The 71,281-nt window shown below is 47.5% G+C and overlaps 2 protein-coding genes across 3 annotated transcripts in view; one reads left to right on the forward strand and one right to left on the reverse strand.

Annotated features, from left to right (window-relative positions):
* Positions 1 to 4,546: 4,546 nt before the first annotated feature.
* VAX1 (ventral anterior homeobox 1) lies at positions 4,547 to 10,233 on the reverse strand. Of its 2 annotated transcripts, none has more exons than XM_055345721.1 (3): positions 9,993 to 10,233; positions 8,641 to 8,835; positions 4,547 to 4,587 (listed from the first exon to the last, which is right to left on the reverse strand). In XM_055345721.1, the coding sequence occupies exons 1-3, from the start codon at positions 10,231 to 10,233 to the stop codon at positions 4,547 to 4,549; spliced, it is 477 nt and encodes a 158-aa protein (XP_055201696.1). The 2 variants fall into 2 exon arrangements, with proteins under 2 accessions (XP_055201696.1, XP_055201695.1); XM_055345720.1 differs by lacking the exon at positions 4,547 to 4,587 and adding an exon at positions 6,186 to 6,764 and having other exon boundaries at positions 8,648 to 8,835.
* Positions 10,234 to 70,234: 60,001 nt separating this feature from the next.
* The window catches only part of KCNK18 (potassium two pore domain channel subfamily K member 18), an 11,919-nt gene continuing 10,872 nt past the window's right edge, over positions 70,235 to 71,281 (forward strand). The window contains exon 1 of the mRNA XM_055345962.1: positions 70,235 to 70,454. Within this exon, the coding sequence (XP_055201937.1) occupies positions 70,235 to 70,454 (220 nt within the window). The remainder of the gene's footprint in view (positions 70,455 to 71,281) is intronic.

Genomic DNA, 71,281 nt, shown 5'->3' on the forward strand with positions numbered 1-71,281 from the left:
CTCTTTCTCTGTGTCTCAAATAAATAAAATCATTTTTTAAAAATGGTGTGCTCACTGATGACTGTGGTATCCAGTCTAAAGGCAGGGAGAATAAATTCCATTATGACTGGCTCAACCACATTTCAAGTCGTTCCTCATGAAAGGACTTTCAGCCAAATCCTTTGCTCTACAGATGGGGAAACTGAGGCCCAGAGTCTCAGATCATCACTGACCACAGTGACACCGCCTTATAATAAATAGCTAACATTTGAATGTTTATATTAGGTTGTACCAGATGCTTTCCATGCCTTTTCTAATTAACTGCTCATGAAAATTCTCTGAAGTAGCTACCATTATTTATGGAAACAGGCTTAGAAAAGCTGGCTGAGTAGTTCGTCGGAGACTACCCAGCAATTAAGTGGTGGCTCTTGGATTCAAACCCAAGTCACTCTGATTCTAGAGCCCATAACCAGTAACCACTAAGAATAATCACTTTTTCTTAGACTAGCAAACCATCATGGTGGGCATGATGAGATACCAAGGAATGGATGTGTGTGTGTGTGTGTGTGTGTGTGTGTGTGTGTTTCTCGGTGTTGCTGGTATTTTTAAGAATGGATACAACATTACCATATGAAGCGCACATTTATTTTCTGTTTTCAGGGTAAGAAGGTAAGTAAATGTGTTTCTCCATAGAAAATAAGTTTCAGACATAAATCAGAGAGTACAGAAGTGACTTGCAGTTTCCATGTCCATTTCATCCCAGTTTCTCTGGCCCTGGTGCCTTGCTCCTTTCCATTGCTCTATTTTCTCTCCAACAGAATCCTTAGTTCCAACCAAGAAAGGTTGAGGGCTATCAGCAAAGCTGGAGGACCCTCCACCCCCCTCCCCAAACTCCCAGGTCTGAAGGGGAGCAGCATGTCCAGCAAGTTGGTCCCAGTTGGGTTCATTTAAAAAATCATCCCTGAGATCTGAGAAACCACCAAAATTTATCCCTCTTTCCTCCCCTGCTTCCTCAAAATGAAACCTATTCCAGTAAAAAGACTCTGGGATGTAAAGATTTCCTGATGTAGAAATAGTGTTAAATTACAATGGTATGATGTGATCCAAGAAACTCTAAACTGTCAGAAAATGTAGGTTAATCTGTTTAACAAACGCTCATTGTGTTCCTACCAAACGCCAGACCCTGGACCAGATGCTAGAAGTTGGAGTGTTCTGAAAGTTTGCCATTTCAAACAGTTCTCAAATGTTAGCATGGATGTGAATCACTTGGGAAACGTATTAATAATGTACATTCCTGAGCCCCACTCCCAGAGTTTCTGATTCATATGGGGCGGGGGCAGCTAGGTTTAGGAATCTGCATTTTACCCAGTCTCCAGATACTTCAGAAGCAGGTGGTCTTCCCTTGTTTCTTGAGAAACACTGACTTAGCACATTTTAAGTTCTAATCAGATGTTTGACTTAAGTCACTTAGACTCAGAACTGCAGGGGATGGAGAGAAATACATAATTTCTAATTCCTTCAAGAAGCCTTAGGAAGCTGTCCTGGAAAGGTTTTCTGTGCGATAACAGCACACTGATATGACATTTCTCTTCAAACAGGAGAAAGACATCGTATCACCATTTGGCCTAAGAGGACAAATTGAAAGCTTATCACTGAAACAATTCAAGAATGTGTGTGTGTGTGCACATGCACGCGCGTGAGTGTGTGTGTAAACGTTCATCAACTGTGCCCTTCAGCTTCATCTACTTTACCATTTAGATGTTTACTGTATGAATATTAGATCTCCATTTAAAGAAATTGCTTTACGGAAGTATGAGGTAGAGATGGAAGGTAGACATGGGTTTAAAGAAGTCACTCTAGACAGCAGCAGGGGGAAAGTACTGGATACTGGCAAGAAAGAAACAGGAAGAAGGGAATAATTCAAACTTCTTAATGAAGGCACCGAGTAAATCCTTAGCAGCTGGCGTAGTAAAAAGAGGGCTGGAAATAGGAGTCTGCAGATGCGGCTGTAAACACGCTAAAGAATTCAGGTACCATGAGCCAGCTGCTTTAGGCACAAAAAGAAGAAATGAAAGAAGGAAAGAAGGGAATAGAAGAACGAAGGGAGGGAGGGAAAGAGAGAGCCAGGAAAGGGAAAAGGCAAAGAAAAGGAGGGGGTAGGGGAAATGGAAAAAGAGGGCCCTGGCCCTATGGAGAACTTTCAGGCTTGTGGCTCTGATTAGCTCTGTAGTCTTCAGCAAGTCATTTGACTGTTCCAAGCCTGATGTGGCTCTTTAAAATGAGGCTAGACCTCTGAAAATAAGGAGCAATAGAGACGGTATAGTGAAAGGCTATTTGGACACGATAAAAGGCTGCTGAATGCTATTTATTGTGAATACACTGTGCTCTGGGTTAGGCCAACTGCAAGGATGGATATGAGGATGTGTCTCCTTTCGACTCCCCAGGTGAAAAGGCACTTTCGGTGTCTTCCCCACACCTGACCACCAAAGTCACAGGAGTTTGGTGAAAGGTTTTCTTTCTTTTCCTTTTTCGCTCTGAACTAACTTGGACGCTGCTTTGTGCAGGCCTGAGCATGAGATTCCTTTCAGCTCCCCCACCTCCAGCTGTTCTCCTTGACCTACAGGAACCCCTTCCACCTTCTTCCAGGCAGGGCCAGCTGTTGTCACAGAGGCCACCTGCCTCCCCCCTGGCCTGTGAGTCACTAGATGGAGGCTAGAGTCCTCACCAGAGGGCTCCAGGGACCCAGGCAGCTTGCTGGAGGCCCTTGGAGAAGGAGGGCAAACAAGACAGGCACTGAAATTAAATGAATTGTCTATAAACGGTTTTTAATTAAAATTGTGATTCATGTTCTATGCAGAAGAGTCTCGTTAAGAACAATTGCACTCCCCGAGTGGCAGGAGAAGAGCTCAGCAGCTCTTCCCAAAGCCAGGGAAGGGAGGTGAGAGCAGAGAAATGGGGTAAGTGGCTCTTTCCCCTTTTAGGGATAAACAAGCAGGAAGAGAAAGGAGAGAAAGCTGCTAAGGGATCTGCTCCATGACTCCCCAGGCTGAGGCTCCTGGGGGACAGTCCGAAGCTTGTTGGGGACCATGAAGCTAGGATTTTGTGTTTTCTTTTGTTCCATAAAATTATGCCACCTTCTCACTCTCTTCTCCCCCATTCTCTGGCCCCAAGCCACCAGCCAGGAAACCGCTGCAGAGCCACCCACGCCTTGGCCTTGGGGCCACCCGGGTAGGCAGAGGAATCAGAGAGAGAGAGAGAGAGAAAGAGAGATGAGAGAGAAGCAGAGAGACAGAGGCTGGCTGGGGAGAGGTGATGGAAAAGAGGAGACCCAGAGCACCAGGGGAGAGAGATCCTGGGGCGGGGGGGGAGGGAAAGCAGCTTCCCAGGGAAGAGAATGAGCAGAGAAGGACCGGGAGGGGAGGAGCCCCGAGGTAGCAAGCTAAGGGGTGTGTACCGACTTTGAGAAACAAATGTGGACTGTCTGGGGGCTGTGGCTGCTCCCAGCAAGACACCCAGCTCATTGGGAAGGCCCTAAACTGCTCAGAGATCCAATCCACGCTCAGCTCGGGAACTTGGTCACCTGCACTGTGCTGCTGCCTCATTTCCAGTGCCACAAACTTGCGGCTCAGGCACTGTACCCTCGCCAGGTTCAAGGGGCCCGGCCCTTCGGATGCCCCCAGGAAACTGCACCCCACCCCACACCACCACCCAGGGATGTGGGCACCAAGCAGAGGGAGCTGGGGCCGCTGTGCCTGCGATTCCGGGCCGCAGACTTTAGGAGAGTGTCTAGGGGCACCCCCTCAGCCTTCCTAGCCCCCCCGAGTTCTGCCTGCAATGTCTACAGCCATCACCACCTCATATAGACCGGTATGGGGTGGAAAGAGATCCGTGCAGGAATTAATATCTATTCCATCCTCCTGCTCCCTCTGAGTTTCTCTTTGAGGCAGAGAGAGACTTTCTCTAAATCAGGAGAAAGGAAAAATTGTGCCTGTCCCGGGCCCCTGTGATTGCCGGGGCAAATCCCAAATACTGCCGGGCTGGCGTGGAGATGTGGCTGGAAAACTCTAGTAACTGGGAGTGTTAGGAGGTAGGAACTTTAGGGTGTCCGGAGACAAGTTCCTAAATAAGCCAAGAAACACACAGTGGGAGATCGAGAGGGGAAGGCTTGATGGTCCATCACCACTGGGATAGAGAGCCAGAGAGGGAGCTGTACTCAGAGAAGTGGAAGGAACAGTGTAGGCAGGTAGCTGGGTCTCTGGGGACCAGAGGCACCCCAAACCTCCACCCAGGAGCTGACCGTACCAGCTACAGGGCCCCACGCGCTCCTCGGTGACCACCCTCTGCCCCAGGAGTCCCCACGCCCAGACTCATCATTTCCTGGGGGCCTTCTTCCTTTTCTTCCTCTTCCTTTTTCTTTCTTTTTTTTTTTTAATCCTTCAAACACAAGACAAAAATGCACCTCGTTTATCATCTCAGATATATATATTTCACTCTCACCACATAAATACAAAACATCCAAATATCCAAAACATTCAGAACAGAGTTAGTAGCCAGGATTCAGTGACACCTACCCGCGTTTGAATCGTTCATTATTTTCTTCGCTATTTTCTAAAAGAAAAAAAAAAAGAGAGAGGAAAAAAAAAAAGCTTCCGACGTAAATAATTTACAATAAAATTACTATTTTAAAAATGCTCTGCGCTCGCTTCGGAGGAAGGAATACATTCTAGACACTGCGGCAACCTCGCCGTCTAGGTCTGTGGTTTTGGTTAAAATGCGGGGGGCCGTGGCTGCAGGGGACAGTGGTTGTTGCTCCGGGAAGGAATGAGGCTGTGCCTGCGTGGTGCGCGGTCCCGGTTTCTGAGTCGGGGCGGTGGGGCCCCTGGGGGTGTCGGAGGGGCTAGGGGTGGGACCGATGTCTCTCCTATCCAGGCGGGGAGCTGATCTGAGCGCGGAGACTGCGGCTCGGGGAGGCTGGGCAGCCCTGCTGTCCCCAGCTTCGGCCCTGCCACCCGGTCCTCGAAGAAATCCAGGCGTTTCCAGCGAGTTGGAAGAGTTTGGTGAATCCGGGAGTGGGGAAGAGGAAGCAAAGGGCACGATTCGTTTCCAAACGCAGCAAGGCCGCCCGGGGGCCCGCGGGTCCGGGGGCGGGGGGGGGGGGGGACGGTGGGGAGAGGCGCCGGCAGCCGCCCTGCTCTCGCCGGAGGAGCGTGGGGCTCTCGGCCACCGCCCGGAGCGGCCTCCGAGGAAAGACTCTGAATTTTCTTTCATCAGCAGCGTTGGCTTTTCTTTTGCTTTTTCCTTTTGAATTTCCCATGCAAAGTCATAACACCCAGAACCTCAATTTTGCTTTGCCCTGCGCAGCATTCTCGATCCTGAATTCTCTTAAACCTTCCAAAGTCGGTCGTTGGGAGTATTCGAAAACCGGTTTCGCTTCATCTGGTTTTAGGTAGTAGTTGGGACTCTTGCTTTATTGCTGATGATATCAAATGTATTACCACCGTCCTGGCCTACCGTGACGTTTGGTTTATCTCCTGGGGTCGGTGGTGGTGGTGGTGGTGGTGGTGGTGGTGGTGATGGTGGTGATGGTGATGATTGTTGCTTCTCTAAAGGGGGAAAAATTCGGCAGGATTTGTCCAGCCAGAAAGCTGCGTGTGCACCGGCTCTCCCAAGCGGTCCGCAAAGTGGGGCCCAGGGGCTCCCCGAAGCCCTGGTTGCTCTGGCGAGAGGAACGAACGTCTTCCTTTTTTTTTTTTTTTTTGGTCTAACGACACCTACCAGCCTTTTCAGCCCCTGGGGTCTGCGTGCAGCTTTGCTCTTTCAATATTCCTAAGAACGGTCAAAAGCAGGAGCGGCCGATCTGGAGCAGGTGTCCCGGTGCTTCGACTTCGACCCAGTCTTTTCCCTCCAGCGCCAGGCATTGGTTGGGGCGTCAGGTGGCTAATTCGGATATTTCCCCCCAATTCTTTGGATTCTCCTGGATTCGGAAGGAAGTTGGGGGCGGGGTGGGGGTGGGGGAGCTCGGAGGAAAGGTAGAAAAAAAGTAGCCCGCAGGAAGGTTGGTGGCAGAGACTAGCGGGGAAGGAGAGCTGTCGGGGGCCTGGTGGGGGCGGGAAGCCCAGCGCGGGAGCCCGCGGCGCCGCAGACGCGAGTCCATAAATATCACCACAATAGATACTATAAATATAAATACAGGCAAACACTTAAAATCAGTCCAGCGCTTTTTTCTCGGCCCCTTCTTTATTGTTGGTCCGGGAGTAAGGCTCGAAGGCCGAGGAGCTCAGGTACCGGGCGGAGAGTTCTTGCAAATTCCCGGCCAGCGAACCGGCCATTGTCAACGGGGCGGAGGACAGGCGGCTGGCGACCGAGCCGAGCAGCGACGGCACCGGTAGGCTGAAGAGGCCGTGGCCGGCGGCCGGCGCGCCCGCGTGCAGTCCCCCTGGCCCGGCGGGCCCGGGGCCCGGAGCGCCGCCCACGGCCGGCGGGTGCGGGGACGCGGCGCCCGTGGGACCCGGGGCGGCGGCGGCGGCGGCGGCGGCGGCCGAGCCCGCGGCGGCGCCCGCGCCCAGGGCCGGCAGGCTGGGACCGCGCAGCGCCGAGCCGAGCGCGCCGGTGGCGCAAGGAGGCAGCAGCGCGGGCAGGCCGGGAGGCGACAGCAGGCGGCCCTGCTCCAGCAGCCTCAGCACGCTGCACGTGGCCGCCGTCTCCGACACCACCGAGCGCAGCTCCGAGTCCTTGCCCTGGTCCTTCTTCTGCTTCGTGCGCCGGTTCTGGAACCAGACCTTCACCTGGGCGCAGGGGCGCAGGGAGGGCGGGAAAGAGGGGCAGGGAGAGACCGGGCGTCAAGCGCAAGCGGGCTCCCAGGTCGCGAGGGCTCGGGTTCTGGGGGGGGGGGCTCTCCCAACCCCAACCCCAGCCCGCAGCTGGAGAGGTGCTAGCCGGGGAGCTGCCTGGGCCCCCTGGAGTTGGACCACAGCTCCAGGAGGCTGCGCTTCCGGGTCATGGAAGCAGGCCCAGGCTGTGCGAGATGATAAGTAGAGCAATAAAGATGTCCAGGACCCTAACTCCAAGGAAGACCAAGAGGGATTTATTTTGCTGGGCTGCCTCACTACCTGGACCAGCCAGACGTGGATCATCCTAGCTTGTGAGCTCACATGTCCAGGAGAGGGGTAAGACCGGAAGACTGCAGTGTGGGAAGCCGGAGTTGGGTGGGGAGGAGTATTGCTCTACTTCTCTGGACCCAGGCCCCTGGCCCAACCAAGGAGCTCGAATTTAGCTTCTGCCACATCAGTCCTGTCCAAGGCTTCAAGAAGCTGTTTCTTGCTTATCAGGGTCACATTTGACCATTAACTAGCAGCAAAAGTAGGGAAGGTGGCTGTAGAAGGAATGATTTGTGCAGGATGGATTACAGGCCAAGCTTTCTCCATCCCCTCTCTCTGCTAGCTGGATTGGAGGTTCTGAGTGATACTCTTAATTTATCACTTCCCTGCTCTCCCTCATGACTTTGGAATCATGGGAGGAAACCAAGAGGCTGGGATGAACTAAATCCTCTCTACCAACCTCTCTCTCACTTTCTCATCTCCCTCTGCCCCTCTTGAGGCCTAGTTGGTGGCCCAGGATAGAGTTTAGCAGCTACAAGGAAAGGCCTAGATTTTGTAAACTAAGAGAGGTGGTAGTAGAGAGAATAGGAAAAAGCTATCATGCCAATTCAGATTCAAAAAGAATATCCAATATGATCTGTCGTCAGTTCTCAGCATTCTGCCCAGATTCCAGACCTAACATGCTCCCTACCTGCTTCAGGGCTGGGCCCAGGGAAGGAGACTGGACCTCAGAAAGAAGTCTGCTTTACCTAGGCCAAACTGGTGCCATGCCCTCCCTAGGCCCACAAGGGCCTCCACAAGGCAAAGCTCTAAGGCCCTGAAAAACCCCCGACCCAGAGTCTACATGGCTAACTACAGTAACATCGTGTGGATTTCATGTAAAAGAAGAGACCTCAAGCAAGGTTGGTAGTGCTGGCAACCAGGGCCCCACATCAGCCTCTGATCCCACACTTCACATTTCACTGGCACAGAAGACAGGGCATCATAGGTGCCCAGTGGATGCTCAGGGCTGGGAATGGCTCTGGGTCCAGCTCGGGGCCAGAGGAAGCCATAAGGGGCAGGGTAGCCTGGCCTGCCAGGGCAAATCTCAGGAATGCACACCTTTCCAATCTAGTTGCTACCCTCAGCACCCAGATGGCTTTGGCGCCAGCCCCATTCCTGCAGAACAGGCCTGCTTGTTGTCTAAGGCTGGGGTTCCCAAGAGGAGCGGTGCCTGGAAATCTGGCCAAAATGGGCTGACTGAGACAAGGGGCAAACATTGGTTCCTTGTAGCCCAGAGGTGAGCAGGGAATTCTCAAGACTGTGATCCAACAGGTATTCCGAAGGACAGAATTTTGGGCCTCCTGGGCTAGGCCATGGTGGGCAGAGCATGGGCCCTGGAAGATCTGAGGGCATAGAGGGAAAGGTTTATGGAAGGGAAGAAATTGTGAGGTCTTTCACCCCATCCTCCCTGCCTCCTCCACCTCCCCTGGGAGTCTATCCAGAGCCAGGCTAAGTACTGGGAAGAGCTGGCTGGAGCGGTGGGGGGAGGCAGGCTCCTGCAGAGCTGTGCAGGCCTGGCCACCTGGTACCTGGGTCTCGGAGAGGTTAAGCTGCCGGGCGAGCTCCGTCCTCTCTCGGCCCACCACGTACTGGCAGCGCTGGAACTCCATCTCCAGCCGGTAGAGCTGCTCGGCGGTGAAGGACGTGCGCGTCCTCTTGGGCCGGTCCAGGTCCAGGCCCTTGGGCAGAATGATCTCTCGGATGGAACCCTTGGCATCTGAGGAAGGGGAGATGTCAGTCGCGGGATCCCTCCCGTCTCCCTTCGCCTCCCTGGCCGGAGCTGGCTGGAGGACTCGCTCGCCAGCTGCCTGCAGTCGCGGGGGTGGGGGGTGGGGGGCGGGGGAGCAGAGACCCGGTGTGTTTGGGGAGCGAGGGGGCTAACTCCACACCGCTGACGAAAGGGGGGGAGACCAGACTTTGCTTTTATAGCAAATATATAGCCTCTGGACGCGGGAGGGGAAAAAAAAATCCAAATCGACTGATGCTCCTTCCGGCCTGGGAGCCTCGGGCGCGCGGTCCGGGTCCCCTGTGGCCTGAGGGTCTCCAGACTGACCAGGCCGGGGCGCGTGGGCCCCAGCTCCGGAGCACCTTGACCAGACCCCGCTCGGGCGGTCCCAGCGCCCCACCCCAGGGTCTCCTCTCCGGAGCGGGGGCGGCGGAAGGAGGAGGGACAGAGTCGGGGCCGCGGGGCCTGCCGATCTGCTGGCGGGGGCGGCGCCGGCCGGGGCCGGGCCTCGCGACTGCCACCGCCGAAGCCCAGCGCGCAGCACGGCGGGGTCGAGCCGAGCACCAAGGCGACATCCGTGGCCCGGCCACCCAACCCAGCCTCCTCTGCCGGCGGCGGCGGCGGCGGCGGCGGCGGCCAGCCCTGAGCGCGGCGCCCGGGCCCTCGGCCCAGCGCGCCCCGGGGCCGGCCCGTAGCGGGCGATCCGCGGCTCTGCTCCGGCGCCCGCGCTCCCCTGGCGTGCACTCGGCCGGCCGGGGCGCGGGGGCCAGGAGGCGGGCTCCCGGCAGGTGCTCCGACTCGCACAGCGCGCACTCGCCCTCCATGGTGTCCTGCTCCTTCCCCCTGCTCAGAGGCCGCAGCCTGCAGCCCGGGCCCGCGCGCGCAGCCCCTGGGCTCCCCTGCAACCTTGCAGGCGGGGCCCCTCGGAGCGTGGAGGGTCGAGGGTCCCGGAGGGTGCGCGCCCCAGGTGCCAGTGCCCAGCGGCCGGCCAGACCCGGGGGGGGCGGGGTGGGGAGAGGCCAGCAACTTTCCCCGAAGTCCCAGCCAGCATCTCCTCCCCGCGGGCCTGGGTCTGGGGCGGCGCGCCGCTCGGGCACCCCGGGTCCTCCTGCAAAAGCACGCGCCCCGCAGCCCTACCCCATCCCTACCTCGGACCAGGATCCGGCGGCAATAATCCGGGTCGGCGGCCGAATTGGATTTACTTTTGTTACAATCTTCCGCGGCCCCCGACGCGGAGAAGGCGCCCTGCGGCTCCTTGAGGAAGGAGGCAGGGAGGTTCCCCTCCGCACCCTTGCTCTCCCGGCTCTCCTTGTGCGCGTTCTTCGAGACCCGGGCAGCCTCTGCGTCCGAGTGGCACCGAACGTCCATTTTGTCTGGTTTCCCGAACATAGGAAAAAAAGGGGGGGAAAAAAAGGAGGAAAAAAGAAAAAAAAACAAAAAGAAAAAAAAAGAAAAGAAAAAAGAAACAAACAAAAAGAAACAAAACAGAGGCACTGCGGGGACAGAACCCTACAATGGAGCTCCTGAGCCCTGCCCAGAGAGAGGCAAGCGGCAAGAATGAATGTCCCCGCGGGGCGGCTGCGGCGACCGCGGGCGGGTCAGCGGCGACCGGCGAGTGGCGCGCTCTCGGGGAGGCGGCGGGTCTGGTCCAGGATCCCGGTGCAGCCGCGGCGAGGCCAACTCGTCAGCGTCCGCGTCCTCTGAGCACGTCCAGTGTCCCCAGCCCGGCGATCGCGTAGCAAGCAGAGCAACTCCGAAACGCTGCGGCTCCCGCCTGTTACTGACACGGCGAGTTGTAGTTGTCCGACACCCGCGGGGACGTACACTCGCTGTTGCAATTGATTACGGGTAATTTCGCAGCCCCCACGTTTCGGTTACCTCATGAATACACTAAATTGTTTGGATAATATATCAGATCGTAATGGATGGTTTCTGTCCTTGTCCCCAATCAAGTAGGGGTTTAGCCAGTGAATAAACGGAAATGATTGGTCTTGCTTTCAGGAAACACACAATCAAAGACCCACACTTCCAGCAAAACTTTTGACAAGATTCCTCCTGAATTGTTAGTACCATTAGCAGGCATTATTAACTTTCCCTTTGCCTTTGACCCTCCTGCTCACATACTGGCTAGAGGGGTTCTCTCCGCACTCGACAGATAGAGCCCAGGGAGGGGGAGGGGGAGGGTAAAAGAAACCAACAAAAACGCTTACACACCCTGCAGCAGAAGAAAGCAGTTGCCTCTAGGGGGAAAAAAAAAAGAAGAAGAAGAAGAAGAAGAAGGGGGGCGATGGTGATGGTGGAGTCAAAGTTTTCCCAAAAAGTATCTCCCCCGAACTCTAAACGCCAGGCTTTCGTCCCAAACAACTCCTTAACACACCTCGACGCTGACAGCCATCTTAAACTGCCACCTCTCTTCATTTAGTTCCAGTTGGGTTTTTTTTTTTTTTTTTTCCCCTGCCTTCACCTCCAGCAGCCCTGAGGCAGCCCATTCAAAGGGCAGCTTTGTACTCAGAGTCCAGCAGGAGAGAGAGGGGGAGAGGGAGAGAGAGAGCCGAGAAAAATCTCAACTGTGAGATCTGCTTCAAAAAAAAAAAAAAAAGTTTTCCCCTAGCTATTTCATTGTCTCTGCTACAATATCTTTGAGAAAAGCAACAGCCAGTAATCCAATAAGAGCATTGATTAGGCTACAATGATTCAATTCAAGCGCATGGCCTTGTGCAAGGAGCATGCTCCAGCCCTTCTCGTCACCTTGCCGGGGCAGAAGCCCTCTCCACGCCGCTCTCCCCATTCATTCCTTTATGGGAAATGCGGAGCAAAAGGAGTGAAAGATGGCAATTATCTAATTGGACTATTAACAAACAGTGCTCTGAGTGCGGCGGTCTGGCGTGGCTCCTGGGCGGGGGAAGGGCCGTGTTCCCTGCCCTCATTCACAAAGAGTGCAGGGGCCGGGGAGGAAAGGGGGTTTTTTAAAGGGAGTAGGGTGGCGGGGGTGGGGGAGAGGAGAGGAGAGGTGGGAGGTTTGGCTGAGAATTTTTCCACACAATTCCCAGAATGGGGGCGGAGGCGGGCGGGCGGGGAGGAGGGGGCTGGGGGCGGGGGTGCCGGCGAGCGGGTGGGAGAGAGGCAGGAGGAGGGGGTGCGAGTGTGTGGGGTGGGCTCCGAGGGGCTCCGCCCGCGCCGCCGCCCCGCCGCCCCGCCAGCACCCCGGGACCCGGCGGGAGGGCCGCGAGCGGGAGGGGCGGCCGAGCCGGGTCCTCCGCACCCTCCCCTCCCCTCCCCCCGCCGCCCCCACCCTCACCCCCACCCCCTGCAGCCCCGCGGAGCACCCACGCTCCGTCCGGTTCCGGAGGCCGCCTCTGGCCGCGGAGGCAGACCTTGGGCTTTTACTTCATTTGATGGGGTGTGTGAGTGTGTGAGTGTGTGTGTGTGTGTGTGTGTGTGTGATTGTCCTGAGCTGCTCTCTGCAGGGAGGCGGGGTTCCCGGGTCCCGGCGGACGGGTGTCCTGTCGGGCTGTCGGGCTGTCGCCAGCTGGGCCTTCGGGTGCTCCGCGCCTGGGATTCCGCCCTCGGCCCCGGGTCCGGTGGCGCCGGTGGGGTGGGCAGGGGGAGGACTCCTCGTGGCCGCCCGGGCCTGGAGATGCTCAGTGGGATGGAGACAAAGTCCAGCAAACTCGCCGGCTACCTCCCGCCACGCGCAAGCGCCCAGGTTGGCGCCCCGAGGGCTCCACGCGGGTGGAGCGGTGCCCGTTACTGCGCCGCCAGCGCAGGTCCCCGGGTTTTGGGTCCTCTCCAGGGGGATCCGGGCGGTAATGGGGCCCTCATTTATTTCCCTGTCCAGCTGGGCCAGAGCCAATTCCTGGGCGCTCCTCGGGCGGGTAGACGATGGGCTCCCAAGCCCCGGCCCATGGCCCTTCCCTGCCACCTGGCCGGGCGTGGGGCGAGGTCCGACCCTCCGACCGCTGGGCCCGACCTGCTGGCCGCGGAGAGCCCCGGGCCCGGGCCTTGGCCCCAGTGTGGCCACCGGAGGGTGGCTCCGGGTCCCACATCGCACCGGCTCGGCCGCCGCCTCCTTTCCACAAAGGCTACTGAGGCCCTCGGAATCCAAGGAATCCACGCTGCTACCTGCAGGGCTGGTCCAAGGCCCAGAAGAGTCTTTTTTTTTTTAAATAATAATAATAAATTTATTTTTTATTGGTATTCAATTTGCCAACATACAGAATAACACCCAGTGCTCATCCCGTCAAGTGCCCCCCTCAGTGCCCGCCACCCAGTCACCGCCCCCCCCCCTTCCACCACCCCTAGTTCGTTTCCCAGAGTTAGGAATCTTTTAAAATAAAATTACCCAACCTACCACCTCTTCTTTTGGGTGAAGGAGGAGAACCAGCCAGGGAGCGAACTGCAGCCCTCAGAAAAGCCTAGCTGGGTGGGCAGTGGTAGCCCAGGGAGGTCCGGGGCTGGCGTATATCCGGCCCTAGAGGACACGCCAAACTCTGGCCAAATCCCAAATACCCATTTGAAGTTGGGCCTTGGAGACACTTGCATCCACTCCCTGCAGGGTAATAGTAGAGGCATCTTTTGTAGTAGGAACTATTTATTTGAGCACTTACTGGTGCATGAACTAATTTTCTTCACCCCTCTATCAGCAAGGTTAGCAATCTTCCAGTTTTATAGATGAAAATAAATAAATAAAAATAGAGATTCAGAGAAGTTGGATAACTTGCCAGAGTCATACAGTTGGGAAGTGCGGAATTCGAACTCAGAGATATTTATACTCTTCTTTAGCTACTCTACAAGGGCTTTGCCTTTTTTTTTTCCTGCTTTGAGTTTTCAGAATCTGTATCCAAAATACAGAGGAATGACCTTAATGTTAATGCCCGGAACCCTGATTATCAGGCATCAATTTTTGTAGATTTTATTGAAACAACATGAAATTCAAATGGAAACATGGACTTCTTGTTTGCAATAATGCTATTTATTTCTAGCCATGAGCACTTCTTAGGAGTCTATCACCCTCCTACCTCAAGCTGCCCTGGAGTGAATAAAATAATTTCCTGGATCCAAACCTACTAAATGAATGTCTGGGAGCAGGGTCCAGGAGTCTACCTGCCTCCCAGGGGACCTTTGCACAAGTTACAGTGGGAGAACTGTACCTTTTTAAACTGTACCTTTTAAAGTTGAGTAAAGTTGGGAGACTCTGCTAAGTTTCTTGAGAGTAGGGACCCATCCCCCACACACACCCTGCCCCCGCTGGAAATGCAAAGGTTTGTTGGAGAAGGGAAGAAATTGGGATATTATATGAAGACACCTGGTTTCATTAAGCTGCCATTGACCAAGAATCTAGAGGTATCAGGACCTGGGGCTGGATCCAGGATGGGAGCTAAAGCAGATAGGCCTCTTCTCTACAGCGCCACATGCAAATCCTTTAATGAAGAGAACTCATAGGCCCTAACTGCTCATGGCTTGGGGTTGGCAGCACAAGCAGTGCTGCTGACCGATGCCTCTCTCTGTTCTGAGCCCTTGAAGTAACTGAATTCAATAAAGAAACATTCAACCCATAACCTGGTTTTGCTTTTTGTTATGCATAGTACTTTCTGTGTGTGTGTGTGTGTGTGTGTGTGTGTGTGTGTGTGTGACTGGATTAAAATTCTGTGGGCATCCATCCAGAAAAACCATGACAGGTTTCTGAGAGGACACAGTGGAGGACGGAAGCCCTGGGATGAAAATTTCAGAGAAGCAGCTGCTGCTCCCAGAAACTAAAGCTGTGTGTCCACTGGCAAAGAAAGGAGAGAACTCAATCAATTATTTGGACAATCTGAGACAAGCCTGCACTACACAACGCATGAGGACACAGGGCTGCTCCAGGTAAAAGTGGTTTATTCTCATGACTAAATTTACCTCCCTCCCCAGTGCCCTTCCTACCCCCACATCACTGTCTGCAGGTGCAGACAGACCCAGAATAGAGCTGTAGAGCTGGAAGGATTTTTTAGAGATCATCTATTCCATAACCTTCATTTGACTTGACAGATGAGGAAAATGAGCCTGGAAAGACAAAGCAACTTGTTAAGGATTAGACAACTAGTTAGTGGGGGCATCTGTGTGACAATCCTGGTCTCCTGACTTAAAGCTACACTCCCACCAGCACCCAGTCTTCCCAGAACCCGAACAAGATGAAAGCTCTCTGGGATTGGGTGAAATGATGCCATATAAATGAACTAAATCACAATCAGAGCCTTCAGGGTGCTTTTCACATGCCCAGCCTCCGCCCTGTCACCGCATCAGAAAGTAGGATCAGAGATAGTACACAGCGCTTTCCTTCTCCGTCTTCATTTTTTATTTCAGAAAGATGTGGGAGGGGAAAACACGCTGGCAGAAAATCTGAGATCTTAGATTATGAGTGGTTTGGGGATAGCATAACTTAATGTCTGAGACATCATTTTAAAAAGAAATGCATCAGAGGAGATAATACAACCAGAAATTAAGTCTGCGACAATGAATCAGGGCACCTGATAATAATGGCGAATGAAAAACAATATCTAGCATTTATACAGATACTGTCATCTCAACCAAAGTTGCATGTGGTGATGAATTCAATGTTATCTAATCTCCACTATCCCCGTTTCATAGGAGGAGGTCAAGGCATTAGAGAAGCAGATGAATGAAGGATGATGCTGAAATCTGGTGCAGCCACTCTGGAAAATGGGATGGAGGCTCCTCAAAAAGTTGAAAACAGAACTACCCTATGATCCAGCAATTGCACTACTAGCTATTTACCCAAAGAATACAAAAATGCTAAGTCGGGATACATGTACCCCGATGTTTATAGCAGCATTATCTACAAGACTCAAACCACGGAAACAGCCTAAGTGTCTGTGGACTGATGAGTGGATAAAGAAGATGTGGTGTATATATGCACAATGAAATATTACTCAGTCGTCAAAAAGAATGAAATCTCGCCATTTGCAATAATGTGAACCGAGTTAGAGACTCTAATGCTAATTGAAATAAGCCAGAGAAAGACAAATACGATATGATCTCACTCATGTGGAATTTAAGAAACAAATCAGCAAAGAGAAAGAGACAAACCAAGAAACAGACTCTTGACTATAGAGAACAAACTGATGGGTACCAGAGAGGAGGTGGGCAGGGGGATGGGTAAAACAGGTGATGGGGATTAAGGAGTACACTTATTGTGATGAGCACTGGGTGTTGTATGTATAATGTTGCATCATTATATTATACATGTGAAACTAGTATTACACTGTATGTTAACTAAATGGAATTTAAATAAAACCATAAAAATGGGGAAAAAAGAACTAATACTGAATATGCAAAACAGAAAATGTATCCATACATCTAGATATTTCTTCCCCATTTAATTTTTTAAAGATTTTATTTTTATATATTCATGAGAGACACACAGGGAGACGCAAAGACAGGCAGAGGGAGAAGCAGGCTCCCCACGGGGAGGCCGATGCAGGACTTGATCCCAGGACCTTGGGATAACGACCTGAGCCAAAGGTCAACTGCAGAGCCACCCAGGTACTTCTTCTTCCCCATGTTTTTTTCAAGATTTTATTATTATTATAATTCATGAGAGACACACACAGAGAGAGAGAGAGAGAGAGAGAGAGGCAGAGACACAGGCAGAGGGAGAAGCAGGCTCCGGGTGGGGTGGGGTGGGGAGCCTGACGTGGGACTCCATCCCGGGTCCCAGGATCAGGTCCTAGGCTCAAGGTGGCCCTAAACCCCTGGGCCACCCAGGCTGCCCTCTTCTTCCCCATTTTAACTAGAATATTAACCAATGTGTAAAGACCTAAGTACTGAATTACCCTGACTACGTTTCAAGCACACAATCTCATTGGATTCTACTTCTCAGCTTTTCATTTTGTGCCATGAAACTAAGTTTCTTCAGTTCTTTTATATATATTTTATACATAGAATCAACATAAAATTCTTTAGTAGGAAGGGAACTTGTTAACAAACAGGGTTCTGGGGCAAGCCAGGCTGTCTGATTAGTATTTATAAGTTCCTATCTCTACCACTTACTAGGTGTGTGGTGTTAGGCTGGTTACTTTGCTTCTCTGTGACTCAGTAGCCTATCTGCAAAATAAAGTTAACCCTTTATCCACATTACATTATTATGTAACTGAAGTAAAGAGCTTAGAATGGTGCCTGATACATAATGAACACTCAATATATATTAATATTACTATCTTTCTTCCAGCACCTTCCATGAGGCTAGCACAATGTTAGAACCACAAGAAGGAACTTAAAGCCAGCCAGAGTAACTGAAAGGTCCAGATCGTAGATGGCAAAGCATCTACTACAATCTACAATAGATTGATCTAGCATCATTTTGATTCAATGCTATGTAATAGAAATAAGCAACCACTATTTATTAAAGACTTACTGACTGCTATTAGCTCATTTTTTTCATAACAACCCTACATGTACCCATTGTGTTGATTACAAATGGCCATAAATTGTTTGCCATTTCTCCCTTCAAGAGGTGCAGTCTATTTCTCCTGTGCTGAATTTGACTGGCTTTGCAACATGCTTTGATCAATATAATGACATGGAAGTGACACTAGGCCAGTTCTGGGGCTAGGTCTTAAAGAGCCCTGGTAGCTTCTGTTCTTGTGCTCTTGGAACCCAGCTGCCACATTGTATGGAAATGAGTCTAGCCTGCTAGAGGAAGGGAGGCCATAGAGAAAATTGTGATGCCCCAGCTAACTGCACCAACTTCCAGTCAGGTGAGTGAGGCCATCTTAGATGTTCCAGCCTAGCTGAACTTCCAGCTGAAGGCAACCTTATAAGGGATCATGACAATATCATGTAAGGCAGAGATGAGCCATCCATTGTCAACCCTGTTCAAATGAAAGAATCTTGAAAAAATATATATGTTGGTTTTTTCCTTTGTTTTGTTTTCTTTCCTTTTCTTTCATCCTGAGTAGGCTCCACACGCAACGTGGAGCCAAACTCACAACCCTGAGATCAAGAGTCGCATGCTCTAGCAACTAAGCCAGTCACGCACCCTTAGGCTACTAAGCTTTGGGTGCATTTGCTATGAAGCACTAAGTAATGGAAACACTCATATGACAGATGAGAAACTGAGAATCAGAGAGGCTAAAGCAACTTGTCCGTCACAACTAGGGAGTGATACGATCTGGATTCAAACCCAGGATCATCCCATATCCAACTTCATGATCTTGACTAAGGAACTATATAGTGCCGCCTATGAAATAAACAAATTCTAGAGAATAGCTCATCCGTCTATTTTTGTTCCTTCTCTACAAGGGAGGGGGGGAGGCTGCACAAATAAAAGACATAACATCACTCTTTTTAAAAAGATTTTATTTATTTATTTATTTATTTATTTATTTATCTCTGAGAGAGCGAGAGAGAGTGGGAAGGGGCAGAGGGAGAGAATCTTAAGCAGACTCCTTGCTGAGCACAGAGCTGTCATGGAGCTCAGTCTCAAGACCCTGAGATCATGACCTGAGCTGAAATCAAGAGTGGGATGCTTAACCATCTGAGCCACCCAGGTGCCCCCACATGGCATGTCATTCTTACCACCACAGAAAACAAAAAGTGTTAGAGCTGGAAATGGCGCAAAGGTGGTCTTTGCCAAGATCCTCATCACTTTTGGAAAATCAAATGGAGCTGCCTCACTGGGATGTGGGTACGGAGCCCTGGATTTCATTCTCTTTTTCAAAAACAAAGATGCAAACCAACATGTTCTACTGTTACTTTTAGGAAATCAGAGGCACATGAACACTTAGGGTGGTGAGAGAATGTCGATAGGTGGTTGTTTAGCTCTGAAATTCTCCAGGTGAAGCATTCTGAGAGAAGGAAAAGAAAGGTTGATTTTATTACATTTTCTGGGTCACAGAGAACTTTGAGGCTTTCCAGGAAAACTGGCTTATACATTTGTATCTTTCTAAGAGGAGTACATTTGGGTTTCAAAGCATCCTTAAACCCATAATTTTCTAAAGTTCCTTATTGCCTGCAAAGCTGCTGGAGCCATTTATTCAGCAAGCAGATGACACCTACTCTGTGCAGGTCTTTAGGAACACCTTGCCACAACCAGAAAGTGTTTTTTGTTTCAATGTGCAGGGGCATTTGCCCAGAAGTCACTTATCTTTAAACCTCACCCTGTTCAGAAGGAGCTGCAACTGAAAAGGTGCAAAAACAAGGCCATTGACCACTTGAGATGAAGTACCACTGGGTCTGTAAATTCCAACTGGGTTCTCTGCTCATCAGAGATCTTCTCAGTCCCTCAGTCAAAGCCTACTGACGCGTATTTTAGATCTAATTCTAACAAGCCTAACTTGCCCATTTCCTAGCTCACAACAGATTTAGAGGCATCAAATGGGAACATAAAGCACCGCTTGAGACAGGAGCCTTGGGGGGGGGGTAGAGAGAGAGAGAGAGAGAGAGAGAGGAGAGAGAGAGAGAAAACAAACCAAGTAAGTTAAACAATATCACAATCTGGGGTGACTTTGCTTGGACACAAATATCTACAATCTCAAGTGCTCTTGAGGGCATGAAAGCCATAGAATGCAAAGTGAAATGGATATTCAAGGAAATGACCCTCAAAGATTAAATTGCATTTTTTTTGTTTGTTTAAGAAGGCAGAGAAGCACATAAAACCTTGAGAAACATTTTAACATAAAATAGATTCAGAAAAATCACGTGTATAATAAGGGAGAAGTCACTGTAATTTTGAAAGGCAAAAACTATACCCATGTGGAAGCACTGCAAATAAGGAAGACTTCCCTTTATTCACTGTTGAAAGGTGGCCGAGGTGAGCTATGTAACCCAGGAATACAGAACTGAACACGGGCATATTCTTATTCCCAGATGTCTTGGGTTGGATCCCTTGCAAAGCAGGCAGAGGGATCAAAGAACTCGGAAAGACGAAATGATCCAATCAAGGTCACTCCGCACAATCCATTAGTCCAGGCAAATCAAGGGGACCAAGAGGAAGGGAATGCCTAGTACCTGGTGGGCGCTCTTTAGCATTTGCAAAAGAAGGAAAGGAAATAAGAACACCTATTAGCTGTTTGTGAGAGACATGCCTTCTCAGAGTTTGTCAAGACTCTCAGCTACAACAGAATCAGAGGAACTGTGGTCAAGGGCTCCGGATGGCTCTCACTGGCATGGAAGCCCAACGTGACCCAAAAGGAAGGCAGAGACACTGTGAAATGAAGCAGGAGTCAGAACCAACATGCACCCAAAGCTGTAGAAGGGTTGACATTGATGCTGGTGAAAGGTCAGAAGGTGGGTTGAGGAACTCCTCATACTACCACCTAGGATGGCCACAGCACTTTTCCCTCTTCAAAAGTGCTTTACAAACATTAACTAATTAAACCAGCATGACTCCTGGAAGGGAAAATTGAGCCTCTGCAGTCTGTTTGGATTATCTGATAAAGCTAATAAAATTAAGATACAACATTCACGAAGATGAATACCCAGAACAGTATAGCTTTTGTGAAGGATGAAATATCGAAGTTTGGTGGTGGCATCTGATATCCTCAGAAGCTGTTTTGGCCGCGTGATGCACCCACCTCAATAGCGCCAGCACCAGCAGAAGACCAAAGTGCAGACACCACAAAGGATCTTTCTGCAAACAGCCTGGGTGCCTGTGGCTGACTCTGGCTCCCTCCCCTTAAAGTTCTTTCTCTGTGGGGTTTGTCTTAACCCTAGAGAGATGGAAGGAGGAGGGTCCTGCCTCCTGGGCTGCCCAAGCTCTGTCCACCATCTCTACGGAAGGGTCTCATAAAGAGGTGAAGGGAGGGGACACCCTCCTGGTACCCTGCATCTACCAGAGCCTCAACTATCTGGTGCTGCTGCCCAGTATACAAACACTTCAAAGTATTCAGTTTCAAGACTGGACAGCACCTTCTCCTACTGCACTCTTCCTTTTTTTTTTTTTTTAAGATTTTATTTTTAAGGAATCTCTATACCCAATGTGGGGCTCAAACTCACAACCCTGAGATCAATAGTCGCAGCTAGGTGCCCCTCCTACTGCATTCTTAATCTGGGGAAATTGTTTTACCTGTTTCTACAGGTAAACAATGCTTTTCTACATGTTTTTCTAGAAGAAAAAAAAAAGACCCAATCAGATGAAAGTCCACATTAGAGCATTTTGGCTTGCCATGTAAAAGTTCTCCATTCCACTGGTCCGGATCCTCAGCCTTACACAGCAGACCACAGTGTTGGCTGCTCAAGCAACCCACCCTTCATTATTTAATGGCTTAAAATCCTGGGGGCTCAGAGAAATGCTGCTTCTCAGGAGAATGTAGTTGGGGTTGAAGCAAAGAGCATTATCGTATAGCTAGAAATAGAAACTCTAGAAAAAGAGGAAGAAAATAGGACCAGGAGTTGGGACACTGTACTATTGCTCCAGCTGGGTCACTAAGAAGCTGAGCAGCCCCAGGCAAGAGCCTATTCCATCTGACCTTGACTTTCTTTTTTGCTGAGCAAAGAGCAGGACAGAATCTGTGATCCAACAGGCACTGGTGATCCCAGCTCTAACACTCTCAGATTCTGGGGCCACATGTGATAAGCCTAGGGGAGGTGGGTCCTTAGGTAGAGATTACTTGCTTTATGGCAGTCATCAGACTGTCCAAATTATGTGATTGCTGCTGGGTATTTAGAGGAGGCCCTAAAGAAAACATAAGTGACTCACAGAGAAGTCATTGCTGAGCATCTACCAATATACCAGTGTGGATTACTTTAAGGCAGAGGCTGAAAAACCTGAGCCAAATCCAGTCTGCGGTTTCATGTTTTGTTTGGTCCACGCTGTATTTTGTTTTTTTTTTCAATTTGAGTTAATTTTCAACGTTTTCATTTTTTTTAAAGATTTTATTTATTTATTCATGACAGACACACAGAGAGGCAGAGACACAGGCAGAGGGAGAAGCAGGCTCCACGCAAAGAGCCTGATATGGGACTCGATCCTGGAACTCCAGGATCATGCCCTGAGCCAAAGGCAGACACTCAAATGCTGAGCCATCCAGGTGTCCCAATTTTCAATGTTTTAAAAATAAAGGGATTTTATCTAAGCATTTGGACCCCAAGTCTCTCTTGAAAAATTAGATGACCTGGCTGCTGGCACTGGATTCATTTTTTTCAATCAGTAATGAGCTGAAGATAAGAAGTGTCTGCCCTACTGGAAGGGGCCCATGCTTCCCATCTCCCAACCAAGTTGGTGTTTTCATTCACATCACCTGTTTGGTCCTGGAGGCATCTGAATCTAAGGTGACACTGTAGGGAATGGGTGCTCTAAACTCGTCTGCTAAATTGGGCTGCCCCGGGAAGCTAGGAGGGCAGGCTGCCAATTCTCTGAGGAACTAACAAAACTGGAGAGCCCCAGGGTCAGTCTCAGGTTCTCACTGCTTGGTATTCCTGAAAAACATCTCACAAAACTGCCCATCAGGGTTTGTGCCATCAACGGAGTTGTTAAAACCCTGAGTCACATCAAGGGCACCCCCAATGAAGAAAAGTGCCCTGAAACCAACTGAGCCTCATACCTTCTTTCTCCTTAATTTGGAGATCCAGGCACCATGACGCCAGAGAAGGTAAGAAAACAGAAGAGTCAGAAGGTGAAAGCTGTGAGAACAACCACACCCACTGAACACATTGTGGGTTGGCAAGAGCTTTGCATAAATCTACTCCATGACCTGTGCTATTTTTAAAAGATTTTTAAAATTTATTTATTCATGAGAGACACAGAGAAAGAGGCAGAGACACAGGCAGAGGGAGAAGCAGGCTCCATGCAGGGAGCCCCACGTGGGACTCGATCCCAGGACTCCAGGAACATGCCCTGGGCTGAAGGTGGCACTAAACCACTGAGCCACCTGGGCTGCCCATGACCTGTGCTATTTTAGGCAAGGTTCATGGAGGCCAGAGTGACAAGGCTCTAGGAAGCAGAAACAGAGTCAGGAGACCAGCCCACCTTCTCTGCTCCAAGGCCTGCGTTCACTGTCCTGCACCCAGAGAGTCTGTGGCAGGGACTGGAGACTGGTGTTTCCATTGCCAGAGAGGGAGCAGCAAGAGAACACAGGGATATGTCCATGGATTCAAAGGCCAGTTCATTAGCTCTAGGAGAAGAGCAAAGAAGAAAGATGAAGGCAATGAATGACCTGAAGACTCAGACCCCAACTTGCTTCAGTTTTGTGGAAAAGGAGTATTGAAAACAATAAAAGCAAACAAAAAATGATTCTGGCTGTCTGTACAGAACAATTTACTGGACAGTGAGGGAGGGAGGGTCAGAACGGCAGACTTGGGATGATATAACACAGGGGCTAAAAAATGGAGAGAGGCACACCGTGGCCCAGGACGTTCCCTCTGGCGGGAGCTTGGAGAACAGGAGGCGCAGAGTAGACAGGGAAGGAGCTCGGGGCCTGGGGGGCCAGAAGCGACGGCTGCTGGTAAAGGCAATGGAATCAGCAGCCATGAGAAACATGCTCAGAATGTCTGCTGACTTCTCCCTCACTTGAAAATACTGGTGTTTGTGCAAATAAAAATGGGCTCTGGAGCACCTGGGTGGCTCAGGTGGTTAAGCGCCTGACTCTTGATTTCTACTCAGGTCATGATCTCAGGGTCCTGAGATCCAGCCCTGCGGTGGGCTCTGTGCTCAGCGGGGAGTCTGTTCAAGATTCTCGCTCTCCCTCTGCCCCTCCCCATGCTCTCTCTGTTTTTCTTTCTCTCTCTCTCTCTCTCAACAACAGAAAAAGGGGCTCTCTCCTGTCCAGACTCTGCCCAAGCTAGACTACCCTGTGTGTCCCCCTGAACACATCACGCAGCCCCTCCTCCCAGCCTGTCTTCCCAGAGTATCTCCTCTTCCTCCTCTGTCACTTTACACTTGTGTTTGTCTAGTGTCTTCCAAGCCATCTCTTTTTCCAGGTGACATTTTATTTTCATATCCTACTTGGGAGTTCTAAGATTCGGCATTATTGCTGTTACTAAATTGACTGAACCCATTATTAATACAGATCGCTGACCCTAATAGAGTATCCTAAGAACTTTGCATAGATGAATTGCTTTAATCTGGACCAGAACTCTATAAAATAGGGACTATTCCTGGCCTAATTTCGTAGATGAGGAAACTAAGGCCCAAGGACTTGTGCAAGGCTGGCCAGCTAATTAGTGATGGTGTGTGCACTGGTTTGCTAGGGCCACCATAACAAAATACCTCAGACTTGTGGGGTGCTCGGACAGCAGAAATTTATTCTCTCACAGTGCTGGAGGCTAGAAGTCTGAGACCAGTTGCTGTTAAGGTTGGCTTCTGGTGAGACCTCTCTTGTAGACAGCCACTTTGCCCTATGTCCTCATACGGCCTTCCATCTGTGCTTTTGAGGAAGAGAAAGAATGCTCTTATGTCTCTTACACTCTTCTTATAAGGACACCAATCCTGTCAGACTGGGGTCCCACCCTCATTACTTAATTTCATCTGAATATCCTCCCTAACAGCCCCATTTCCAAATACCGTCACATTTGGGCTTTAGGATTTCAAGATATGAATTTGGGCAGGGGATTGGGATCCAATTTAGTCCATCACAGTGTGATACAATTTTTTTCCCTCATTCTTTAATTAATTTCCCTCATTCGTTGCCAGATGTTTTGTTAAGTGGCTGGAGACACAGCAGTGGAAAAGGCACACAGAGGCATTGCTGGTTAGACCATAAGCTCCCAACACTTAGGGGGAGAAGGTGGCAACAGTCAAGGAATGTGAAAACTCATTAGGCAATGAGATCACCTTATTCGGGCAATAGTAATAGGGGGTGTTATTGGGGCTATTTTGGCCAAGCACACACAGAACCAGGGCAAGAGTTTCCCAGGCAGAGGAAAGATAAGTGCAAAGGTCCCAGGGCAGAAATATGTAGTGTATTCGAAGAGCAGAAGGAAGGCTGGCCTGGTTGAGTCAGGGAGAGATCAGGAGAGGCGTTTGGAAAGAGGGAAACAGCCAAGTCATAGAAAGCTTCATAGGTATGTGGGAAGGAATTTCATATTCTTCTCTAAGAGCAATGGGAAGCCATATGAAGGTTTGTGTTCTGACTTATGCTTTCAAAAGACCTCGTTAGTGGTGTAAAGAATGACTTGTAGGAGTGTAAGAGGGCAAGCAGGGACCCCACTGAGGAGGTTCTTCATTTGTTCACTGGCAAGTATTTACCAAGCATCAACCTGCCAGGTAATGTGCTGGTACCGCCCCAGAGAGCTAAGAGCCTCCTGTGTTGTAGGAGGAGACGCCCAGACATGGTGGCCCCCTGCCCAGGACACTTCCAACCTTCGATTAAAGTGTTGAATGAGTCAAGACATCGCTGAGGGCTGAGCTTTGTGGTCTAGGCTATAATCTGGGAAAGAGTTCAGAAGAAAGAAGGGCTGAGTGAGGAGAGCTGGTGTGGAGGCATGTGGGACTCAGCCAGGCATTGAAGGACGGGCACCTAAGGAGAGGGGGTGCCTTCCATCCACTGGGCTAGGAGGAAGGGCACCCAGTGCAATGGGCACAACAGCAGCAACTGCACTGGCTTCTTTTGTATAAAGGTTCATTCAACACCCATGCAGCAGAGCACATGCTCTGTCCCTGCCCACCCAAGCTCTGAGGATATGTGAGGGTGACTCAGACTGTGGTCCTACCATGGAGAGATTTCCACTTAGCAAGGAGGATAAGGTAGGCCCGTGATGATCTGTTGCACCCCAGAAAGTGAGATGTTCCATTAGAGATTCAGAGACAACCCTGAGGGACACAAGAGGAGTGAATATGCCTGTTATATATAATGATAATTGCAGAAGCATGAATATCCACCTCCCTCTCTACACGTGCAGGTACAGAGAACACTTCATGCTCTCCAAGTACCTTCACGTTTATCCACATAAGAGCCTTGTGAAGTATGCATAATGGGTGCAGTGGTCACTTCTGTTTTCCATGTGAATAAACGCAGTGTTCTCTCAGCACCCCACCAGGAACCCAGGGCCACAGCCATGCGGCTCTACCCAGCCCTGCCCCACCACCGGTGGTGGAGAGCTGCTGAGGAATGGGTACACGAGCAAGGGCAATAGGAAGTGGGGGGACTCAGGACACAGCTGGCAGGACCTGCTGTTGGATTGAGCATGGGGGTGAGGGAGGGAGAGGACTCAAGAATGATGCTAAGATTTATGGAGGATAGAGAAAATACAGATGGATGGTCGTGAGGGGGTAGACAATTCAGATATAGCACTAGTTTGGCTGCTAAGAGGCTGTTTGATTCGAGGAGCATTTCCTTCTTTGGCCTCAGTTTTCTCATCTGTGAAATGAAACTTTTAAAAAATATTATTTATTTATTTATTTATTTATTTATTGATTTTATTTATGATAGAGAGAGAGTGAGAAAATGCATGCAAGGGGGGGAGGAGGCAAGAGAGGGGCAGAGGGAGAGGGAGAGGGAGAGAGAGAGAGAGAACCTCAAACAGATGCTGCACTGAGCTGAGCCTGGAAGCCTGAGGCGGGGCTAGATCCCAAGACCCTGAGATCTTGACCTGAGCTGAGTTCAAGAACTGTACACTAACCGACTGAGCCACCCAGGCACCCTTCATCTGTGAAATGAAACTTTTAAGACCAATAACTTAAGTTGTTTGTGTGTGTGTGCATGTGCACACTTAACAAACTTTTAAAATGAGATGACTATCCCTCAACATAAGACAGAGCATGCCAACATAATCATAATCATAGACCCTTTGTATACCCATTCCCACTGCACTCCCTCCTCCCCCACCTCAGATGGAACCAGACTTCAGGCTTTTGAATGTGGCATTTGTCATCTCTACTCACCGGCACCTTGCAGAGCAGGGAACTCTATGTGAACCTCCATCCTAAGACCCCAGGATCATGACCTGAGCTGAAGGCAGATGCTTAACCAACTGAGCCACCACCCAGGCGCCCCTCTACTCACCTTTTACGGGTTATTGGTAATTCTGTTCTTTTCCTGCAGCTTATGATTTCATAATGCCTCTCACTTTGTTTTCTGTATAGTTGATTTGCAGTTGACAGGAAGCTTCCCTACAGACCACCTCATCTGTTTTTCACTGAAGTCCTAGGAGAGCCGCTGGCCATGTAGGGTTCGCTCTGACTTTTCAGATAAGCAAAGTGAGGTTCAGAGTGGGAGATGCCATAGCACTTCCCATCCTGACCACATTTTCATCCCATTCTTTGCCTTGCTTTCTACTGCTGGTATTCTTTTCATGCACATTTGTACCCATAACTACACTAAGTTCTCAAGAGCAGAGATCTCTTCCCTGAACTTGTGTCCAGTGTGGTGAGGTCACAGGGCTCAAGCTTCAGCCAAAGAAACAGTGATGAAGGGAAGGCAGCCCCTGTGACAGGGAGGCTTCTAAAGCTACAGGCAACACAGGATAAGGGATGTAGGAATTGGATCTAAGGAGAAGAGCAGTCCACATGGTGCCCAACAGGGTAACCAAGAAAGCGTGTAATTGATCAGAACCCATGACAGAACATGCTAGGCACAATTTTGCTCTTGTAAGCCAAACACCCTGATGTTTGAAAGGCAAAATAAATGAAGTTTCACTTGTCCATGACAACAAGTCTCCTGTGATCTAGGAGTAAAGCATATGACTGCAATATCCAGAGTGGACATTCTTCCAGTAATGGGGGCAAGATTGAAAGAACTATAGGGTCGGATCTTAGATGGGCAGTGCTCGTCCTTAGTTATGATCACTTATGCCGAGTACTGAATGCTTTACATGCATCTTGTCATTTTAAGCTTCCTAACAAATAATAGGCACTATTACTTTTATTTCCTCTAGTTTTAGAGCTAAGGCAACAGAAGCTCAGAGCGGTAAGTTGCTCAGAGTCACCAAGAGAGCAAATAGGGGAGTCCAAAATTCAAATACAGATCTGCCTGCCTCCGGAGCCCAAACTCTTGCATGCTTTTCCATCTCATCTCCTACAATGGCTCTCTTGTTCTCCAAGAACACCTGGGCTGTGGACTGTTTCTCTACTAGCCAAGTGAAGGTAGGTTTGCCCAGATCCAGCTACTGGGACTGCCAGAGACAGGGACTATTAATTACCATCTCAAGCAAATCAGCATATGACCTTGGCCTCATTAACAAGAGGCTTAATCTCCTCAGGTAGCCCGTCGTGGTCAATTACACTTTTTATTATACGCAGCTGCTACATTTGTGCTTTCCAGGTTACCAGTAGCTAAACCTGAGCAGTAAAGTGATAGGAACTACTGGAGGATCCTGACAATCAGCTTGCCTCATGTCCAAGGGCAAAATACAGTTCTAAGTGTCCTACTGACTCTTTAGCTCCGGGACAAACAAGTTTTTCTGCCGCTAGACCTGTGTTAAGCTACATAACATTTTCCAAGTGAAAACACTTAGGGATGTCAGCCTGTGTAAATATATATACACATACACATGCTTATGACAGATCAGTTTTTTTTTTTTAATTCTGTGGGCTTGTTCTGGTTTTATAGAAGATCTCGAGTATGACAAAATAGCTCCAAAGAGTTGCTGTTCATCAATATTTGTCATGAATGTTAGAATCTTGATATAATATTATGCTTACAAAATTCTGTGTATGCATATAAAATTTACTCACGTATTCAAAAAAGAGTAAACAGAAAGGAAACACCATGGTCCCTTGGAAAATAACTGAGACCCTGCGGTTTCTAACCTTTAAGAGTTTGATAATCAACAATACAATATTACAAACCTGTTAGGGTTTGCTATTCAATAATATAAAACCAAAAAAAAAATAAGACAACTATAAATAAATCCTGTCTAGCTGATTTAAATTATAGAGCTCATGCAGCTTGAGCAAACCCTCTTCCCCTAACCACGGTGTGGTTCTTCTTGATTGAGAATCGAGTTTCTGGGCTATTTCTCAGAGAATGAAATTACAAAACACAAGATAGCAGATTTAAAAAAAAAATTGTCGCCAGGTATCCCTGCTGGATATCAAGTGACTGGGTCAGAAACTCAGTCGGAAACTCTGCTTAAGGAAGAGCAAAACAAATCCCCCTCGCCTGGGAGGCCAAACAGAGCATTGTTTTAGTTCCGTAGGACATAACGACAATGGAATAGAACATTGTCCGGGGTAATGGTCTCCTGCTGGTGGAGAAATGCGGAGGCAAAACCGAGGTGCTCAGCAAAAACAAACAGGGGGCTGAACTGCTACCTTCTTTTTAAAGCAAAAACCGTTGATCCTGGAACTGAGCCCCTCCCAGCAGCTTCCATTCCGTAATAAAAGTCTTGCATTTGGAGGTGCTCTGGGCTGGGATGTTACTGGGTAGGGGGGGGGTGGGTGGGGTACATAGGCTAGCAGAGTTACTGTGGCTGAACCTCTGGCTTCAGGGATAGGCTTTGGGGACCATTCTGAATTTCACCAGCTGCTGGACAAAACAGGCTTTCCATAAAAACACTGCATCATGCTTCACGACCAGCTGAGATCCCCCTACCCCCATATCCCATCCTCACCTCTATTCATTTTATGACTGCTGATCACACTGACATACTTTGTATGGGTAAAGCTCTACATCTGTTGAAGAGAAAAACATTTACTTTGTAAGTATTAATCGGGGATGCCTGAAGTAGGACGCTAGTAATCCATTCATTTGATACAGAAATCAGTACCTTCCGATTTTTTTCTTTTTTTCCTAACACTAAATGTAAAGACTCTCTAATGTGCAACTCAACACATAACTTAAATCAGATAAAAATTTAGATCAGATAATAATTTAAATAGACATTATTTAAATCGTGAAATTTTGGAAAATAAACATCCTTTCATATTTGAGACAAACATAAATGAAAATTCAGGACCAAAGTCACCCTTCAACCAACTGAAGCTTTTGTGGAACACACAGCTCGAACTCTACCACACAGATGGAAAATAGTCCGAATACAAGCTGGCAGTATTCTTTCATTCCACAAACTTCTACAATCTCCATTAAAGCTGCGTGGCATTCAAAAGTTGAGGTCCAATTCATCTTTGCTGTTAATGAGACATTTTACAAGCGTATTTTCTTCTTGGGAAAAATTTTTGAATTGGGTAAAACAAATGGGAAGTGGATATTTAAAACACACACACACACACACACACACACACACACAACACCCTCCTGCCTGGACTGGTGATTGATTTGCTTAGAATTCTCTAGGCAAGCATTTCGTTCTCTGATAACTGCTATTTCCCCCTCCCATTCCAAATTCTCTGTCCTTGGGGCTGACACAGGACGTGGAAATACCAATTTGTGATACTGGAGTTCCCTTCATGTATCGTGTATTGCAATGAGAATTATTTCATATCAGCTGTAAGGGCATCCCTCTGACTTTTCCCTTTCCTCTAAGATCAGACTTTTCTACAAAGAAGGATGGATGCCTGATAGATCACTAGTAATAGGAACTAGGTGGTCAGGGTTACACACACAACTTTTTGACGTTTTGCATGGCCACTCTCTGTGTTTTATAGTCCTGCTAGCAGAAAAAAAGATCCTGACCTGCTTACCCCGTGGAGGGTGGCAATTTCTATCATTATAACAGTGATTAATCTGATATTTCTAATTTAAAGACATTCACTTGGGAAAAAAAGAACACAACAGCTTTTGCCTTCAGTTACCTGTATACGATTATCTCATTTTCCTCCCTCTCCTTTCTGGGTTGACAAGAGCTCCTTGGTGACAAGATATTCCAGTGGGTGATAAAAGGTATCAGTTAATTTTCGAGGTGCTTTGGAAATTTGACCAGTAATGTAAATCACCATCATAGAAACCTCAAGTGGTCAAAAGAATAAATGGGGAGAATGATAAGAAGCACCAGCTTGAAGTACAGACTTTATAAAGGTAAGGGGGGAAAAGTTGAAATTATGTCGGAAAAACTTTAATTTGATGATCTAGTGGCTAGCGAACAAAATTAAAGTATAAGAGTTTGGATTAGGCAGGCTCAGTTCAAGTTGGTATTTACAATATGGGAAGAAACCAAAGCAAACAGATCTCGGGTAAGTCCCCAGGTACTCAGGGCTGAACAAACAAAACGAGCTATGGAAAGGGGATGATAATTAGCAATAAACATGAAGGCGCATGTACACTTTGGACAATTCCGATTGCAGTGCCTCCCCTTCCTCAATATGTGAGTGCGTCATGCAAAATGAGGAACCGTTTTTTTGAATTGTGTCTTCATCTTGCATATCTGGCTAGGAGTTTTTGCATCTCCCTCAACTGGTCAGCATATCTAGGATATCTGCTGGGCATTACACTGATCCCACATCCAAAATCCTGTGACCGTGTTGAGTGTGGGATGCCTCCACCTGCATCACTTCAGGACTTGCCATAAAGCAGAATTCTCCAAGAATGCAAATTTTCCCTCATGAAAATCTACTTCAGTAAAAGCAAGGTCCAGGCACCCAGGGCAATGCTCAGCTTAAAGAATCTGGCAGGGAAATTGGTGGTGTTAAAGGCTGTGTTTCAACTCCTGTTTTTAAAAGGGTCCTCGAATCTTTTAATGTGAAATTTCTCTAAGGAAAAGTTCATGGGAATCATTTTAAAGTTTCAGAAAAGTCTATTTGGTAAGGGTAGAACGTTTTCAACTTCGGAGATTATTTTTCTTTTTTTAAAAAAAGGGAAACAAATTTCAGTCACTTTAATATACACTTTAAAGGCAATTTATGATAACTGTAGCCCTCCTCCGATGACTAAGGCTGCAGTGAACTTCCCAGGCTGAAACATTCATCCTCGTATTCAAGAAAAGTCCTCTCAACAATTTAGAAAAATATTAAAAATATGGAAGCAATTGTAAAATCACTTTCACCTGTGCAATATCCTTTTTCATGAGGAGCTCCAAATTACATAGCTAGGGTTACAGATTTTCACAAACACAGTTTCATTTGTGGTAGTTCTGTGGCTGTAATTCCAGGCTGCTATTTATTTAACTCTACTGAAAGGCATGGGGTTATCTTTGCCTTGTCTTCCTCCTGTTACTTAAACCATCCAAGAAAATGTCAAGAAATCCAAGTCAGAGGAAGGGGGACACAGGAGGTAGAGTATTCAAAGGGCTGAAATCCACCACATGAGAAAAATCAAGTTGATAATAGTTGGGGTTACCTCCCTGCTCGACGTCCTCCACCTGTGCAATGGGCTAACGTCCCTGGGCTGGGGATGTCTGAGGACGAAGAAAGAAGTCCTCAAGCCGCTGCAAGGATGCCAAGAGAACAGCCAGCTGTCTCCTGACTTAGGATATCTCTGAAAGCTTTCTGGCCTCTCTGAGGAAGCCGATCCAAATCCACCCGGTGTCAATTTGCCTTCTAGAAGCGACGGGATGCGTTCTCGGATCTGGGCAGTGCTTACATTTTTTGGTTTATTGGGTTTATGGGGCTTGTTTGGAACTCCCTGCGATAAAACTGCAGAAGAGTAGGGGGCGGGGGACGAGGTGGGGAGGAACGGAGTCGGCCGAGGAGAGGGGAGCCCGGGAGAGGAGCAGGGGGTGGAAACCCCGCGAGGGAAAGGCAAGGCCGGAGGCGGAGGACCGAGCCAGGCGGGGGCTGGGAGAGGTAGGGCGGGCCCCGAGCTGCGGCCGGAGCCCCGAGGCCCGGGCTGGGCTCTGCTGGAGGGCGCCACCGAGCCCGGGGCGGCCCTCCGCGGCCGAGCTGGGCCCCCTCGCCCGGCCGCTGTCCCCACCGCACGCCCGGCCCCTGCCCCGGCCCCCGCGGCCGCCTGGGGGAGGTGGGAGCTGCGGGGCCGCCGCGCCCTGCGCGCCCCTCTCGGCCTCCGCCGCCGCCCCGGGTCTGCACCCCGCGAGGCCGAGCTGCTGCAGGGGCAGCCCCGGGCCGGGGGCTCGCCAGGCTGCTGCGGCGGCGCGTGTTCCTGGAGGTGGCATTTGCAGGCGGGGAGGAGGCAGGGCCACCAGAGCGCCCCTGAGCCCCGGGGGCCGCCCGGGCCGGGCGCGGGGACCGGGTGAGGGTCCGAGACGGGCTCCGAGCCGCGCCTCTCGCCGGCGGCGGCCGAGCTCCGAAGGCACTGGCGCGGGGCCGTTCCCCTGTCCCGGCGGCGGCGCCCCCCGGGGCCAGGCGCGGACCCGCACGTGGGGCCGGGGAGCCGGGCGCCGACGGCAGAGCGCAGAGGCCCCTCCCGGGGCTGGGGTCCCCGCCCGCCCGGAGACCTCACCTCCGCGTCCCGCCCCGCCTCGGGCCGCGGGGACAGGGGCCTGGCACGGGCTCCGCAGCGGCCGCATCCCCCAGGCGCTTCCCCCAGAAGCGCCTTCTCGCCCCTTCCTCCCGGGCCGGGGCCCTAAACCCCCGGAACCCCGCGGGGGAGGGGGCGGGGAGGACAAAACGGTCCAAGCTTTCCCGCCCACGGCTCCGGAGCGGCGTCTCGGGGGCGCACCAGGCCCGGGGGTGTCGCCTCCCCCAGAGCCTTGCAGGGGGGGTGGGCGCCGGGCTGGGCCTCTTGACACTTTCACGCCTACTTATAATTTCCCGTCGGCTTTGCAGAGGGGCAGCTGCGCCCTCCCCTTGGAGAAAGAGGCCGCGCCTGCACCCAAAGGTAACGCTCAGGTGACCCGGGGAGCAGGGCAGGCCGCCGGGCAGTCCGCGACTGCGGCCAGGGCTTAGAGGCTCCTATTCCATCGGAGGAAATCGGGCGGCATTTAGAGTACATTCCCAGTAGGACTGGGCCTAAATTTAATTTAAAAACAAATTTAAAAGATCTCAAGTGGTCCAGTTTGCCTTTTTGCTCCAATTTAAAAATTAGTGACTATTTTTCAGTGGTACAGAGGGGATAAAAGATGATGGTTGGGTCACCCCATCACCCCAGGTTGGTGTGTAGTTTGCCTTCATTTCCCCTCCCTTCTCTGGAAGTTGTGTTAGCAGTGTCCACATAAAACATTTTCTGTAGAACCCTTGCAAAGAAATAAATCGGATTTTTCTGTTTGGATGGTTCTATGTCAAAAAAGGTTTGCAGCTGCGGCTGGCTTTGACAATGATTGAAAGGAGGACATTTCCTATCATAAGGTAGAGTCTTGCAGTGCCTACAAGCCATTGATTTCCATCACTGTGTCCTCAGCTTGTTGTTCACTTTCTCCTAAGATTATGACAATAATCATCATTGTAATAATAACCAGGACACAAACAGCTCTTGAGAAGTCCTTGGTAGTAACTACCTCTTCTTGGAGGTGAAAATGCACACACACACACACACACACACACACACACACACCACCCTGTGGACCTATGCTTTATTTTTGCCAGAGGAGCGCAGAACTGCCCGAGTTTTTAAAAAATGATCTATTTACAGACTTGCTAATGCCTCCCCAGAAATCTTGTTTATCGGCCCAATAGTTGTGACAGGGTTAGAAAACCAGTTTAAACTGTTAATCGGCCACAAAAAAGGTCCCAGATTGACGCCTTTCACTTACCTTTGAAAGGCTATAAAAGCCACGCTGTACATTGGGATGAAATTAGCGACAAAATCATTACCTTGACTTCCCACAATAAAGTCGGCCTTTAAGAGAGGCTATTGATGGTTTCAAATTACATAACGGTGGTTTATAAGTTCTTCCTCTGGGCTCATAGAAAGCAATTTTAAGGTGTGAATTCTTCAAAGAACAAACAGCCACTAGCATTCAAAACACCGTCATGCAGATGCTTTTTAATTTTTTTTTCTGGCAAAGCGGCTATTAGAAAAAAAAAAAGGGGGGGGGGAGACAAAAACAAAAATTCTGGTAAAAGCAGGCCGTACCCAAAGGGAACCCTGTCCTGTTTAAATTTCACCGAGCTCCCTGTGCTCACACTTGGCCTCAGAGCGCGGAGGGCTCGACCTCTCCCTCTGCGGCGGGCCAGGCGGTGAGCTTCGTAGACCCGCGGGGGTCTGGGCAGGGGGGTGGGGGGATGCCCGGAGCGTGTCACCGGTCTGCGCACTGCGGCTGCCGATTTTAAAGCCGGACACAACCTCCTCTAGGTCAGAAGGAAAGGCGTTTCCCTAACACAGCACCGATTCCAGGGGCTGGGCCTGGGGCTGGGTGCAGGCGCGAAAGGTCAAACCTCCCACCCCGCCTCTCTGGGACACTCCAATCCGGCGGAGGGTGGGCCTGCGCCTCACAGCCCACCCTCCCCGGGACCGGTTTCCACGTAAACCCCAAAGGCTGTCGAACGCAGACGACCCAACCCGCGCGCTTTCTTTCGCTTTCAAGGGCGCGTCTGCATTTTCTCGGGCTGAGCAAGTCCCCTCCAACCCGCTTTTCCAGGTAACCCCACCCTCGCGCCACTGCCTGCAAAACCCGACGGTGCACCCCGCCGCCCCAGCTGGCACTTCCGGAGGGCCGAGGCTGGGGGGTGGGGGCAAGGGGGTGTCAAAAGCCCACCGGTGGCGGCTGTGAGGCCGGAGCACAGACGTCCGGGCTGGCCGCACTGATTGCGGCGCGCGGAGGCAGAGGAGTGCGCCCCCTTTAGCGTGTTGTGGGGCGAGAGGCTTGCTGGGGTCAGGAGCGCCCCGCGAGCAACTCTGCAGCGGTGGGAGAGGGGAGGGGTGCCAGGGCGCCCGCCGGTCCCGGCCGCAAGCTGGGCTCGGCCGCATTCGCTGCGCAGCACTGCCCCCTGGCATCTGCTGTTGAAACTGACCGGCTCCGCGGCGCCGGCTTTCTCCAGCGCGGCTGGGGCAGGTCTGTTCTCCCCTCCAGGCCACAACCACCCCCCACCCCTAGTCTGTCCCGTCCCCAGGAGGCCTCGAAAGAGCCCTCCGGCCAGCTCAAAGCCCTCCAACTCCCTCCTCAAGCACTCAACCACCCCCAAAGAGACCCAGGGAGCCGCTGCCTGAACCAGGCCACCTGCATGGCCCACACCCCTTGTTGACTCTGGCTGATGTCTACTGGGGGCTAGAGATGTGCCCCCCCACCCCCACCACTACAGGCCTGGGCGAGGAGGAGCCTGGGAGGCTTGTCCACATAGAGACTCCTCTGAGGCTGGGAATGTTCATTCTTTAATAAACACCAGCTCCTCCAGCATCTTTGGTTGGCACCTGGGCTTTCCAGCAGAGAAAGGAAGGATGGCAGGGCCTGGCTCCTCCTCACACCCTGATCTGGGAGAGGTGGGCAAAGCACCTGGTGACAGGTGTGTGATTTGGAGGGTGCCACCGGGAGGGGCCCAGAGCCTCTGGCCCAGCCCACTCCTTCCCTTCCCACCGGTGCAGTCTGGTCTTCACTTCCTGAAGGTTCCAGGAGGAAGACTGCCCCCTTTTCCACCCTCTCTGGGCACCAGATGCCAGGGTGGACAGAGGGGCCCAGGCCTCAGGACTCATCATACTCTTCACTCCCAATTGGCTGGTTGGCCCCAGGCTTTGGGGCTGAGCCGAAGGGGAGGTAGGTGTTTAGACCACTAAATTTCAAGAAAGAGCTCAGGCTCTGGAATTGGAGTTGGGGTTCCGACTTGGTCATATACTTACTTGGCTGTGTGACCTTGTGTGAGTTACTTGGCCTCTCAGTGCCTCCGTTCCCTTGTTTGTTTTCCAGAGATGTTGTGAGGATTGATTGAGATGATGTCTTTGGGTGCCAGCATGTGCTCAGTTACTGCCTATTACTGCAGGTGATCCACAGCAGGAAGAATTTTCCAGCAAGCATCCCGGAGGGTGCGCTCCAGCAGCAGTGTGCTGGGGTATCTCCATCTCTGGCTCCAGGAGGGATGGATACAGAGCAGTGTTGGGCTGGACGCTTCCCCTTCCTGGCCTCAGAGTGTGCACGTGGGAGCACTTGCATACTTCTCTCTGCTCTAGGAAGCCACCCATCCTCCCTTATGATTACATCTGGCTATGACGGTTGGGTGATGAGAACTCTGGGCCTAACAGCTGCCGCACATCCAGCCGGAGGACAGGAGTTGTTTGTTTTTGACTCTCCACTTTACAGAGCAGGAAACCCAGGCTCAGAGAGATTAAGCAATTTGCCCAAGATCACACAGCTGATAAGGGGTAGAGTCTGGGTTGGAAGTGAGGTCAAGCTCTGAACCCCTGCCTGGTGTGACATTAGAAAGAAGGAGTTTTTGCCCTTGGGTTTCCACCCACTCTCTAAGCTGCACTCGCCCCTGCGTTGGCGCTGGCAGAGGCGGAGAAACCCTCCCAGGAATCCAGGGCCGCAGCGCGCATTTCCACTCGCCCAGTTAGTGCCAGAAGCGCCCCTAGACTTTCTGACTCTCTGGCGCTGGGACAAAGGTCCTGGGGGGGGGGGGGAGGATCTTTCCTCTCCCCTCTTTGGAGGCTCAGCGCAGGGGTCCGGTAGGAACCATTTAAGATACCAGTTGAGGCCACCTGTGCAGAGTCCTGGGGAGGCGGGAAGGGACGTGGAGCCCGTGGAGCCCGGATACTTCGGGCCCCCTCCAGGTGGTGCTCAGGACGCACAGGGGCCCCACGCTCCACTCCCCTAAACGGAAGCTCACAGGCACTGGAATCAGGGTCCTGTACCGGGTTCGAGCTCGCGGTGAGGGCACATCACCAGGGGCCTGGCAGCTACCCAGACCCCAGGGAGGCACTTGCACTCACTAGGGCTGTCCCGGAGATCCCCAGGCAGCAGATTCTTAACCCGCGCCTCCTGGGCGCCAGTCCGTGCCTCCAGCCTTCTCCCGCAGTCACTGTCCGTTTCCAGGCCAACCCCAGGGGCCCCACTCTGTGTCCCTGCCCCGGCCCTCCCCTGGGATCCCCCAGTGCTGGCGGGACTGAGCCTTGGGGAGGGATCGCTCCTCCCTTCGCCCTGCGCAGCCTCCCCCGCCCGCGGGCCTCGGGGCTGGGCGCCCCCTGGCGGCGGGAAGCAGAGTGTACCCCGGGTCGAGGGGGTCCCCGCCCAGCTCCGCGCCGCCAGCGCACACCCGGGCGTCCTCCCTCCCACGGGGTGGCCGGCTGGTCCCCAGAGACCGGCCGAGGGTCGCGCAAGGCTTTCCAGGACTGGGTGGGCCGCGCGGCTGCTCCAGGCCTGCTGTTTTCCAGCAGCGGCCTGGCCTGGGCCTCCGGGTTAGAGACCACAGATGTCAGACTGGTTCTGGTTCAGAGGTGAAGAACTAACTAACTATATACACCCGGATTTTTATTTTTATTTATTTTATTTTTAAAAAGATTATATTTATTCATTCATGAGATACACAGAGAGAGAGAGAGAGAGAGAGAGAGAGAGAGAGAGAGAGGCAGAGACACAGGCCGAGGGAGAAGCAGGCCCCATGCAGGGAGCCCGACGTGGGACTCGATCCTGGGACTCCAGGATCAGGCCCTGGGCTAAAGGCAGGCGCTAAACTGCTGAGCCACCAGGGCTGCCCTACACCTGGATTTTAAAAGAAACCCCTCTAACATAGCACACTGCCAACCACACGGTGTCCCTGCCCCTTGCCCTTATCTTTTTTTTTTTACATTTGTTTTTATTTAAATTCTATTTGCCAACATATAGTATCCCAACAAGTGCCCTCAGGGCCCATCACCCAGTTACCCCATCCCTCCTCCCCTTCCACAACGCTTTGTTTCCCAGAGTTAGGAGTCTCTTGTGGTTTGTCTCCCTCTCTATTTTTTCCCACCTGGATCCCCTCCTTTCCCCTATAATCCCTTTCACTATTTCTTATATTCCCAGTATGAGTGAAACCATATAATGTTTCACTATAATGAAGAATAGTCCTTCTCCAATTGACTTATTTCACTCAGCATAATACTCTCCAGTTCCATCCACATCAAAGCAAATGGTAGATTTTCTTTCTTTCTTTCTTTCTTTCTTTCTTTCTTTCTTTCTTTCTTTCTTTCTCTTTCTTTCTTTCTTTCTTTCTTTCTTTCTTTCTTTTTTTCTTTCCTTCGTTCTTCTTTCTTTTTTTTAAAGATTTTACTTATTTATTCATGAAAGACACAGAGAGAAAGAGAGGCAGAGACACAAGCAGAGGGAGAAGCAGGCTCCTCACCGGGAGCCCAATGTGGGACTCGATCCCCGGTCTCCAGGGTCATGCCCTGGGCTGAAGGCGGCGCTAAACCGCTGAGCCCCCCAGGCTGCCCTATTCATCCTTTCTGAGTAATATTCCTTTGTATACATAGACCACATCTTCTTTATCCCTTCATCTGTTGATGGACACCGAGGCTCCTTCCACGGTTTGGCTATTGTGGACATTGCTGCTAGAAACATTGGGGTGCAGGTGTCCTGCCATTTCACTGCATCTGTATCTTTGGGGTAAATCCCCAGTAGTGCAATTGCTGGGTCATAGGGTAGCTCTATTTTTAACTCTTTGAGGAACCTCCACAGTTTTCCAAAGTGGCTGCACCAGTTCACATTCCCACCAACAGGACAGGAGGGTTCCCATCTCTCCACATCCTCTCCAACATTTATTGTTTCCTGTCTTATTAATTTTCCCCATTCTCACCAGTGTGAGGTGGTATCTCATTGTGGTTTTGATTTATATTTCCCTGATGGCAAGGGATGCAGAGCATTTTTTCATGTGCTTGTTGGCCATGTGTAGGTCTTCTTTAGAGAAATATCTGTTCATGTCTTCTGCCCATTTCATGACCAGATTGTTTGTCTCATGAGAGTTGAGTTCAGTAAGTCCTTTATAGATCTTGGATACTAGCCCTTTATCTGAAACGTCATTTGCAAATATCTTCCCTTATTCTGTGGGTTGTCTTTTAGTTTTGTTGATTGTTTCCTTTGCTGTGCAGAAGCTTTTTATCTTGATGAAATCCCAATAGTTCATTTTTGCTTTTGTTTCCCTTGCCTTCATAGATGTGTCTTGCAAGAACTTGCTGTGGCCAAGTTCGAAAAGGTTGTTGCCTGTGTTCTCCCCTAGGATTTTGATGAATTCTTGTCTCAAGTTCTTTTTAAAAAGAGTTTGTTTGTTTGTTTGTTTGTTTATTTGAGAGGGTGTGTGTCTGTGGGGAGGGGTAGAGGGAGGAAGAGTCTCAAGCAGACCTCCCCATGAGTGGGGTAGGAGGAGGGTTTGGACCTCAAGACCCTGAGATTGTGACTTCCCTGGAAACCAAGAGTTGGTCGCTTAACCCACTGGGCCACCCAGGGGCCCCTTCCTGGTGATTCAGATTCTTGAACCAGCTCCATACTATCTCTGATTCCCAAGGAAAATAAAATTGTGAACTTCTGTGGGATATGGAGATGAGGATTGGGCACTGGAACGTATCCCTGAACTTGTTTTGTAAAAAAGTTTTATGGAAAATTTCAAAAGCACACAAAAGAAGAAACAGTTTTATAATGACCTCTCCACCATGTACCCATCCCCAATCTACAAGTAATCAACTCTTGGCCAATCTGTTTCCTTCTCCTTCCTAGCCAACACTACCCTGCCCCTCGCCCACATTCAGAGAGATTATTTGGAAGCAAAACCTAGACATCACAGTATTTAGTCTGCAAACATTTTAGCATGTGCTGCGAGAAGACGGTCACATTTCCCAAACCACAGTATCATCAACACAACAATACCAAAATACTCCCAGCAAATGCACATTCCTTTTAAAAAAATATTTTATTTCTTTATTTATTCATGAGAGAGAGAGAGAGAGAGAGAGAGAGAGGCAGAGAAGCAGGCTCCATGCAGGGAGCCTGACATGGGACTCAATCCTGGGTCTCCAGGCTGAAGGTGGCGGCGCTAAGCCGCTGAGTCACCCAGGCTGCCCAGCATATGCACATTCCTAGACATGGCACATCCAGTCATTTGGAACTTCATTCCTGGAGAGAGTTTCCACATGTTCATATTGGTTTCATCTTGAAAGTCAGAATAACCTGGATTTGAATCTCGATTTTGTCACTTAATAGCTGAATGGTTTGGGCTTCATTTCTCTCTGAGCATCAGTTTTCTCTGCTAGTGCAATGATGTAACCTGAGATGCTGTTGTAAAGATAAAATGTAATGCATGTAAGGTTAGCATAGCAGGGAATGGTAGCTTGATTATTTCTCCTAGAGCTGGAGGCCAGTGATGTTTTAGTGAATGAAGATTTGACTACTGGGTTTGATTTGGAGCATCAAAAGTTTTCAAATAGCTGGAGGATGCCACTGTAGCCAGATATGTTATTTTGAGGACAGGTTTTATTTAGTCCTGGGAGGGCTGAACCTACAAGGAGTCTTAGGTGTGGCGGAAACCAGTGCCACTGAGAGGAAGTACTTACATAAAAGTGCTGGGAGTTAGGACACCAAGGCCCTCCAAGGACCCTTCCAGGCCTAACATTTTTCTTGAACTCGTCTTGGTTCAAGTTCTATGGTCTATCATCCCCTCCTTATTCTCAAACCCAACATGGGGCCAGGCCCTGGGGTCAGTGCAGCCTGCTGAATAAAGTATTGATTTGATTATCCCATCATGTGACCTTACACAGGTTGTTCCCTGTCCTGGGACATTTCTACTTTTCCCTTTGCTTCATGAACTCCCAGCCTCTCTGAATGGGTCAAATTTCCCTGTCATATGCTCTCAGAGGACCATGCAGCTTCTCTTCACAGGACTTACCACTGTTAAAACTGCATTTATTCACTTGATCATCAAATGGCATTTCTCTGCTTTAAGCTCCAAAAAGGTAGGGACCATGGCTGTTTTCTTATCACTGTATCCTCAGAACTTACACAGTGGGTACTTGTTGAATGGCAATGAAATGGTGTTTTTTTTTTTTTAAGATTTTACTTATTTATTTGAGAGAGTGAGAGATTGAGAGATTGAGAGAGAGAGCACAGAGGGAGAGGGAGAAGCAGACTCCCTGCTGAGCAGAGAGGCCTATGCAGGGCTCAATCCCAGAACCCTGAGATCATGACCTGAGCCGAAGGCAGACACTTAAGTGACTGAACCACCCAGACACCCCTGAAGTGGTTTTTTTGTAGATAGACTTAAAAACTAGTTTAACTCTACCCATTGCCCTAATTAGCAGTCTTAGTAGGTAATTCACAGTGTACTATTTCAGTACATTGTAAAGGAAATTTAGCCTCCCCAAATCACTGCCATGCAAGCTATTCTAGAGGTGACAGATGGGAAAGGCTCCTGGACCAAGTGAAGATGCATGAATCTCACAGATTACTGAATGCACTGAGGGCGCACAGCAAGAAGAAAGAGGAAGGACACAGGGAAGGTTAGCACAAATACGATGGGGTGGAAGCAGGTGGGAGGACCACTCCTGAATCCTGGCTTATGTAATATGCATTGTTCACATCCCTCTCTCTCTCTCTCTCTCTCTCTCTCTCTTTCTGTCTCCATATTAACCTTCCCTCTCACTGATGTGGTTACAAGGACCAGAAATGAGAGTGAGTAACAGGACCCAGTAGACAGAAGGTGCCCGAGGCCATGACCTGCACTTTCACTACTGGGAGGCTGCCTTGGCAAGTCTATCTGGCCCCAGCAGGAGCTCATCCATTAGCCTGCTGAACAGCTCTGGTTTTAGCGATGCTTCTTAGGCAGAACACAACTGGGATCATAATGGATGTCACCAGTGGGTGTCTGATTTAAGGGATAACATCGCTGCCAGCCCTGAGGTGGCAGGATTGTCCCTTATTAACTTGGTCCCCTTTATCTATTTCTATCCATACTTAGCACTCCGGTTTGTTCTATCCTATGTTCCATTCATTCTAACCATCTTTAACATATCATGCAGGTTACTGATTTACTCATAATTCGTGTGAATTCTGTCTCTGTCCCACAAGCTACCAGTGACTCATCCTCTGTACTGAACACATCCTATGGATTCTGCTTTTTTTTTTAATTTTTATTTATTTATGATAGTCACACAGAGAGACAGAGAGGCAGAGACACAGGCAGAGGGAGAAGCAGGCTCCATGCACCGGGAGCCCGACGTGGGACCGGATCCCGGGTCTCCAGGATCACACCCTGGGCCAAAGGCAGGCGCTAAACCGCTGCGCCACCCAGGGATCCCCCGTGGATTCTGCTTCTATTTCATAATCTACTGACTTGCTTACTATCTATACCTCATACTCCTCATGAGTTTAATCCATCTTGTTTGTTTTTCTTGTCTTCTGTAGCACGATTGAATATTCTCGAATAATGCTGCACACACACATTACGCAACACATTTACGGAATGCCCACTATGTGCAAAGCATCATGCTAGGCAGCCTTCCATCTTGTGGAAAGACACGATCAAATACTCCTCACAGTCATGTGAAATGTGATAAATGCCAGAAAGTGGGGGCAGGGGAAACTGCTCTCCCAAGAATGTGGGATGGACAGTCAGGGAGGGCTTCCCAGAGGAAGGGGGCACTTGAGAGGAGATCTGAAAGGAGAGCTCCCTGGTCTTGGGGTTTCAGAAATTCCTAATGAATTAACATCAAGGTCTCTTGCTCCCGCCCCTTCCGTTTTTGAATCATTTAGCCTAATTTCCATCTGACTTTCCCAGGGAACACGAACCTGTTCTAGTCCCCCAAATGTGCAAATGTTATGTTTTACACAACAATAACAACGAAACACACCTATTGGCAAGACACTGCAGAATAGTGTTTAGGCTTATAAATGGTTCTAACTGGGATCAACAGCCTATAATTAGACTTTAACAATCCAAGAGAGGAGTAATATGCACCCTGCAGCACAGATTGGCGTCTTTTTCTTTAGTTCTGCAGGTTTGGTGGGTAGATTGGCCTCCAACTTGCCTCCTACAATAACTGTCCTACCGAGGTAAACATGTCACAAACAAGAACAATGAGATCACCAATAATATAACACTAATACTATAAACAAAAGAAACGCCACCTCGGCTCTGGTGGAATGAAAAACACAATGTGGACCAACTAACAGAGCTATTTAAAAAACAAATTACTCACGGCCAAGCCGCTTAGCTCTCCAGACGCGATTTTCCCAGAGCCTCCGTGTGACTAGAAGTTTTTCCTGGAAGGGGCCCGCCTCTGCTTGCTTTTTGGATGGCGCTTGCTTACAGATCTGAGACCTTGGACAAAGAAGAGAATGCCCCACGCAGACCCACCTCGGTGCTTAGTCTCAATTATTCCTCTGATTTTCTCTCCAAATCGAGACATTTTTAGGGTTACAGGTTACTGTAAATGGAGATGTGCTTGCAATGACATTTCTCTGAAACCTCTTGCTCTTCCCAAATGCCAGATCCCTTGGATCACAGGCCATGCTTCTTGGGTAAGGCCATTTTCCTTTATTTTCTTTATGAATGTTGTAACAGGATGATAGAATTGTAGAGGATTTTTAGAGATTGCCTGGTCCCTCTCTTTCATTTTGTGGAGGAGGATACAGGCTCCGGGTGCAGACTAGAAGTCACCAAAGGCATTGCTGGGGTGACAGTACCATATACCCTGATGCAAATGAATGAAAAAGACAGACTCAGTATCAAACAAGATGCTTGGCTGCTTTCTTCTGGGCTTTGGTAATGTGCCCTTGTTCCATGAATGAACTCATCTGACCAGGGGATGAATCACCAGAATCTTCAATTAGCTTCCATGTGGCTTGGCAAGAGGGAACAGAGACAAGGATTAAGTCCACTGGCTAGAAATGGAGTGAATGTGTTTATGGAAATGGAATGACTGGTTTTTCTGCTGGAAGAGATGTTACATCGGGTAGGACCTTTGAGCCAACTCAAACTGGCCCAAGAAATAAAGGCCTTTATTGGATCACATACCAAAAAAGTCCAGATGAATACTGATTTCAGAAATGAGTATTATATCCAGAGACCAAGGATATCACCAGCTAGCCACATGCTGTCTCTCAGGTTCCTCATGGTGACAAGATTGCTGCCAGATGCTCCAGGCCTGCATCCTCCCAGATTTATGTTCTGTGAAAGAGTGTGCCTATCTCTTAATGATCATAGTGGGAGTCTCAGTGCTTCTAATTGGGCCATGTATTGGGCCTCAGACAAGCACTGTGGCCAAGAGCAAACAGTGCTCCAAATGGTCAAGTGTGGATTACATGCCCATTTCTGATGCAGGTGAAACATGCAGAATGGTTTATGTTAGGAAAATTGAGGTATCAGGAGAAAGCGAACTGGGGGTTGGGGGGCAAAAACAAAGGCATCCAATAGATGTGAAGTTGGATACAAGATTTTATTTTAATCTATTCTATTTTATTTTGTACCAGATATTATTTAGAGCATCAATCATCCAGGGGCAGCACCAGGTCATCTAAGTTCTGGAATCCAGGTGGTTATACAAAGATCCCTCCAGTTCAAGCACAGCTACTTGATCAATATGAAGTGCCTTGGGGATCCCTGGGTGGCGCAGCGGTTTGGTGCCTGCCTTTGGCCCAGGGCGTGATCCTGGAGACCTAGGATCAAATCCCACATCCAGCTCCTGGTGCATGGAACTTGCTTCTCCCTCTGCCCGTGTGTGTCTCTGCCTCTCTCTCTGTGTGACTATCATAAATAAATAAAATTTAAAAAAAAAATGAAGTGCCTTGGATTAGCATGGTCTCTTTCATGAACTATATACAATCGGTAGTTTGATTTCAGGACTATCAATTCTGCAGATTTATAATCTGGTTCCCACTTCACCGTGGACTTTTGGAAGCTGGCAAGCCTCCCCATCTCATCTGTCTAGTGGGGATAATACTATGAAAGTGAAAGATTTTGCAAAACAAAGACTACCACTCAGAGGACTGAAGTGGCTAAGGAAGCTGGGGAGGGCCTGCTGGGTCCATGGCCACAGAGCCAACAGCATAGAGGTGCTAAACCATTTCAGATGAAACGTCAGCTGTTATGTGGGTAAAAACCACAGTTGAAGGGGTCTTCTTATCTCTGAACCCAAATCCTGTATGTGTACTACCTCAGAGAAAGTCTGAGTTTTTGACCAAGCAGGAGATGAAAGGAAAGTCAAATGCATACTTCATTTGCGGAGCTAGAACCCAGATGCCCCAGAGGGCATCCCCCATCCATCTCAGGTGTAAGATGTGAATGTCACATGAACCCTGGGGACAGGAGATGAGATGCAAGCGGCAGCCAGCGGCACCCCCTGTAGGTCCTGTCACCTGACTTGGCCAGCACTCGGGGAACACCTGTCAGTGCAGGTGTCTGCTGAAGGCGGGTCTGCTGGGGGTCTGCTGAAGGTTGAAGGTGGACCCAGAGTGGGGTTATAGTCACCACTTCCAGGAGAAGTCCAGAGGATATGTGTCTTCGGAAGCCTTTCCAGATTTCTCTAGGAGCAGCTGCCCTTACTGAGTGCTCACAAGCTCTCCTCATGTCTTCTGAGGCCGTGTGACGAGCCCGCCTCCCGACCAGCCTGCTGGCCTCATTCCAATCCAGAGCCCACAGCAGTGATTTGTGCTGAACCCTGGAACCTGGAATCCAGGAGCCATTCCCACCCAAGATTGCTTTCTGAGTTCTCCCTGAAAACCAAAGTCCTGTCGGCCCAGGGGAGATCGCTATGTACAGCTCTGTCTCCAAATGCAAAAAAAAAAAAAAAAAAAAAAAAGAAAGAAAAGAAATTTCTGCCGGAGCAAAATAACCCTGAGAAGAGGGGAAAAGCAATTCACGTGGTATTGAGGATGAGACCATGCTTCCACCTGAGACGGGATCCCGCCTTGTCCGGGCCTGATGCACAGCCCCGGGAACCGTTCTTCCAGCTTGAAACCCAGGCTCTGTCTCCAGCTGTTGCAGGAGTGCCAGCCCCACCGTCCTCAGGCTCCTTCCTCTTTTCCACGCGGCCCTCTGAACAGGTGACAACACGGATGTGACAGACTGGGATCAAAGTGGAAATCACTTCTGGCTACGAGATTCCACGTGCACCTGTTGACTGCCCCTCGTCTTAGTTTGGGAGGGGGATGCATTGGTTGGTGTTCCAGTGCTGAGACTTTCCCGGGAAAAGATGCAGCACCCGAATCCGAGAGCATGACAGGTCCCACCTTAGATGGCCTGTCGATTAGGATAGTTCAAGTTCACAAGGTCTCGTCCTCATGGTGGAGGGCAGCTATCCTGGACACGTGCAGGCCCAGCATCGTTCTGTCATATGTACTGTTCACAAATTAGGAGTGAAGTTGAAGTGTCAGGGGTTTTTCTTTTTCTTTTTTTTTCTTTAAACCTGATCTTGGGATTTGCATCCTGCAGAAACTCCAAGGAAGCAAAATCCAGACTTATTCATCGAGCTCCCTCTGCTGACAACTCTCCCAAATAATCCAGCTCTATGGGATTTGCAGGGGGTTAGTGACATTGGGGGCCTCCTGGGGGTTCAGTGAGAAGCAGTAGGAGGGGAGGTCCTCTACCCTTTCGGTGGCAGGGCTAAGGATCCGTAGGCCCCCTCTGCAAGGTGGCCGTGGTGAGGACTCTGAGGAGTTGGAGTTCCTGCGGGTGGCCGGCCCTGCCTGCCAGGACCTGGGCGTCCTGGGGCGAGTGATCTGTGCAGAGGACTCGCAAGTCTGCTCTGTGCCACCTGGGCGCTCATGCCCTAGACCAGCCTTTCTTAGACTGGTCCCAGCTTCCCCACCAGCTGGCAGCTTCTCCAGCACCGAGACGGCATCTGAATCGTCTTTGAAGGATGCCTCCCTCCCTCTGCCTCTCGCAGGGGGCTGTGCTGACTGAAGTGCTTCCCAGAGGAAGCCTGGGCCCGGGCAGGTCACAGGGTGAACTGCAGTGTGCCTCTGAAGCTGATGCTGGGTGACCGACCACATCAGCTGCCTCGCCTACCCCATGGCCTGTGAGTTCCCATAGGCCTTGACAGATGGTGGCGGTTTTGACAGCTTGTCAGCCCCACGTGGACACTTGTCCCCAGTCACTGCTCTCTGACTACCAACCCTGATTCCAAGTCCTGGGTTTTTCTGCTAATGCCTGTGGCTTGGGAGATGGAGCGGGAGCAGCGGGGTGGGAGTTCGAAGGCTCGGCAGGGAGATCTGCCACAGGAATAAGAGTGAGAGAAGTGCTCATGTCCATAGGCAGACGTGACGTGCACTGAACGCCCAGGAAAAGCTCCAGAGAGGAGGAGGCTGTGGCACCAAGAGCCCCAGACAGGAAAACACTGGACCCGGTTCCAGGCCCGGCTCTGTGGTGCTGGGCTGGTCACTGAACAACTCTGAACGCAGCACCTGTATTTGTGTAAGGACCTTCCTGAACATATTTTCCAAAGGTTCTTTTCCAGATACACTGTTCTCTTCAATATACATATGTATTTTTGGCTGATGATGTGTTTAGTGACCCGTGGATATTTGCTACCCCCTTCAAGGATGAAAACTCAACAATCCACCACTCAGGGTTTCTCATTTCCTCCTTAGCTGGGGAGGCCATTACCTGGACGCTACTGCCCCCTTGTGGCAGCAAATCTCATTTCGAAGGGTGGCGATGATGTCAACAGTTGATGAGGCTTTATAAAGTTGGTCTCCGCGCACCTGGGTGGCTCAGTCCTTTGGGTGTCTGCCTTTGGTTCGGGTCATAATCCCGGGTTCTTGGGATGGAGCCCCGTATCAGGCTCCCAATTGCTCTGTGGGGAGTCTACTTCTCCCTCTGCCCCTCTCCTGCTCCCTGCTTGTGCTCTCTCTCAAATAGATAAAATCTAAAACAAAACAAAACAAAACAAAACAAACAAACAAAAAAAAAAAACCTTGGATTTATAAAGGGGTTGGATAAAGAATGTCCACAAGGCTTTATTCATGCCTGGAAGGAATGCATCCCTATAACTAGATCAGATCCATTAGTCATTCACCCCCCCTTACTGCCTTTCCCTTACCTCAAACAGTTACTTATTTTTAAAATATATGTATTTTTATTTTTCTCCTTTCAAAATTTTCTTTAAATTCTAGTTAGTTAACATACAGTGCAGTATTGGCTTCAGGAGTAGAATTTAGTGATGAATTCTTTGTATACCCAGTACTCATCATAACAGATGCCCTTCTTAAGACCCATCACCTATCCCGCCCACCTCCCAACCCCCTCTCCTCCATCAACCCTCAGTTTGTTCTCTATCTTTAAGAGTCTTCTATGGCTCATTTCCCCATCTCTCTTTTCCCCCCTATTCTCATATTTTCTTCTGTTTTGTTTCTTAAATTCTACAGATGAGTGAAATCATATGGTATTTGTCTTTTTCTTACTTACTTATTTCACTTAGCATAATATCCTCTAGTTCCACGCATGTCATTGCAAATGGCAAGATTTCATTCTCTTTGATAGCTGAGTAATATTGCATTATATATTATATTATATATATATATATATATATATATATATATATATATACCATATCTTCTTTATCCATTCATCAGTCGATGGACATTTGGGCTCTCTCCATAGATTGGCTGTTATTGATAATACTGCTATAAACATTGGGGTGCATGTATCGTTTAAATGTGTATATTTGTATCCTGTGGGTAAATACCTAGGACTGCAATTGCTGGATTGTAGGGTAGTTTTATTTTCAACTTTTTGAGGAACCTCCATATTGTTCAAAACAGTAATTTAGAGGCAATCTTTAAATGGATTTACAGCTAGATAAATTTACAGCCAGAGGAAAATTGACTCGCAGATTAAAATTTGCAAGCTTCTGAGAGGGTATGTTCCTACCTCAGAGTAGATTCGTTAAAAGGGGAAATGACACTATACCCAGATGGCATTTTTAGGTATTAAACATCCGTTTGTGTGGATATTTTTTTTCTTCTTATTGAGGTAAGATCTACAGAACATAAAATCAACGACTTAAAAATGAACAATTCAGTTCATTTTAGTACATTCATGCATGATGGCCTCTTAACCATCCTTGAAGGATGCCTCCTTCCCTCCAGCATCTAGCAGGGGGCACTGCTGATTGGAGTGCTTCCTGGAGGAATTTACGAAAACATCTAGTTCCAAAACACTTTGATAATCCTAAAAGAAACCTCCCGTACCCATGTAGTTCGTCTCCAATGCCCATTCCCCCCAGCACCTGAAAACCATGAAATTGTTTTCTGTCTCTACGAATTTACTTATTCTAGATATTTCCTAGGGACAGAATCATACAACATCTGCCATTTTGTGTCTGGCTTCCTTTACTTACCATAACGTTTTTGGGGTTCATACATGTACGTACCAGTACTTCCTTCCTTCTTACTGCTCAGTAATATTCTGTTGTACACATGCCACGTTTTGTTTATCTATTCATCCATTGATGGGCATTTGGGTTGTTTCCACCTTTGGGTGATTGTAAATAATGCTGCTGTGAGTAAACAGTATTTGTTTGAGACCCTGTTTTCAATTCTTTTGAGCATATATCTAGGAGCGGAATTTCTGGGACATATAGTAACTCTGTGTTTAACTTTTTGCCGAACTGAATCTTTAGAATGATGTGTCATTAGGAGGGAAGATGACACTCTCCAGGATGGGCACCTCCTTGTTTATAATCCGGGATCTGTCTCAGGTTTGAGGCTGGTTGGTACGGTTTCACTCAGGGTGGGGGATTCTGGTCTGCTCTGGGGTGAACAGCTCCCAGAGAATGCTCTTCTTAAGATGCATAGCAGGAGACCAAACCAATCCATGCAAACGCATTAAAAAGGTATCCCATCGGCCACCATTTTAGTGGCCAAAGATCACAGGGCCAAGCCCAGCTTTAATGGAGAGGCGAATGTAATGCTTGCTGGGTCTATCAGAAAGCATGACAAAGTCACAGGGCTGAGGGTGTGGGTGCACCGGGACATCACAGACAAGGAGCAGTTATATTTACCATCGCTTTGGTAAGAGGCTGGGGTCCTATGAAATACTTAGTTTACTTTTCTGTGTCAGGTTTACATCATCTCAAAGACATCTATGATCTTGATGCAAATGTGTTTGCACAGTGGGATGTCTGTTGGTAGAGAACCCTCGAACTGCAGCGCTGGGCAGCAAGCATCCTGCCTGCTGGACAGGCCTCTGGGGAAGCAGGGCTTACACTTGGTGGAAAACTTGAGGCTCCCTTAACCCAGGCCTCTTAAGAAATGGGAATCGATAAGTGGCATAAATTATTCACCTCCAGGAACATTCTCAGAAATGAACAATAGGGTATTCATCTTTTTCAGTATTTGGACCTTTCCTCACCTTCTGAATGGCTGGGCCTTTCTAACCATTAAAAATTTAGATCTCAGAGAAGAATGAATCTAAGTTGTGCGGAGATTTCTATACAGCTCTGGAGTTTCCAAGGGTCAGGCCAGTGAGTCAGAGGGCTCGGTTTTGTGGGGTGACTTCAGGGCTGTCGAAAGGGCCTCGGCTCTGTTCACTCTGTTCAAAAAGATCTCTTCTACCTGTCGGCTGAGATATTAGAAATTCCTTCCATCTCTGAAATCCATTCTGAGGGCTTTGTCTCTTTAGAATGGAAGACCTCTTTCAGAAAGCAGAAACTCGGGAGCGGAAGTAGACGAACATTTATCAGACACCCATTACATGGGTGCCTCATCATCGCAAGGTTAATAATGTTTTACAAGCCTGCTTTACTGGATTTTCCCTTTAAGTAACTAACAAGTCACCGAAATATATAACATTAGAAAGTAAAAGCTAAAAAAAAAAGTGTAAGAGTGCGTTGCATCGCAGCCATCAGAGATAACCCTCTGGTACGGGTGTGGTGGTAAATCCTGCAGATTTTCCCCTCTACTGATTAACATGTGTTAGCATCTGAGTTGACCTATAAGCAGCGTTTGACTGGGTTGGCTACTCTGGGTTGTCCTTCTGGCTTCTGAGATGGCTTCCCCATGATTTTCAGCCTCCTGCTCTGGCTGCCCTGCCTCAGTGGCTCCTGCAGGTACCTGGGTGATCTTCTCTGCTCGTTCTGTACATGTCAGGAAGTCTTGTTCTGTCCTTTACCATCTTCATGTACCATCCAGGCAACTGTGGAACTGCAGCCTCCGCCTCTCTTCTGAACTCCAAACTAAATACCCAACTGTCTCCTGACATCCTCACTTGAATGACTTACAGGAGCCCCAGACTTAACTTTGAACAAAACCCAGATGTTGATCTCTCACTTTCAAAAGCCACTACTCTTCCATCTCAGAGTTAGGACCTCCAAGTCCTGAATTGTGACTTGATTTCTTCCTCGTCCTTCCTTCCCTTATTCAATCCATCATTAAGTCCCGTCAACCCTACCTGCAAATATATCACATGGTATGATATGCACATTTTATCAAATCTGAGATGTGTTGTTGTGGTACTTCTTAGTTTAGTTTAGTTCAGTTTTTTTTTTTTTTTTTTTTGAGAGAGAGAGAGAACAAGCAGGGGGAGGGGCAGAGGGAGAGAGAGAATCTCAAGCAGGCTTCATGCTGAGTACTAGTCTGATTTGGGGCTCTATCTCCCGACCCTGAAATCATGACCTGAGCCAAAATCAAGAGTCAGATTTACTCAACTGACTGAGCACCCCCAGGCACCCTACTACTTTTTAAATCTTTGCAAGAAGTGTCAATGGAATGTTTTCATCACACAATTGCCTTATAATTGTTTCATGGTTGACAGCAATTGAAAGATACTATCTGTTGGAGGATATATCTTGATTTCAGAGAAGCATAAATGTGAAAACAAATGTGGGTCGACTCAACAAAATACAGAACCTTGAGTCCATCTTGGTCACCCCTGTTCTAGTATAAATCTTCTTCCATCTGAACTTCCTGTGTGCTCTCTGAGACCTCACAGTTACTCTCCCTCAAGACTTCTCTTCTGTTAATCCCCTGGCAACTCCTGTTCACCTCCAAAATATATCTGGATTCCAATGATGTCTCAATACTTCTTTCCTGTGACCCTCGTCCAGGCCCTACCATATCTTGCCTGGACAACTGGTCTCCTTGCTTCCTCCAGCAAGCCAGAGGGATCTTTCTAAAGATCAGCATCCCTCATGTCAAAACTCTCCAGAGATTTTCAGCTATACCTGGAATACATTTAATGGCCAGGCTACCTGCTCATCCCCTGTCTGTTGCTCACTGTTCATTGTTCTCCACTTGTCACCTTGCTTGCTGAACCTCAGCTCCTGGCATGTTTTTCCCTGCCTCAGACACGCCAAGGTCATTCCCATCTCAGGGCTTTTGCATTTGCCATCATGTTTGCTTCAAAAACTCTTGTACTGGACCTTTGCACAGCTTCCCATCAGTAAGGGGTAAGCTCAAATGTCACTTCTGCGGAGGGGCCTTTCCCAGACCAGCCTTTCTAAAGCTGCCTTTCCACCCCTATATCCCCCTCTCATCAACCAGTCACTGTCAGCTAATGCCTAACAGTATCTGATTTATGAATTTATTTCTCTTTCTCCCCTCACTAGAATGTAAGCTTCTTGAGGGCAGGGACTCTGTTCCCTGCTACAACGTCAGCACCTTCAGGCTTAGCACAGAGTAGGCAGTCAATAAATACTGGTGAATTACTTGGTTCCCTTCTCCCTGGTTTCCCTTTTATCCTTCTAAACTTGGTTTCTAGACTGATCATTTAAAAATGAAAATCCTGACCACAGCTCCTCTACTTAAAGCCCATAGCTGCTCATTACAGCACTCATGTAATGCTTTAGCAGCATCCTGCTATCTCTGATCTGTTGTATTTTTGTTTTCATTCAGTTCAAAATGCTTTCTAATTTCCCTCATGATTTCTTCTTTGAAAGAAGGATTGGTTAGGAGTGTGTTATTGAGTACCCAAATATTTGGGGATTTCCAGGTATCTTTTTTGATTGATTGATTTTTAATTCAACTTCACAGTGCCCGAAGAACACACTTTGTATGACTTAGGACATCTATTGAGACCTGATTTATGGAACCTTTGACATCTATTGAGACCTGATTTATGACCTCAGATATGATTGATTTCCATAAGCATTCCATGTGCATCTACAAAGAATGTTCTATAGACTACATTCTGCAGTCGTGCAGAGGAATGTTCTATAAATGTCAGTTATGCAATTTTGGTTGATAGTGTCATTCAAGTCTACTATATTCTTGCTGATTTTTTGCCTACTTGTATCAGTTCTTTGGAGAGGGGTATTGAAATTTCCAACAGTGCTTGTGGATTTGTTAATTTCTCCTTGAATTTTATCGGTTTTATTTCATGTATTTTGAAGCTCTATTACTAGGAGCAAACCATTTAAGATTGTTATGTCTTTTTCATTAATTGACTCATTTTTCACTATAAAATGACCTGCATTATCTCCAGTAGTATTCTTTCCTCTGAAATCTATTTTATCTGATATTAACATAGCCATCACAGCCTTTTCTTCTTCTTCTCCTTTTTTTTTAAGATTATTTATTTATTTATTTATTTATTTGACAGAGAGAAAGAGCAGGAGCAGAGGGGAGGTGCAGAGGGAGAGGGAGAAGCAGGCTCCCTGCTGAGCAGGAAGCCTGATGTGGGGCTTGATCTGAGGATCCTGGGGTCAAAACCCCAAGCCAAAGGCAGACGCCTAACTGACTGAGCCACCCAGGCGCCCCTCTTCTTTTTTCTTTTTTAAAGATTTACTTATTTTATTTTTAAATATTTTATTTATTTGTTCATGAGAGAGGAGGGGGGCACAGAGACACAGGCAGAGGGAGAAGCAGGCTCCATTCAGGGAGCCTGATGCGGGACTCGATCCCGGGACTCCAGGATCACACCCTGGCCCAAAGGCAGGCACTAAACCGCTGAGCCACCCAGGGATCCCCAGATTTACTTATTTTAGAGAGAGAAAGAGCACACGTGGGAGGGGCAGAGAGAGAGAGAATCCCAAGCAGGTTCCCCACTGAGCGTGAAGCCCCATTTTGGGGCTCAATCCCAGGGCCCTGAGACGAGAACCTGAGCTGAAACCAAGAGTGGACACTTAACCCACTGTGCCACTCAGGCTCTCTACAGCCTTTTCTTCTGACCAGTTTTAACATGGTGTATCTTTCTCCATTCTCCTAACCTACTTGTATCTTTATGCTCAAAGTGTGTTTCCTGTAGATGGCAACTAATTAGGCTTTGCTTTTGTAATCCAACCTGACAATCTGTGCCATTCAGTTGGGAAGCTAAAACCATATGCATTTAGTGTGATTATTGTTACGGTTAGGTTTCAGTCTATCATCTTATTTATTTATTTACTAATTTAAGATTTTATTTACTCAAAAGAGATAGAAAGAGAGGGAGGCAGAGGCAGAGGGAGAGGCAGGTAGCTACCCACGGAGCAGGGAGCCTGATGTGGGACTTGATCCCAAGACGCTGGGATCACGACCTGAGCCAAAGGCAGACGATCAACTGACTGACCCACCCAGGTTCCCCACTACTTATTTTTCATTTGTCTCATTCATTCTTTTCTTTATGGATCACTGTCCTTTGTTGTCTGATACCCAATTTTTTTAAAACATTGTTTTATATAACTTGGTTTTTTTTTCTTCTGGTAAGAGGGTAAATCTTCTATCGGTTATTCCATCTTGACTGGACCTACTGGTTATCTTTGAGTTCATTAATTCTATCTTCTGTTCTATCCAAGTCTTTAGTTAAACCTATTCAGTACATTTTTTAAAATAGACTTTATTCTTTAGAGCAGTTTTAAATTCATAGCGAAATTGAGTAGAAAGCACAGAGAGTTCCCAGATGCCCCCTGCCCAGATTCATATACAACCTTCCCTACTTTCAACATCCTGCTCCAGAGTGGTACATTTGTTACAATCAATGACCCTATACTGACATATTGTTATCACCCAAAGTCCTTAGTTTACATTAAAGGTCACTCTTAATGTTGTACACTCTATGGATCTTGATAAATATATAAATATTTATATTTATTATTTATACATGGTGGACATGTATCCACCAATATAGTATCATGCAGAATAATTTCATTGCCCTAAAAATTGCCTGTGCTCCTCATATTGATCCCTCCCTGCCTCCTAGCCCCTGGCAACCACTGATCTTTTTACTGTCCCCATTGTTTTGCCTTTTCCAGAATGTCATATAATTGGCGTCGTACAAATTGGCTTCTTTTACTTAGTACTGTGCATTTAAAGCTCTTCCATGTGTTTTCATGGCTTGATAGCTCATTTTTTAAATCACCAAATAATATTCCATTGTCTGGATGTGCCAGTTTATCCATTCACTTACTGAAAGATGTCTTGGTTGCTCCCAAGTTTTGAAAATTATAAATAAAGCTGCTATAAACACCCACATGTAGGTTTTATGTAGACAAAAGTTTTCAACTTCTTTGGGTAAATACCAAGGAGTGTAATTGATAGATTGTGTATTAAGAGCATGTTTAGTTTTATAAGAAAGTCTTCCAAAGTGGCTCTACCATTTTGCATTTCCACCGGCAGTGAATGAGAGTTCCTGTTGCTCTACACCCTCACCAGGATTTGGTGTTTTCAGTGTTCCACATTTTGGCCATTGTAACAGGTGTGTATTGGTATCTTGTGGTTTTGATGTGCAATTCCCTGATGTCATATGAGGCTGAGCATCGTTTCCTGTGCCTATTTGTCACTGGTGTGTATTCTCTAAAGTGTCTGTTCAGATCTTTTGCCCATTTTTAATTCAAGTTGTACTTTTCTTTTCTTTTATTTTTTTTAAATTTTTATTTATTTATGATAGTCACACACACAGGGGGGGGGGCAGAGACATAGGCAGAGGGAGAAGCAGGCTCCATGCACCGGGAGCCCGATGTGGGATTCGATCCCGGGTCTCCAGGATCGCGCCCTGGGCCAAAGGCAGGCGCCAAACCACTGCGCCACCCAGGGATCCCTGTACTTTTCTTTTAAAAAAAATATTTCTTAAGAGTTTATTTTATTTCATTTCCCAGCTTTGAACCCAGGTGTATGCTTCTTTATTCATGTGAACTTTTGCTAGGCTTTTTCTCCATTATAACCTCATATGCTGCTCATAGGCACATTCCTCCACAGCCTGGCAAGAATTATTATCCTCATTCTTTGCTCATCTTTCCCTAGTTACTAGCTACAGGAACCAAGGAAAGAGGCTTTTTGATAATCTTTGTTTTACAGACACATGGACAACATATGACATACTGGATGGAGCCCAGATGACCAAAACAATGCACAATCTCAAAAGTTTCCAGCCTCCTCTTGAAAGGTTTTACCTTGGTAAAAGAACTGCCTAATTTAACCAAGGGTACTGTAGGAAATTCCCGCTTTTCACTCATCGTCAAAGATCCCGCATTAAGGCTATAGAGGTTTGACATCACAAGCAAGAGATCTGATGTGGTTTTGACAGGTAGAAAACGGCTCCGAGGAACATTAATACCGAGCGAGTTCTCAAAACTTTTAATGGCAGCCCCTACTGCAGTTTCTAACTGAATGACGTTCAAGACCCATCTAGTTTCTGCCCTAACCACCACATACCTTGCTAACCCCTATAAACTGTCCCTAGGTTCAACAAACACAAGGCAGATCTGGGACTGATCCCTTGCCTTCTCAGTGGGCTACCCTTCTGATATTAAAGCTTTCTCTGCTTCAAACCCTGTGACTCAGAGAATGGCTTCCAGCAAATCAAACACACTCATCTTATTTCAGGTTTGGCAACAAACCCTGGTGAGCCAGTCAGGAGGCACAGTGCTAGGGGTGGGCCACTCTGAGTGGTGAGGTGACTTGGGAGACTCTCTGAAGCTGTTTGGACCACATGTTGAGCCCACGGGAGTCCTCCTGGCTGGCTCTCCGAGCAGCATCAGCTGCATTCAGCATCAAACCACAGCTGGAGTAGAGCAACCTCTATTTGGCCACTGGGAGGAATTCAGCAACTGAAGGGTAAGTTTCTGTTGTTCATAACCAGTGCCTGTTCCTCTCATTTGCTTTTGGTCTTTTTGGGGAGTTTTCTTGCTGGGGCATTTGTAAGAGGGACCTTCACAGTTTGTGAGATAGAAAAAGTCATATGATTACGTCTATTCAAGAGGTTCCTGGGTGGCTCAGTGGTTGAGCATCTGCCTTTGGCTCAGAGTGTGATTCCGGGGTCCTGGGATTGCGTCCTGCATTGAACTCCCCACAGGGAGCCTGCTTCTCCCTCTGCCTATGTCTCTGCCTCTCTTTCTCTGTCTCTCATGAATAAATAAATAAAATATTTTTAAAAATTACCTGTATTCAATTATGTTTCCTCCCACAATGACTTAATTGTTGTCTTTGGGTGTTGTACGTTTGTCTTGCTTGTAACACGTGAAATACTGATTTGGTTCTAAACTGTAGCCCTTGGGCTGCATATTCCAAAACTGGTTTTAGTTATGAACTTCTGAAAAAAGAAAAAGATGATCTTTTTTTTTTTTTACCAACGCTGCTTGGCCATAATATTTATTACACTCAAGAAAAATGACCAATTAATGGATCCGCAAATTATAATACTATCTTGCAATTACACTTATTCTATCAAAGGGAGATATTTGGAAATTGGGCCTTTAATATATTCTCACAAATATTAGTAAAACACAGGCTAGATTTTGTTTGCATCTTGTTTGTGTATATATGTCCATATGTGTTAAAAATATGAGATATTTTCTCTATCTCTGGAGGTATTGCTAAAATTAATTTTTAAAGGATTTTATTTATTTATTCATGAGAGACACAGAAAGAGAGGCAGAGACATAGCAAAAGGAGAAGCAGGCTCCCTGTAAGAAGCTCGATGCAGGACTCGATCCCAGGATCCTGGATCACGCCCTGAGCTGAAGGTAGATGCTCAACCACTGCTAAAATTGTCTCTGCTAAAATTAATTTGTAAAGGAGCTCTGTTTAATTGGTTTAAAGTCAAGCAAAAACTGGGTATTCTAAAACTCTGATAATAACTAACCCAAGTGTATTTCAAGTTCACATGGTCTGAAAAAAAATTGATATTAAAATTCAAGATTGTTGATTTAATTAAAAATAGACACGTATTTGGAGTTATCAGCATCAAACATAAAACTTTTATTCTACTAAGGTTTACCAAAGGTCAAGTGAGCTCATACTATTCTGTTATAGAATTTGTCAACAAAAAAGATAAAAATAATGGTTAGCTGTTTAATGTCATAAAATTGTCATGACTGATCTCTACAAAATTGTTGAGTATAAACAGATGAACTTTCAAGTTTTGTTGAGTTAAATGATGAGTAAAGTTAAATCCATTAAATGTCTAGATCATTTCCAAATAAAATAAAGTCCGGAAACATAATTACTAAACATATGTTTATCTGCTTTTGGCTTCCTATTTCAGAGAAACTAGATACTTGGGTCTGTTAGTAAACATGTTTTATGCTTTATTTAAAAAGTTGTACTATGAAAGAACACATGTTTCTAGAACTCAAGAAATGTATGCATACATTTGTGAGGCTAAAGAATTCTGGTATAACAGACACTTCACAGTTGGTGACTACTTAGTTTTCTCTGGAGACTGAGGTTTCTAAGAGTTAAAAATTCCAATAAATGTAGGTGAGATTTCTGGAAATTATGAGGAAATCAGCTCTGTGTGTAGGCAATGTAGGATATGTGTTTTTGGTAAGAAAGGTAGGAGGAATGGAGAGGTATTTTCATTTAGGGAAAAGAAAATAATTTTGTCCTAAAATGAGACTGGTTATTTAAAGGAGGTAAGCTTAGGACAATATCTAAACGTAAAAAGAAGGTTGTGGAAGGCTTTTGAGCAGGAAATCTTTGGAAAAGAATTTTACATGTGGCCAGGATGCATGAGAAGTCATTTTTGAATGTATTAGAATTTATGAGTTTTAATATCAAATTAGAATTTCTGAGTTAGATTAGAATTATTAGAATTTATGAGTTTTCATATCAAAAGCACACCGGTATAAAATTGAGATTTGGTCTTTTTCTCTGCTAAAATGACAGCATTTTCTTAGGTCATCGGTCTACTCTTCATAAATGTATGGGTGCTGACAACACTGACTCCATCTTTGGCTCTCTGTCTTGTCTGTGCTTGTGCAATGGTCTCCCTCAGGACTATGCATTCCAGGCCCCATGGAGGTTAACATATGCCCTGACTAGGATGCCCTTGTTCTGACCTTCCCTAAAGTGTTACACAGAAGGCTCCACTTTGGGTAACTAGTAGAGATCCTCTGGTGCGCAGAAGGCAGCTCTTTAGATAACTACTCTGTGACCTCACCACCATGCCCCTTGCTCTATAAAAGCTGGGGAATAAGGCCCAGCTGGGAGGGACAATAGGGATGGGGGGTAACTGCATGCAGCCTGGGTCGCTGGCTCCTGTCAGTAAGCTACCTTGAATAGATTCTGTGTAAATGGTATGCATTGGCTTGCTTCATTTCTCGGTGTTAAGCCTCCTTCTCAATCTGGAGGATACTTTAGCGACCCTCCTCCAACTTCTAGGAATAAGAAATTGTAAACAAAGGTTTTTCTTTACCTAAAGATATCTGCCTAGAAAAACAAAATTTCTATGTTTCTATCAGGTCTCTGATTACTTAAAAAAAGTGAATCCTCTCAATATCAAAAGAGCTAGTTTTGCCTACAGCAATATCCCTCTGTATCTGCCTCTGGAATCTCTGGTTACCACCCTGACTAAATAGATAATTAAGTTGTATGATGATCTGTGATCCTATTTTGGCATGGGCTTTGTAATCTTCTGATATTTTTAACAACGTTCCCCAAATTCAAATTCTAAATGTAGTCTCTGTGACTAATGAGGCTTCTTTATTTGGTATGTCAAATTACACGGGAAGCGCTGTCAGATGAGTGATGATAAACCTTCTTCGGTTAGACTGTTTGAGTGAATGCTACAATTGTTCCAGAAATTACATAAAATTCCTAAGCTTTTGATATGTCCTAATATAATGTCATCACTCGTAATTCTGATTATTAAAATGTTGCGTGTCACAGAAATCACCGAATCCCCTTGTCGCCTACATTATAATGAACTCTCATCAGATCTTTCACCATGACCATTTTTGAGTCCTTTATTATTTATACTTACTGTTTTATTCTGATGCCCTTGCAAATGTGTTTCAGCTTCAAAGAGGTTCACAGAAAGGATTATTTTAAAAAATTACTTAAAGTCAGCTAATTAACATATATTATTAGTTTCAGAGATGGAAAGAACTTTGATAAATACAGGTTTCTTACATCTGTAAGATCATAAAACTAAGAATTTCTGGAACTGGGCACCTGGGTGGCTCAGTGGTTGAGCATCTGCCTTCAGCTCAGGTTGCAATCCTGGGGTCCTGGGATCAAATCCCACCTTGGTCTCCCCCGCAGGGAGCCTGCTTCTCCCTCTGCCTATGTCTCTGCCTCTCTCTGTGTGTCTCTCATGAATAAATAAATAAAATCTTTAAAAAAAAAAAGAATATGTGGAACTAATAAGAAAGCTGCATTCAAACAGAGCAAGAATTAGTAATGTGGGACTAGATAGAGGAAGGTGATTATAGTTTTTGTGACTCTTGTTTAAAACATTGCTGGTTCTCCAATGCTTGCTCTTCCAGATTTAAGGAAACTCTCTCTCAAGATGCCTATGACTTACAGAAATTTGGTAAAATTTTCCTTTGTAAACAAATGGAGACATTTATCTTTTCTCCCTACATGAACCCCCTAGAATTCAGAAACTCTCAGTGAGTATTCTTTCATGGCAATTATAGTTGTTTGCACAAATTCATAAGAATCTGTTCCCCTTGTAAACAGGACACCACTGAAACATTGGTCGTATTATCAGGGCTTTGAGTGGAAGGTCGCATTTGAGAGACACACGCATAGACTCCAATACGACCAGATAGCTTTAAGGAACTAAAGTTGACTTTATGAAGTCAGTAGAGCCCCTTGGAAATGTTGACCTGATACCTTGCCTACCAGGAGCCTTACCAGGTGAGTAAAGAATTCTTGGCAGGTATAGGAACCTCAGGATATTTTGGGGATCTTGGGAAGAGAGGAATTCACCCAAATCAGCAGGTATTATAGAAGAATCTGATGGTAAGTATTTGGTTTAGCTTCTAGCCTCAAGAGGCTGTTAAAAGTTTAATCTGAAATTCCTTATGAAAGATTCCAGCAAAGCAACGTTTTTTTAATTATTTTCTTTTTTTTTAAATTCAATCTGCCAACATATAGTATAACACCTAGTGCTCATCCCATTGTGTGTCCTCAGTGCCCGTCACCCAGTCAAATATTCTGATGCCCTTGCAAATGTGTTTCAGCTTCAAAGAGGTTCATAGTCCCATCCCTCCACTCTCCACCCCTTCTGTAACCCTTTGTTTTGTTTCCCAGAGTTATGAGTCTCTCATGGTTTGTCTTCTCCCATTTTTTGCCACTCAGTTCCCCCCCATTCCCTTATAATCCCTTGCACTATTTCTTATATTCCACATATGAGTGAAACCATATGATGATTGTCCTTCTCCGATTGACTTATTTCACTCAGCATAATACCCTCCAGTTCCATCCACATCAATGTAATGTCAGGTATTCATCCTTTTTTTAAAAAAGATTTTATTTATTTATTCATGAGAGACACAGAGAGAGGCAGAGACAGAGACAGAGGAAGAAGCAGGCTCCCTGTGGGAACCTGATGTGGGACTCGATCCCAGGACGCCAGGATCACGACCTGAGTCAAAGGCAGATGCTCAACCCACTGAGCCACCCAGGCATCCCTGAACTGACCCATTCTTAAGACTAAGACTGGTTCATGAGATTTAGAATAGGGTTTTTACCTAAGGTCTTGAATAGAGCAGTTAAACTCCAAATTGTTGATCGGTGATGTTTTCCTAAGGAAAAAAAAATCATGTCAAAATGGGACCATGCTGATTCCTGACCACACCACAAAGACTTTTGATACAAATTTATTTCAGATATAGGTCGGATTCTTTTTTTTAAGATTCTATTTATTTATTTGACAGAAACAGAGAGCACAAGCAGAGGGGAGGAGCAGAGGGAGAGGGAGAAGCGACTCCCTGCACAGCAGGGGGCCTGATGTGGGGCTCCATCCCAGTACCCTGAGATCATGACCTGACCTAAAGACAGCCGCTTAACCCCAGATATGAGACAGATTCTTATACATGCCTAATTATGATAAATTAAGTCAGAGGGCTCCACTATGCTGAAAACAAGCTGATCATAATAAATACTGGACTCTTTTTCTGGATTCCCTAAGGAATTAAGTCAATGTTACAGGGACTATTAATATTTGGATTTATGTAATAATTAAATGTGGTTTGTGAATATTTGGTCGTGCAAAATATACACATTAAGTCAAGTATCAGAGAATATTTCCAATAAGGTGAGAAGCTGTTTCCTTCCTCAAACCCAACCTCTGCCCTCTTCAGCAGGAAGTAGCTGAGAAGGTCGTCACTCTATTCCCCATGACTGAGGACTTAGAAACAGGAGTGGGGACTTGAACCCAACATGTGCTTCTTTATTCATGTAAACCTTTGCTAGTTAGGCTTTTCCTCCATTATAACCTTACATGCTGCTCCTAGGCGCATTCCTCCACAGCCTTGCAAGAATTATTAAACTTGTAATTTGTTTTTGTTTTTTTCCCCTAGTACTAGCTATAGAATCGAGGAGGGAGAACACTTGATAATGTCTGTTTTGCAGACCCAAGGTCAACATGTAATACCAGGATCCTTGGATGGAGCCCAGGTCACCAAAACAATGCACAATCTCAAACGTTTCCAGTCTCCCCTTGCAAGGTTTCAAGACCCACCCAGTTTCTGCTCTATCCCCCACAGACCCTGCTAGCCCAATAGAAACTGTCTCTAGGTTCAACAAAGACAAGACAGATTAAATTGGGAGCTGATTCCCAGTCTTCTCTTTGGGGGGCTCCTCCTCCTCCTCCTCCTCCTTCTTCTTCCTTAAAGATTTATTTATTTTAGAGAGAGAGAGAGAGAGCACGGGAGCAGGGGTAGAGCCAGAGGAATTGAGAGAGAAGCAGGCTCCCCACTGAGTGGGGAGCCCGACACAGCCTGAGCCAAAACCAGGAGTGAGATGTTCAATCGACTGAGCCATCCAGGCACCCCTGGGCTACTCTTCTTATAGTAAAGCTTTCTCTGTGTCCAACCTGATGACTCAGACAATGGCTTATAGTGCATTAGACACATGAATGTGATTTCAGGGGTTGGTAACAACTTTATTGAGTTGTAACTGATACACAACATTGTGTAAATTTAAGGTGTACAATGTGTGATTTGATAATGTTAAGTATTGCAAAATGAGGTTGCTTTTATGGAGTTTAAAACTTCTTTGTAGATTTTGGATAATAATCCTTTATCAGATATGTCTTTTGAAAATATTTTCTTTTGGTCTGTGGCTTGTCTTCTCATTCTTTGGACATACAGTAAGTTTTACATTCCATATATTTTAGGTTTTTTTCCCATATATTTTAGTTTTAAATTTAGAATATCATTTTGATTGTCTTTTTTAAGATTTTATTTATTTATTAGAGAGTGAGAAAGCATGATCAGGAGAGGGGGAGAGGGAGAGGGAGAAGCAGACTCCCCACTGAGCAGAAGATTCCCCTGCTCCCCACTGATGTGGGGCTCTATTTCAGGACTCCAGCAGACGCTTAACCAACTGAGCCACCCGGGGACCCCTTGATTATCTTTTATAACTTTAGATACTGTTAAAATTTTTTATTCATCAATTTGTCAACCTTTTCTTCCATTTTCTTTAACATATTAAGCTATGTTAAACTAATTGTCTGCTAATGCTAACTCTCTCATCTGGATCATCTATGGGTCTACTTTTTGTTTCTTTCCCTACTTATTATGGTCACATTTTCCTCTCAATATGTCTCTTGGTATTTAATTGTGTGCTGAATCTGCACGATGGAAAGTGTGGGAAATTCCAGACCCCAACATTCTCAAATAATAAAAATAACCATACTTCAAAGTTGTCAAAGCACTTTGCCATGTATTGTATCTTTTGACTTTCTTCATTCTACCACCAACCATGATAACTAATTGCAGGCTGTAATAAGTCATTTCTGCCAAGAGATTTTATGAGGGCCCTGGACAGAGATTTGGAGACGTGAGTCTTTCATCCGGTGTCCTTGAAGGCGGTGTCTCAGGTACAGCCTCAGGATGCCCTCTGCCCCTTGGTGGGGGCATGGTCAGTTATGTCCTCACAGTCAATTACCCCTTCTTCCTGGGCCATGGCCACTTGCTGGGGGCTACATTTTCTAGCCAACCTTATGGCTGAGTGTAGCTGTGACAAAGTTCTCATCAACTGAATGTGAATAGAAGTGGGGACACCTGAGTGGCTTGGTGATTGGGTGTCCAACTCTTAGTTTTGGCTCTGGTCATGAACTCAGGGTCATGGGATCAGGCTCTGAGCTCAGCACAGAATCTGTTTGTCCCTCTCCCTCCCTCTCTGTTGCTCTTGCTCTCAAATAAGTAAATAAATAAATAAATGAAATATATATATGTTATATATATGAATATAAATGTTATATATATGAACTAAATATATATATATTTAAAGTGAATATATATTTATATATATAAATAAATATATATATTTAAAGTGATGTGTGTAATTTCCACTCCACTGGCTTAAAAGAAAATTGATTGCCCTGACTTCCTCTTTCCCTTCCCTTGAGTAAAACAGAGGTGGACCTCAGAGGCCAGTTTTAAGTATGCAGGTGAGGACAGTGCCCTAGGGTAGTGCTTCTCAGACTTCAGTGTGCTTCAGAATTGCCTGGGGTGTTGGTCAAACTGCTGGGTCCCACCCCCAGAATTTTGAAATCTATAGATTTGGGGTAGGGCCCAAAAGCCTCCATTTCTAACAAGTTCCCAGACAATGGTCATGTTGTTGATCTAGGGGCCACACTTTGAAAACTGCTGCCCTAAGATAAAGTAGAACAAGCAAATGGAAAGATCCTGGGTACTCTGTGTCTGTATGGAGTAGGGCTGCCCCAGTGACATGCAACTCTTGCTTTTGCACTATTATGTAAGAGATCAATAAACCTCCATTTAAAAAAACACAACACTGTATGTAGTTAAAGCAATTTTGCTGTCACCCCCATCAAGGACACAGGTGATTGTCAAATAGGGATTGGTGATCTCTAGGCAGGTTTTTGGTAAGCGACAGCCCTGACATCCAATCTTCCTCTTTGGTTTGTAGGTCCACCTCTCTCTGAAGGAATCATCCCTTCCCCAGAGGTGGGTGGCAGGCCAACATGGCCCTGGGCTCAGAGCAAAGCCAACTGGACCAGAGGTGGAGACCTAACCTGAGAGGTGCCCACCTAGGCTGCGTATGTGGGCTGCATCAAGCAAACAAGCTTTGGAAGCCAGGTTTGTACACCCCACCCCACCTCCCTCCTTCTCTTCACCCACCTTTTTGTATTAAGACTTTCTTCAGTTCCCTAAGTGGTTAAGCCTGTAAGTCTTAAGTATAAAGTGGGCTGTAGAACTTGATTGTAGCACAGCAATTTTATTTTAGGAACCGATGCCATGTTTAACGTAGGAGTGTAATTGGCTCCTCATTATTTTTAAAAGAATAGGTCCCTTGTGACTGAGAGGCCCACCCCTCAAATGCTTGTCCTCTTTCAAGAGAGAAAAACAGAAACACATACATACACATACACCCATGTGGAGAGAGCATGGCACCATGTCTCCCTCCCGGGCTGGCTATGGAGGAAAAATTCACATGGGCCAGTGTTGCTACTGCATCTGAGGAAGCCAGCCTGGGTGATGCTCTTTCTCCTCTGCCTGGATTAGAAGGACTCCTCCTTGGTTGCTGGAATGACACCATGCCCCTTCTCCACCGTCTGTGTACATCGTACCTGCCTGAGGTGAGGTGCCCTACTGGGTCTCAGGAGACCAGGAGATGACCATAAAACTTGATTTTGTTTTATCTGCACCTGTTTTCCCATGTTCTCTGCAAAAACACCACTCATTTAGAGGAACAGAAACCCTTGCTGTTATTTCTACTCACCTCCATCTCCAGAACTAGAAAATTTTACCTGGCCATTATTTTCCTTCTCCTTGGACATCTTTTGAGCCCTTCTCTTCCACAAGGCTGCCCTAGGCTGCTTGGGCTCACAGCATCCCTCTTTCTTCTGCCTCCATAAGCCATATAGTGTTTGTATCTCACTTCCTAATTCATCCCTTATTATGTTGAAGTGTATGAATCTATATATCTACATCCTCTCTCTCCACGGATGGTGGGGACCTTTATTGGCCTCACATCATCTGGCCTTTAGTGAGCCCCAAGGAAGTGCATTTTTGGCTGGTTGATCCATGTCCATCTGATGCCTTGTTAGGAGAGGGATTTAGACTTCAGCAAGAGGAGGTCTCTCAATAACCTGTGTCCCTTCCTTCCTAGGAAAGGGAACTAGATAATGTATAGGAAGTAGAAAAATCCCTCTCTCCTAAAAATGACAGAAACTTAGATCATCTCTGAGGTGGGGAGGGTTGGCTGGATCTCATGGCCCTCACGTTATCTACAAGAGTCCCTTCTCCTGTGGGTTTCCACCGATTCCTGCCACCACTGGCCCACTGGCCCAAATGGGGATGACTGGCTCTTATACACTATAAAAACTGTAACACTGGATTACATACAACTAGATTGTGTGGCTAATGGGCTGGAGCTCACTTGTCTTCAGTTTGTGTTCTATCACAGGGTCTTTCTCTACTCTGCTCCCTGCCTTCCTCCAGATGGTGGTGAATGGCATCAGTGGTACACGGCACTTGCTATGTTATTTTCTAAAGTATTCTATATTTTTAAAATATGCTTTTTTTTAAAAAAAAAGACTTTAAAAAGATGATGCAAATATACTTTATGACCTTCACCATCTAACACTTTCTTTAGCTATACTGACCCCAAGCACAGTAAATAGCTTAATAACAAATGACTTACACATTCTTATCTTAAAATGTTGATTCTTGGCTTGAGTAAAGAACAATGGGAGCACACTAAGGTGTTGTTCAAAAGTAATAGCCAGGGAGAGACATACCACGTTCGAGGACTGGAAGGCTTAACACACTAATGATCTCAAGTGTCCTCCCATTGGTCTATGGGTTTAATGCAGCTCCTATCAAAATCCCAGCTAGGTTTTATGTAGACATAGATAAGATTATTTTAAAACTTATATAGAGGGATGCCTGGGGTCCCGGGATCAAGTCCCACATTGGACTTCCTGCATGGGGCCTGCTTCTCCCTCTGCCTATGTCTCTGCCTCTCTCTCTCTCTCTCTCTATCATGAATAAATAAATAAATTCTTAAATATTAAAACATATATAAAGGCCTTTAAATAGTTCAAGCAGTCTTGAAAAAGAAGAATAAGGTAGAAGGAATCACTATACCTGATATTAAGACCTACTACATAGCTATAGTAATCAGATAGTGTGGTATTAGTGGAAAGATAGACACATTGATCAATGGACCAGAATAAGGAACCCAGAAGCAGATTTACATAAATTTGCTCAACAGATTTCTCATAAAGGAGAAAAAATAATCCAATGGAGTGAAGATAGACTTCCCAATAAGTGGCACTGGAGCGATTGGATATATGTAGAAAAAAAATGACCTAAATGTCACACCTTACTGCAAAAATTAACTCAAATGGACCACAGGGTTAAATATAAAAACTGTAAAACTTTTAGAAGAAAATCGAAGAGAATCTTGGGGATCTAGGGCTAGGAAAAGAGTTCTTAAACTTGCCCACATCTAGATACATATGTAAAGGTAGGTGTGGGGATGCAGAACAGTCGGCTTGTTCTTGGCTTGGAGATTTTCTCATTCTTCAGGGAAGTAAAGAAACAGTGAAGCATTGGTTGCTTTTTGTTTCAAACTGAAAATTGCATGATCATATTCATTTACTCTCTCCCATCCCCATAAGTCTGGCCTCTGTAGAGGTCCTGATCCCCAAGGGGAACACATTCACAGAAAACCAGTAAGGGTCCCCTTGTGCTACACCCTATGGTTGTTCCCTGGGCACTTTAGGATCTTCATATTCAGGAGCCAGAAAGCAAGAAAAGGGGTGATCATCTTGTCGAGGGTAATTACCTTATCAACAGAAGGAGGTAGGGCTGCTTTCACACATGGGGGCTGGAAGGAATAAAAGTGGAACTCAGGTGACCCACTTGGGCACTTCTTGGTACTTCTTACTCAACTGTGTCTATGAATGAAAAAAACATAGGCAACTCCGACCTGAAAAAGATAAGGTTACCATGAACTCAGACTGTGCCCCTCCCCCACCCTGCCAGGAATGAGGATTTGGGTCATGCCATTGGGTAAGCCATTTATTGAGAGAATAAAAGGGTTGGCAGAGGGCAAGGGGAATTTAAAATGGGTAGTGAAGGAAGGGGATGATCAATATCCCCTTCAACCCCTCAGGGCTGCGATCTCAGTTGCAGGCTGTACCCTGTCCTACTAACCTCCTTCTTCTAAGTTTGCCTTCAGAGGATCGATGTAACCTCATGATAACCATCCAAACTTCTTGTCTTTACGTTTATTATTCCTCCAATGTTTTAAATGCCTGAACTGTTGCACTAGTCAACACCTTCGACCTGCACACCATTCCAGCTCACCACTGGGGGAGGTTTAACAACTGGAGAGGCTTCCACCTTCAGGAAAGAGCTGTCTGTACACCATCTCCCCACCATTTGGGTATTGGTCAACCCAGTCCCAAATCTCCATCGTAGGGTGTGCTCTCTCAGGACACTTTTGGTACCAGCTACCTACAGGTTGGATCCTCTGCGAAACAGACATGGAGATATAAGGTAAGAACTAAAAAACCTTTACTGGGATGCAGGATGGGGCAGAGAAAGTCTTCAGTCCATGGTGCAGAGATGACAAAATCTCTGGCAGGCCAATGGGGAGTTCTGGAACAAAGATTGCAGGTTGGAGGAGTCCCTCGGGGTGGCGGCAGATATGGGGAAGCTCTTGTACCCCCACCTTGCTCAGTCATTGCAGAGGGCTTCCCAGAGAAGAGGGCCTGAAAGTTGAGGCCCACCCTGAAGAAATGAATAGCTGGAGGCTGTCGTGAACCGTGTTCCTTGAACACAGAGAACCCTTTTATGAAGGGAGATCTGAATGCGCACACAACCTCATGTCTGTCGCTGGGCATGTTCTTCTCATGGCAGAAACAGAGTCCAGGGGACAGTTCAATCGCCTGCTTTTGTCACATCTGCTAATAGCTGATTGGTTAGAGCAAATCATGTGGTCTAGCTCTGCCCACCTTAAGGCCAGGGCAAGTGGGGGCAGGATGCTACAGGGGAGTGAGGAATTCGGACCAATAATTAGATCCATACAGGATAAAGGATGTAGACTGTAGGGCTCTGGCCATACCCCTTACTATTGCTACTACCAGTCCAAGAAACCAGATTTCACAAGCGACTCTTGGGAAGGACAATCACTGGCCTAAAAACCAAAAATCAGATTTGGTACCTGGAAGTCAAAATTGCAGCTTCCTGATGGGAAAGGCCAAGCACAAAGCAACCATCACGGCGTCTACCCAAAGCCCCTGCAGGGCAGCTCCCAGGCTGGCAGATCAATAGCAATTTGGGGTGCTGGGGGGTGCCATCTAAGTAACTGAACATGATGAGAACCGGCTGCTTCCCAGTCCTTGGGGAAGCACATGCACCATCCACTTAGTGCTGGAGCCTGGCCATTCTCTGGGCACTCCCATTCCTCCCCCTGTCCCTCCTCCTCCTCCTGCTGCTGGGGCCCGCTCCTGCCTCTTCCACCAGTTCCTCCTGTGCTGAGCGCTCCTGGGAGGATGGAGGCTGAGGGGCCACCCCTGGCCAGGAGGTGCTTTCAGGAGGCCCTGGAGAAGCTTTTCCCTCGCCTCTGCTTCCTCTGCTCCCTGGTGACCTATGCGCTGCTGGGTGCTGCCCTCTTCTCGGCCATCGAGGGTGGCCAGAAATTGGGGCCAAACGACCCAGATTTTGAGGAGTTCTTGGAGGAGCTCTGTGGCATCTTGAAATGCAACAGAACAGGTAGGTGGCTCACCTGGGCGGGGCGGGCCCTTTCTCTGTGGGTGGAGGCAGCCCCCAGGGAGCAGAGGGCCATCTTGCAGGAGGCTGGTGAGGTTTGGGGGGTGTCTGGGAGCCTTCAGCTTGTATCTTCCTCATTCCTATGTGGGACCTTAGGCAAACAACTTCTCTCTGAGCCTCAGCCTTCTCCTCCATAAAATAGGGAGAACAACAGCCTGCTAGTGTTGCTATGAAGAATGTAGGGAAAGCACTGAGCACCCAGTAAGCGCTCTGGAAGGACCAGAGCACTTTCCCTTCCCTTTGCCTCAGCTCCCAGCCTCACCCAGACCAGCAGTCTCTGAGGAGGTTGGATTGCCGGAGATTTGGTGATGATGACTGGGGGACATGGGTGACCAGATTCGGGGTTGGGGTTCCTAGGCTGGTCCTCTGGATTCGGCCTGCCTGGCCACATGACTCATTTTATAGGAACTAGGATTCAAGGAACAATCAAACTGGGCTTGGACCTTTGCTCCCCCAATGGGCTGTGTGATCTGAGGCAGAGCTGTTACCCTCCCTGGGCCTCAGTGTGCTGGACGGTGGGGGCCCGCAGTTTCAGGCCTGCCAATCATAGGGACTTGTGGGAAGCAGATAAAGGACATGAAGCCTCTTGAAAGGCACAAGCACTTTACCTAGGTCCTTACCACGTTTCACGTGTCTTTAGTCACTTATTTCTTTCCCAAGGCTTGCAAATCTGTACTTAACAGAGCAAAATAAAAATATAGAGAGTTAATAAAAGACAAAGGAAAAGCAGACTCTACAAGTGAGGGGAAGGATGCCCCTGGTGTGACAGG

Source organism: Nyctereutes procyonoides, unplaced genomic scaffold, assembly GCF_905146905.1.
Source record: "Nyctereutes procyonoides isolate TBG_1078 unplaced genomic scaffold, NYPRO_anot_genome, whole genome shotgun sequence".
NCBI lineage: Eukaryota > Metazoa > Chordata > Mammalia > Carnivora > Canidae > Nyctereutes > Nyctereutes procyonoides.

Excerpts from the sequence above, each read along its gene's own strand:
- VAX1 (XM_055345720.1), bottom strand. The coding sequence starts at position 10,233 with ATGTTCGGGAAACCAGACAAAATGGACGTTCGGTGCCACTCGGACGCA. Across the intron at positions 8,836-9,992 it reads CCGCCGGATCCTGGTCCGAG|ATGCCAAGGGTTCCATCCGA; the intron begins GTAGGGATGGGG and ends CCCCTTCCTCAG. Across the intron at positions 6,765-8,647 it reads TTAACCTCTCCGAGACCCAG|GTGAAGGTCTGGTTCCAGAA; the intron begins GTACCAGGTGGC and ends CCCTGCGCCCAG.